Source organism: Pan troglodytes, chromosome 1 (assembly GCF_028858775.2).
Source record: "Pan troglodytes isolate AG18354 chromosome 1, NHGRI_mPanTro3-v2.0_pri, whole genome shotgun sequence".
Lineage (NCBI taxonomy): Eukaryota > Metazoa > Chordata > Mammalia > Primates > Hominidae > Pan > Pan troglodytes.
The window spans coordinates 125,642,756-125,714,844 of NC_072398.2; the positions used below are offsets into that span (position 1 = coordinate 125,642,756).

General features: G+C 34.6%; 1 long non-coding RNA gene and 1 pseudogene across 1 annotated transcript; both read right to left on the reverse strand.

Annotated features, from left to right (window-relative positions):
* Window positions 1-22,874: 22,874 nt before the first annotated feature.
* LOC100613564 (septin-2-like) lies at window positions 22,875-23,636 on the reverse strand (annotated as a pseudogene).
* A 29,541-nt stretch (window positions 23,637-53,177) lies between these two features.
* Window positions 53,178-59,941, reverse strand: LOC107973979 (uncharacterized). The gene is made up of 3 exons (XR_001716528.3): window positions 59,743-59,941; window positions 53,682-53,901; window positions 53,178-53,260 (listed from the first exon to the last, which is right to left on the reverse strand). It is a non-coding gene; the product is annotated as an uncharacterized LOC107973979 (long non-coding RNA).
* Window positions 59,942-72,089: the final 12,148 nt, after the last annotated feature.

A 72,089-nucleotide genomic window follows, 5' to 3' on the forward strand; every position in this document is an offset into this window, starting at 1 on the left:
ACTTTTGGCACTTTAAAATTTAACTATTATGTGTCAAGTTGTGGATTATGTTAATTTTTGTCTGTTTGTTGTTGTGATCTTGACCTTAAACCATTTAAGTCTTTCTTCCATTGGGATAATTTGTTTCTATGATTTCTTTATATATTACTCTGCCCCATTTTCTCTTTCATTATTTTATTTTTTATTGTCTCTCAGTGCTAACTACTGAAAGAATACCTCAATCTGATTTTTTTTATTTTTCATTTTTATTTATTTAGTTAGTTATTTTTTGAGATGGCGTCTCCTTCTGTCGCCCAGGCTGGAATGCAGTGGCACGATCTCGGCTCACTGCAACCTCCGCCTCCAAGGTTCAAGCGATTCTCCTGCTTCAGCCTCCTGAGTAGCAGAGATTACAGGTGCGCGCCACTTCGCCCGGCTAATTTTTGTATTTTTGGTAGAGACGGGGTTTCACCATGTTGGTCAGGCTGGTCTCAAATTCCTGACCTGGTGATCCACAAGCCTCGGCCTCCCAAAGTGCTGGGATTACAGGCATGAGCCACCGCACCCGGCCTCAATTTGATTTTTTATAATTACTTTTTATTGGTAGAATTTTGTTATTACTATCTCTTCGTTTTCTTTTTCCTCCCCTCCTTCTTCCTCCTCTTCTTCTTCCTCTTCTTATTTTTCTTCTTCTTATTATTACATAATGATTATGGCAAATATTATTCTGCCACAAGAATATTAGCTCATTCATTTATCTGGACTTTCATATTTCTTATTATTGTGGTAGTTTATTCATAGCAGTAGAATATAAAATTAAAATTATATAATATGTTTTGTATATTTTCCCTTTATGTAGAATAAGAAATATATGCACTTCAGTATTTTTTTTTACTTTGTGTTCTCAAAATCTATCAATTTATAGTATGTGGTGGATATTCAATAATCTGATTAATTTTATTAAAATGCATGAAACAGACTCAGGACTCTAACTAGAAAACTCTCATAAATAGATAATATAACTTATAATTATATGATATAAGGTTGGAACTATGGTAACATGACAAAATTAAGGACATTAAATGGGCTTTGGTGCCTGGGATCAGAGTTTTCAACATATCTAGGATGGCAGCTAAACCCCCCTGGTTAAGTAGTTACTATCTTCCCTTGAGCTCTTTTTCTCCAATTGTTGTCTTACTCTCACAAGGCTGAAGATTGGTAAGGTGGGAGAAGTCAAGACGAAAACTCCAAATCCTTGGGTGGGCTATTTTAAATGAGCTCAGCTCCAAGGGTTTAAGGAGTAAATTCTGGTTTGTTCTTTTTTAGGTATATCCTGGGGAAAGGATAAGCTGCTTCTGGTTCAAGAAAATAAATTCTTCATATGGTTCTCATCAAGGCTTATGTTTTATAACAAAAATCTTAAAACATCAAGAAAATCAATAATAACAGTGTACATTTGCAGGAGCTTTTCTTCTATTTATATAAGTTCTAGGAAGGTAGCTTAATGACTGTGGTTAATATAGATGTCTGATTAATAATGAGTTCCAGCTATATCCACAGTCTTACTCTCATCCCCTGAGCTATGGCTTGCCTTCTATAAAAATAGGAAAGTAGGAAAACCAAATATCACAGAGTTTGGCTTAGGATTGCAAGTACTTGAGGCAGAGGTACAGGACCTATGAACAATAAAGATTTCTGCTTCTTTATTGTCCAGGGAACAATCTAGCTTCATCAAAATATATGATGAGCATGAAAATAGAAAAATAAACTCATCCTTTGACAATAAGAGGTTGAATTTTAACAGTGGTAAGCTTAATTCTGATTATTTGGCAAGGTGATACAGCACTATTGAATATATTGCATAAGCTGGATAAATATGCATTCTATGATTACTACAAAGTCTATAATACCATAGGTGCCTCATTTTATGTTTTATAGTATGGCCATGTGAATTTACTTCTCTGTAGTAAAATAATTTGTTAGCCGCATTGCTTTTGAATGTATTACATAAAAATAGGTGTTTTAGAATACCTAAGTGCCTGTAAAGTTCACTGAAGGTATTAGAAAGATGAGACTTAACTTATGTAAAATGTTTAGAGCAAATTAGATATTCTGAATGTTATTTAAAATGGCAATGAAACAGCTCAATTCAGCAAATTATTGCTTGGTTCAAAATTTATGAGAATTAATTACTATAGAGTGTTGGAAGATAGAGAGAATACCTTACCGTGTACTGTGGGGAGAAGAAATCTGAGCTGGTTCCTGAAACATGGTTCAGATTTATACTGGCTAAGAGAAAAGTGGTGGCAACTGTGGATATGTGAAAGTGGGAAGACTAAAAAGTATGTTCTGAGTTAAGTGATTGAAACTTTTAGCCTGAGTGAATTACATTTTAGAGTTTAGGGACTCGAAGAAGATCATATAGTCTTCATTTTTGAAAGCTTTGAGTGTCAGGCTCAGAGTGCAATTTATCCTGTAGGCAATAGGAAATAACTAAACATTTTTGAGCCGAGATGTGGCATGATAGAAGGTTTATTTTAGGAGTATTGACTTATCACAGTATGAAAAATGAATTGCAATATGGAAAGAGAATGGCTCTTGAAGAAGAAGTAAGAAGTTATCCTAGAAGAGAGTTTAGGCTGTACAGGAATGATATAATTCATTTTTAAAACTGCTAAATAAACATTCAAGCATGAAGAGATAACAGTAAAGTACAAAGTAGAGAATGGGGAAATGATTATAATTATAATGGTTAAGACTCAGTCACTAATTAGACTTTTTTTGGGTAAAAGAATCATAAGCCCTCTGGTGGTACCAATAAAAATAAAAATTTGGTTATTTCATCTGATAAATATATAACTACTTTTAAAAATAATAAAATATGTATAATTTTGATAGCAAATTTACAATCTCCTGAATTATATATAGTATGTATATATGTACACACACACACATATATACGGCAAAGATATAAAGTTTCTTTCTAAATATTCCTTATCTTGGAAGGAGTCCACATTGCTTCCATATTTTGATATGTATAGAAGCATCCTTTAAGTAATCTATGTGATTTCAAGTGATTAAACATCACAGTCTTCCATTTGTTGAGGGATGAAAAATTATCTTATTTTTGCAATATGAAAAATACTTTCCTCAATGAAGTGAAAACTATTTTTAGTGAGTATAACAGACTTTATGAAGTTAAATATTGCTGATGATTCTAATTCAAGTAAGGAGGAAAAAAACTCTTGTCACAGAATCATTTTTCTATAAGGTCTCCATGGGATTGTCAGAAGGCATGCAAAATACATTAGAACACCACCTTATTTATGACATGGCCCACATCTACAAGAAGGCCAATTGGAGTAGGAAAATATAAAATGCTCAGCATGTTCAGGACATTTATTTCAATGCATATATCACATTCCTTTTTTTTTTCTTGGTGACAAGCTAAATCTTTCCTAGTTCCACTGTCATAATTGCCATGCCGTGGCATCAAAAAGGTGCATGAATTCAGGAGATTCTATCTAAGATTCTTCAATTCTATCATAATATACCTGTAAACAGTGCATTAATAGGAACCCAGAATGCAAAATAAAGCCAACAACAGTCAACCTTATACATAATTCAGGAATATCTCCCCTTCCTATGGAGATTTCCCCCCTCAATTGAGCCCTGTAATTGATTTATAGCCCATTTTGCTGTGGTTATCTCTGATTTCTACTTTCAACTTGTAATTAGTTGAGTAACACCTTTTGATTTATCATGCATAGTCTTGCTTAACTCACCCAGATAGGTGAAAATTTATCATATTTATCGTACATATTAATTCCATAAATCAACTCTCAAAATATATCTTACGTTATCATTGCACATGAAGTTTCTGATTTTCGTTGAAGACGGCATTTCAACCATGTATGTGATTTCTTCTCCCTTTGAAAATTCGCATTGAAATGGACAAAGGAATAAATGAGAGGGGACTATTTTAATTTTCATTTTTAAACAAATGTATAAATAGTATACGATAAGATCCTCTGGTTAGAGTCTTTGATAAATTGAGTTTTTCTCTTTTCTTTTTCTTCTTAAGATAAATTGCGCTTCAGATAATGATCAAAATTGTCAGTATTTATGTATGTTAAGAAAATAACTTAAAGTGAGTAGATAGAATCTCTAGCAGAATCAAAAATAACCAAACCATCTGAAAGGCAGAGGGAAACTTTAGAACAATTGTGGAAATAAGTCAAACTCAATTATATGAAAAATTTGGAAGAACACCAAGTTCTAACATATGTATATTTCAGGGTCTAAGATGTACTCAAAATGGTACAGCTTCATTTGACATGAATAGAATAGTAAAAAAGCAGGTTCTTGTTACTGAAAGCTCCAAGGACAGATAGTCATCCCAGTTATAGAACTAGGAGTCATAACCTATCTAACCACTAATTGTCACAACAAGTATGAAGAATGAAATATCTAAGATGGTGGTAAGTATATAATGCCCATTTTCCCTGGCATTATATCAGTTCTCATTTGCAACAAGTCAATGGAATCACATATCAAACATAGATTCATCTGAGATGACAAAGAGTACGGAATAAATTTAGGGGCAGTTGATATGCATATGAATCAACCCTACAGCTGGATTTAGGAATGTGGAATGCTAACACACTTCAAGGTAAATATGGTATGAGAATCTTAAAGAGGGAGAAAACATCTTCTATCACATTGTTCTTTGATTGAAGGTACTCCTTGCTAGGTAGAGAAGTGAGTAGGGTGTAATGACTTATTAATCACAAAAGAAACAAAAAAAATAGTTTGCCATAGGAATAAAACTGCCTGTCTTTATCTCCTCAATTTTCACAGCTAATGAAACTTTGCTGTAGAAAACAAAAAGGAACCTGTGAGAAAATACATTTCTATTGCTTAAGCCACCCAGCCTAAATATACTAGTACAAAAAGCCTCTCTTACAAATGAAGAATATTCAAATTATTAAATAAAATATTCAATGGAAAAATGTAATCTAAGATATAAGACAAAGTATACCCAATGAAATGGATTTACCACAAAAAAAGCAGAAAGTTTGTATGAGAGAATATGGGTGTGTGTGTGTACGTGTGTGTGTGTGTTTGTGTATGTGTATTTAAAAAGCCAAAAAATGGAACTAAACCAGGTAGGACAAAAACTAGAGACAATAATGCAGTAGGAGAAAAACTAAGGACATGTGATATCATAGAAAAACAGATGAATTGAGAGAAAGGAGTAATCAACTGTATGAAATCTTACAGAAAATTTGAGGAAATCAGAGCAATAATTTGACACTAAATTTGTAACACAAAACTTGACTCATTTCTGGCAAAATCATTTTAAATAAACTGAGAAATATCAAAGCCAAATTGGAGGAACACGAGGAATATCTGGGGCATGTGGAAGTGGAACAGTCCAGAAAACTTTTTTCAAAGCGCTTTTCTATAAAATACACCAGAACAATAAGATTATAGTTGGAGGAAGGCATGATGTCAAAGGATGGCTGTTGTTATTTTAAAAGATGTTGAAGCATTGTATTGAAGGAGACGCTCCAGAAATAGGCTAACATGAGACTGGCCAGCAGTGTGAATTTTTAGTGTCCTTTTGTACCATGGAAGCTGAAAAGCTAAAAACAACATTTCCCACTCTGTCTTATAGACTATTCTGCATGAGAATTGGATTCTGGCAATGAGATGTGCTATTTGAAAAGCAGAGTGCAGGCAGAGGACATTGTCATTCTGTTTCTGCTATTTTTTACCACCCAGACGGATCACGGAGACATGGATTTTTCTGTGGTAGAGTTCCAGGGTCAGATGATGAGTATCATGGGTCTAGAGAAGCAGTTTCAGGGTTGAGAGCAGTAGCTTTTTGATCCCTAGATTGCATCCATGATGGTGTGTGCTGCGACATGACAGTTACAACAGAAGCTTCTTGATTATCTATTCCCCCATTGTAGCACATGTAGTAACTACCTTTCCTTTGGTTATTCTTGTGGTCTTTTTTTCTGGGAGTCATTCCTTAAAGCCAAGACAATACAGACTGTTCTCTCAGTCTCAAATATATTAAAGTAACTTATATTCATTCATGGGTGGATATAGGTTTCATGAGAACTATTTGAAAGTCGACTACAAAGGATAAAATACAAAAGTTTGTATATAGAATTAGAAATTAAGGTAAATATTAGAATGAGAAAAAATGACAAAATATAAATTTTTAAAACTATAAAACAAGGGAGGTCGAGGCGGGTGGATCGCCTGAGGTCAGAAGTTCAAGACCAGCCTGGTCAACATGGTGAAAACCCGTCTCTACTAAATATACAAAAAACTAGCTGGGCGTGGTGGTGGGTGCCTGTAATCCCAGCTACTCAGGAGGCTGAGGCAGGAGAATTTCTTGAACCCGGGAGGTGAAGGTTGCGGTGAGCCAAGATCGCTCCACTGCACTCCAGCCTGGGCAACAAGAGCGAAACTTCGTCTAAAAAACAAACAAAAAACAAAACTATAAAACAATGTCAGAAAGTATAGAAAAATTAATATAACTTAAAAGTATGTGTTTTGTATACTTCTAAACATTTTCTTTTTTGGGGAACACTAACTTTGATCTCTTCTTCATATGACAATAACTTTGTAATATCATTTTATGCAGAGACAATAGCAATAATTTATTTCTGCCTCTAGCATGATTGCTTGACTATTCTTTTTAATTTTGAGAGTTATATGCATAAAACATGATTTTACATAAAGCCACATCCATTGTTTGTAACACTGTTATCATTTTCTGCCTTTCAAAACAAGATTCTGAAATTCTGATAAACTCTATTGGGCACAATTTTTATCTACAATAGATTTATATTACATATATACCATATGTGTGTGTATATATGACAATATATTCATCACACACACAAATTTACATATTTGTTTACACACATGTACACACACATAACATATCTAATTTTATTTGATGCTTTATATTTCTGACAAGAACTTCTGTTCTGTTTAGACATTGATGAGGAACGCATCGTCACTTAGACTTTTGCACACAATGATTGAAATACTTCTGTGTCTATATACTTCAACTATTATTTAATCCTCTGTTGCAGACATTCTCCCAGTGACAGGAGCCATAGTACTTGTTTATATCTTGATGTAAATGCTGGCCTTGAACTTTCATAGGGTGAGTTAGGATTTTCAAATGTTGGTGATTAGGACTATTCCTCAATGCCGTTTCTAAACTGAAAGAGTTAGCAAGAGTTTAACATTACTTGGAAATGATCCATATAAATGTATCCCACCAAGGCTAAATAAATGTATGTTAAATTCAGTTTTTCCATAAGTAAATCTCCAAATATGATGGAGGAGAAGGAAGAGAGGAAAGGGGAAAGAGTATTAATATGCAGATAAAATATCTTTATTTGGAAATTTTTAACAAAGAGAATATAATGCAACGTCCTCTCTTAAGCCTTAAAACCAGTACAAATGAAAGCCTCTAAAACAAGCTTCATTAGCCTCATGGCAATTTGGCCTCTCCATATATTTCTACCATTTCTACTTAAACTAGTCAGAGTGGTTTCTGCTTCTTGAAAATAAACACTATCATGAGACAGAAATTAACATTATTTTATGTACCCTTCACCTTAATAAAATTAATTTTAAAAACATCAAAGGCTACCTTAATTAGATTGAAACCTTACTTCTCAACATGGCTTAGATCACTCTGCATGTTTCCTGTTCCTTTCCAAACTCCCATGTTGGTACAATTTCAACCATGCTTCCTATAAGCTACTAACACTGATCTCTCTTCTTTTCCTCAAATGTGGCCAAATAATTCCCACACGAAGAGCTATTGTTCTTGGGCCTAGAGCTGTGCTGTTCCAACAGAGTAGACACTAGCTACTTGGGGTATTTTGAGTTTAAATTAATCAAAGACAATTAAACTCTCACTTCTCAGTTAAACAGCCATAATTCTAGTGCCAGGTGGCACACGTTCCTAATGACTTGCATATTGGATATCACATATATTGAACATGTTCATCATTGCTGGAAGTCCCAATGGTTGCTGTTGGCCTAGAAAGTTTGGCTGGAATTTTTCATACTGACTCATTGTCATCATTTTCGACTCAGATATCTGGTTGCTGTAGTTATTGTCACTGTCCACTCTAACCATTAGCTTCCAAACCCTATTATTTTCCCTTCTTGCCACTTACTACTAATCTGAATATGTATTTATGTATATGATTATTTATTTGTATATTAATATTTTGTTCTTTGTTTTGATGAGTATATACATGTGTTTGTATATGAGAGTTTTATCCCCAGAATCTTCAAGGATGCTTCCTGGACATATTATATGTACAAAAATACTTGAAAACAAAAGGATAAAGAAAAAAAGATTCGATCTACTGTCATCTTGTTATTCAAAAATAGAAGACATTGCTTTTGGATAAAATACATGATAATTAACAAAAGTGGAGTAACGAAGTATGTATCTGGTACTAGAGAAAACTGAATCAGCCTAAAGGATTCTTATAGGTTAAGATGTGAATTAAAATTCAAACTCAAAACATAGGTCCTGTGCAAATATATCAAGAAACAAAAGAGATTATTATTAATTTTATTCAAGTAATTGCTTTTGTTGTGTTTATTTTACTTGATGAGTTTTATTCAATGCCTATCATTGTATGCCCATTCCTTGGTAATGAAAAATAAAATAAAATAAATAAAACAATATTTCCTCGTTCTTTTCCACTAAATAATATGCTCTTAAAATACTGCTAGATTCAATCATTTTTCTTTATTAGTATTGAAACAACAGACAAACCCATTTCAGTAGTTTTGTTTTTAACTTGTTTCCAACATTTGGAAAGGTGTTTTTATAAATGTTAAAAGTTGTTTACCCAGTCCTTCTTCCCTTAGCTCACCTAAAAAACTATTAAGCTGTCTCAAATTTTCTTTAAACTCTCATGCCATCTATAACGTGATGACCCGTATTCAGTCTTTTCTATGTGAGACAGATACTGCAGTCAGGCAGTATTTTGCTACTCCATTTACTTATTGTTTTTCTCTCTGCCCTTTTCTACATTAACAACATAATGCTATCCTTATTGTCTTTCAAGGCCAAAATGAAATACCTCCCCAGTGAAACCACCCAGACAGAATAAATGTTTTCTTTAATCTGCACACACAGGAACAACAAGTACATCTGAACTCAGTCTTTTAAAGTATAGTTATTTGTTAGTAAATGTATTCTATTAGATTATAAGTTGCTTAATACTAATGGGGTTATGTTCTACCCATCATTTTCTCAGGATCTTCCCATAGTAAGTTCTTAATTACTACTGCTATATCAAATACTAATGCTTTAGTTTACAATAAATAGAAGGTATTCATGCAGTTTTAAAACACAAAATGATAATTTTACATTTAGTGAACACTTCAATACATGATGTGTTTAATGTATTGAAAATATATTGCATGTGAAAGCTTCCACTGTGTTCACCAAAATGATTTTCTGGAAATGTCTTTGATTACCATATTTCTATCAGAGACTTTAGACTAGAAGGATTATTTATGTGTTTTTCTAATTACAGAGTATATTAATAGCATGAAGTACATCCATTTGTCACTGAAAGGTAGGGTAAAACTGCATTCTATCACTTCTTATTTATGTGAATTGCCTTTGAAGTGAAAACTTAGAATACAATATTTGGAAAAATATGGGGGACATAAACACCGTCACCTTGCTGATTCATTGCATAAGAAATTTCATTATAGAAACCATAATTTCATATCATCCATACTTTAGAGAATTTAAGAATGCTATTACACAATGTTTTGAGTTGTTATTTGTTTTTTATTATTTCAATGTAAGCTTTATTTCAGTTTTAATGATCATTAATTGACACTTTAAAAGTTTAGTTATTACTGTAGACAAATTTTTAACATGACGTTTACAATAACAATTTAATATTTTTAAAAAGACACAGCAAATATATTTTAATATCCAACTGTGATCATCTTGAGTATGATACATTAAATAGCCTGAGATTAAAAAATAAAAATTCAGAAGTTATTTTCATTTTTATTATGGTATTTGTTACAGTCTGCATTATGTTGCAAAAGGAGGTTGCTACCCCTCAACCTGAATATCAGTGTAGCTGGAAATACCGTTTCTCACGTTTTCTTTTCCTCTGATGATGCACTTTTATTTCTACCACAATTACTGGTTTATATATCCTAATTCCATTATTTCCTTTACACATTAATAAATCTTTCTACTTTCAAATTTCTTAGGTACTATTCTTCTATTGCATCTGACATTGATAATCCAGAGCTGAAAGCTTTCTTCATGACTACCTGAAGGAGATGGATAATGGGAGAGGAGCTGAAGCAAGACAAAACCCAAACTCATTCATCTTACTCCTTACAAGACAGAGTCATTTTCTCATTTGTGCTTTAATAAATGTAATTTTAATTAGAGTGCATCATTTTATAGAATATGTCTGAAACAGAGATAAAGAATATTCTATTATTTCATTGATTTAAGTAAATGTAATAATAAAAATTATAAAATAAATAATATAAATTGTAACTTATAATCCACAACCTTTCTATTTTCATAGTTCCTGACACAGAGTAAGTCCACAATTAAATGTTTATTGAAAAGAAACAAACTAAAAGAAAACACTTAGGAAAAATAAAATAAAATATGATATGAATATTTAAGCTCACTGCAAGCTCCGCCTCCCGGGTTCACACCATTCTCCTGCCTCAGCCTCCTGAGTGGCTAGGACTACAGGCACCCGCCACCATGCCCGGCTTATTTTTTTTGTATTTTTAGTAGAGATGGGGTTTCACCATGTTAGCCAGGATGGTCTATTTAAGCTAATTGCATGAGAAATAAAAATACATTGTTAATTCCATCTGAAAAGAATCATTACTACTAATTTCTTTTAGCAGGTTTTAGGAACTAAATATTATTATCTAGGCATATTATACTTACGGTCAATTTTTATTATTATACAAATCTTTATTTGTGTATATGTGGTTGGGGTTGCTAAAACAAACAACATAATATAAACTTTTAAATAATTTTTATAGATGTCAAGCAAAATGTGTCTCCATTGATTAACATCCATTTTATACATTATACACAGTTTCAATTTTATAAGAACACACTTTTCTTAACTCTGTGCACCATTTTACACTTCCACCAATGATGTCCAAACATTTATAGTTATCCATAGTTTCATTAATATTTGGCATCACAAATGACTTAACCTTTGCCAACTAAATGAATTAAATTATATCTCGTTTGAGTTTTAAATTATATTTCCCTGATTACTAATGAGACTGATTATTTTTATGTTTAATCATCATTCATATTTTCTATTTTGCAAAATGACTGCTCATATATTTTGCTCATTTTGTTTTTTGTTATTGTCTATTTAAATATTATGTTTTACAAGAATTTTTTGTATATTCTGGATTTTAATAATTGTCAGTTCATATCAGTTTATTGTGATTTTGAAGAACACAATTTTGGAATTTTTAAAAGCCAATTTTAAATGTGTATATATATATACGATTCTGTGTGTGTGTGTGTGTGTGTGTGTGTGTGTGTGTGTGTGTGTGTTCTGACATTAATAATCCAATACTGAAAGCTTTCCTCCTAATTGACTGAAGGAAATGGATAAGGGGAGAGGAGCTAAAGCAAGACCCAACCCAAACTCATTCATCTTCCACCTTACAAGAGGGCTTGTTATTTTTGTTTAAGAAATCATTCCATAATCAGAGACTGTAAAAAACATCCATCTATATTTTCTTCAGAAAGTTTTAATCTACCTGAAATTGGTTTTAACATGGTCAAAAGTTATCTTCTGCATATTGATTCTAGCTTCACAGGACCATTTAATATGTAGTTCAATTTCTTCCATTAATTTGACACATATGTATTATGCCAAGATGTTTCTGTATGTGTGGATGCCATCTCCGAGCTCTGTGTTCTATTCCACTGGTCATTTCATTGTATTGATTAACTTTACTATTAATTCTTACATTTGATAAGGGAAGCCTCATGCTTTATTGTTTTTCTTTAGAATTGTAGTTGGTATTCATATACATTGTCACTTCATACATGTTTTAGAATTAGTTTATTTGAAACTCTTTTAGGCATTTATTGGATTACTATTGAATATACAAATTAATTAGGGGAGAACTGACTTCTTTACATTATTAGATTTTTTATTAGTTAACATTCTCAGTACATTTTTTCAATATTTTTCAAAAAAGAATTAAATATTAATCATAACATATTTTAAATATGTTCATCATTTTGAAAATCACAGTTTTCATCTATTTTTTGTTGGTGTAAAATACAATAAAATTAATTTGGAATCTTATCTGTATATCTTAGTAAGTTATTTTTAAAATCATGTATATTATTTTTAATTTTCTATGTAAACAATCATTGTCTACTCAAGATTGAATCAGTTTTTTTCACATTCACATATAATCTACTTATATTATATATTACTTGTTGCACTTCCAAAACTTCCAGTATGTTACCGAATAGAAATGTTGAATATATGTATTGAACGTTTGTAAGTTGAATAGTCTTACAAAAAAAAATTGGTAGAAATGCTTGACTTGATTTGATTCTGCAGTTCTTAGGTTTCTTAAAAAAAGTTAAATTATAAATGGTTGTTGAATTTGATCAAATCATTTTTACAGATAATGAGAACATATTATTCTTCCTAGACTAATTTTATACTTTATAATATTTATAAACTTTCTAATGTTGAGTCACGCTAGCATTTTTGAAGCAAAATGTGATAAGAATTTATTATATTTTATATGATATTGGGTGACTTTTGCACTAATATTAATATGCAAGACTAACTTGTAATTTTATTTTTTATATTCCTCCTGCCTGGTTTTGATAGAATGTTGTTCTAGCCTTACAAAGGTAATTTTTAATATTTTTTTATTCTCTGGAAAATTGCGTATGTTAGATTGGAAAAACTCACTATAAGCCTGATTTATTCATGGTGGCAAGTTTTAAAACCATTAATTCAGAACTATTCATGCTATTACTTTATGAATAATTTAATTATTTTTCTAGTATATATCTTTACTTTTGCATTTTCACCAATTATATTAAAAACACATAATGAATAATTCGATTAGAATATTATCAGTGTCCAGGACAGTTCACTAGAAGCAGCTAGTGTAGGTGGGTCTCACAGAGAGGTACAGAAGGGGCCAGTAAATACAGCATCTTCATCTGTAATATCCAGGTACTTGCAATGGGACTAATCAAGGAAATACCTTGACCCACGGAGAATGAAGAAAAGCGAGGCAGGACAATGGCCCACCTGGGAGCAACATAGAACCAAGGAAACCTCCCCACCCAGGAAAGTGGTAAGTGAATGTGCGACCCCTGGAAGCCACTCTTCTCTCACGGATCTTCATAACCTTCGGGTCAGGAGATCCTCCTGTGAACCCACTCCACCAGGCCTTTCAGTCTGACATACAGAGTTACATGGAATCTTGCAGAACAGCAGCTCAGACACGCACAGTGACCTCAGAGCTTTAGATACTCGGGCTCTCTAGGCTTCCCAGCAAAAGTAGCTTCAACTCTGGCCATGTGGGAGGTTACACCCCTGTACATACCCCTAAAAAAGAGGCTGAATCCAGGGGACTGAGGAGCGACAGTCGACTGGCCCCACTTCCATAGCATCTAACAGGAAAAGACCCATTGATATAGTGTCGGGAATTGGTGGTTTCTTGGTCCCACTGACTTCAAGAATGAAGCCGCGGACTCTCGCAGTGAGTGTTACAGTTCTTAAAGATGGTGTGTCTGCAGTTTTTTCCTTTTGATGTTCAGACGTGTTCGGAGTTTCTTCCTTCTGGTGGGCTCGTGGTCTCGCTGGCTTCAGGAGTGAAGCTGCAGACTTTCGCAGTGAGTGTTACAGCTCTTAAGGCGGCGCGTCTGGAGTTGTTCGTTCTTCCTGTCCAGAGTTGTTCACTCCTCCCGGTGGGCTCGTGGTCTCGCTGGCCTCGGGAGTGAAGCTGCAGATCTTTGCGGTGAGTGTTACAGCTCATAAAAGCAGTGCCGACCCAAAGAGTGAGCAGCAGCAAGATTTATTGCAAAAAGCAAAAGAACAAACCTTCCACAGTGTGGAAGGGGACCCCAGCAGGTTGCCAAGGGCTGGCTCTGGCAGCCTGCTTTTATTCCTTTATCTGGCCTCACCCACATCCTGCTGATTGGTCCATTTTACAGAGAGTTGATTGGTCTGTTTTACAGAGAACTGATTGGTCCATTTTGACAGGGTGCTGATTGGTGCATTTACAATCCCTGAGCTAGGCACAAAAGTTCTCCAAGTCCCTGCTAGATTAGCTAGACAGAGAGCACTGATTGGTGCATTTACAAACCTTGAGCTGGACACAGTGCTGATTGGTGTATTTACAATCCTTAAGCTAGACATAAGGGTTCTCCAAGTCACCACCAGATTAGCTAGATACAGAGTGCTGATTGGTGCATTTAAGAACCTTGAGCTAGGCACAGAGTGCTGATTGGTGTATTTACAATCCCTTAGCTAGACATAAAGGTTCTCCAAGTACCCACTAGACTGGGGAGCCCAGCTGGCTTCACCTAGTGGATTGCACAACAGCAGGCGGAGCTGCCCGCCAGTCCATGGCCGTGCATTGGCACCACTTAGCCCTTGGTCGGTCAATGAGACCCGGCACTGCAGAGCAGGGGGCAGCACACGTCGGGGAGGCTCAGGCTGTGCAGGAGCCCACGGTGCGGGGGAGGCTCGGGCATGGCAGGCTGCAGGTCACGAGCCCTGCTCTGTGGGGAGGCAGCTGAGGCCCTGCCAGAATTCGAGCACAGCGCCAGCGGGCTGGCACTGCTTGGGGACCCGGCGCACTCTTTGCAGCTGCTGGCCTGGGTGCTAAGCCCCTCACTGCCCAGGGCAGGTGGCGCTGGCTGGTGGTTCTGAGTGTGGGCCTGGAGCCCATGCCCACCTGGAACTCGCCCTGGCCTGTGAGCCGCAAGCAGCCCTGGTTCCCACCCGCTCTTATCCCTCCACACCTCCCCGCAAGCAGAGGGAGCCGGCTCCGACCTCCACCATCTCGGAGAGGGGCTCCCACAGCAGTGGCGGGCTGAAGGGCTCCTCAAGGACGGCCAGAGTGGGCACCAAGGCCAAGGAGGCGCCGAGAGTGAGCGAGGCCTGCCAGCATGCTGTCAACCCTCAATATAAAATTTCGGCCAACCACCAGTAGCAGTATTGCACCTCCCTGGGATGAATATCTTGGGGACAGGGGTGAGTCACCATCTTTGCTGTTTGGGCAACTGAGCCATTCCAGCCTTCAGGCTTTGGAGTATCTGAACCAACTGAGAATGGAAAGAACTCCCATCACCACACAGCTGCTCTATGAAAACGTGGCCAGACTGCATTTTTAAGCAGGTCCCCAATCTTGCTCCTCCTGCTGAGTGGGACTTCCCTACAAGCCACCCCCATCAGTGTTCTCCACCTGACAGGGATTTGAAGCCTCACTGGAATCTTGGGTTGGAGCTGGCAGAGGGAAGGCTGGACCACTGTCTTTGCTGTTTGGTGACTCACACTTTCTAGCCTTCAGGCTTTATAGAGTCTATGTAAGGCTGACCTGGAGCAGAGGGAGAACCCCAGCAAAGCACAGCTGTTCTGTGAGGATGTGCCAACCTGCTTTTAAAAGCAGGTCCCTGACCCAGTTCCTGATTACCAGGTGGAGCCTCCCAATTGGGGTCTCCAGCCACCCCTGCCAGTGTTCTCTGTCCAAAAGAGATTTGAAACATCCCTGGGATGGAGGTCCCAGAAAGAGGGGCAGGCAGCAATTTTTGCTGTTTGGGTGGCAGCTATTCCAGCCTTCAGTCTTTGGAGAGTCTAAGGTGATCTGGGGCTGAAGTAGAACTCCAGAACAGCACAGTTGCAGCTGTAGCAATTCTCCAACAAGAGTCCTTAGCAAGGATGAACTAGATGGAATGACAGAAATAGAATTCAGAATATGAATAAGAACAAATATCATCAAGATTCAGGAGGATGGCAAAGCCCAATCCAAGAAAAATAAGGATTACCCTAAAGTGATATAGGAGTTGGAGGATGAAATAACCCATATTAAAAAAGAACCTAACGGGTCTGACAGAGCTGAATAACACAATACAAGAATTTTGCTACACAATCATAAGTATTAACAGCAGAGTAAATCAAGCTGAGGAAAGAATCTCAGAACCTGAAGATGAGTTATCTGAAATAAGACAGTCAGGCAAAAATAAAGAAAGAAGAATAAAAATAAATGAACAAAACCTCCAAGATGTATGATATTATATAAAGAGGCCAAATCTATAAATTATTGACATCCATGAAAGGAAGAGGAAGAAAGAAAGCAACTTTGAAAACATATTTAAGGATATCGTCAATGAAAGCTTCCCCAACCTTGCTAGAGAGGCTAGCAATCAAATTCATGACATACAGAGACCTCCTACAAGATTCTACACAAGATTATCCCTAAGATGCATAATTGTCAGATTTTTACAAGGTCAAAATGAAAGAAAGAATGTTAAAGGCAGCTAGAGAGAAAGGGCGGGTCACTTACAAAGGTAACACCATCAGGCTAATGGCAGACCACTCAGCTGAAACCCTGTAAGTCAGAAGAGATTGGGGGTCCTATATTCAACATTCTTAAAGAAAAAAAAATATTAACCCAAGAATTTCATATCCAGCCAAACTAAGCTTCCTAAGCAAAGGAGAAGTAAGATCCTTTTTCAGATAGGCAAATGTTGAGGGAGTTTTTTACCACCAGATCTGCCTTACAAGAGTTCTTGAAAGGAGTACTAAATATAGAAAGAAAAGAATGCTAATAGCTAATACAAAACACACTTAAACACACAGACCAGTGCCACTGTAAATCAACCACACAAACAAGCTGACATAATAACCAGATAATAACACAATGAGAGAATCAAATCCACACATAACAATACTAACATTGAATGTAAAAGGGTTGAATGCCCCACCTAAAAGACACAAGTAGCAATCTATATAAAAAAGCGATACCCAAAAGGATGCTGTCTTCAAGAGATCTGGGTCACATGAAATGGTGCCCATTCACTCAAAATGAAGGGATGGAAGCAAATTTAACAAGCAAATGGAAAACAGAATAAAGCAGGGATTGCAATCCTAATTTCAGACAAAACAGACTATAATAAACCAACAAAGATAAAAAAAAGACAAAGAAGGGCGTTTCATAATGGTAAAGGGTTCAAGTCAACAAGAAGACCTAACTATCTTAAATATATGTGCACCCAATACAAAAGCACCCAGATTCATGAAGTAAGTTCTTAGAGAGCCACAAAGAGACATAGACTCCCACGCAATAAGAGTGGGAGATGTCAACACTCCCCTGACAGCATTAGACAGATTATCAAGGAAGAAAGTTAACAAAGATATTGAGGAATTGAACTCAACATTTGACTAAATGTACCCGATAGGCCTTTAGAGAAGTCTCCACCCCAAAACAACAGAATATACATTCTTCTTATTGCCTCAAGGCACACACCCTAAAATGGAACACATAACTGAACATAAAACAATCCTCAGCAAATGCAAACAACTGAAATAATACCAAACACACTGTCAGACCATAGTGCAATATAAATAGAACACAAGACTATGAAAATAGCCAAAACCATGCAATTTCATGGAAATTAAACATCATGCTCCTGAATGACCTTTGGATAAGTAATGAAATTAAGACAGAAATCAAGAAGTTCTTTAAAACCAATGAGAAAAAAGATATAACATACCAGAATCTCTGGGACACAGCTAAGGGAGCATTAAGAAAGAAAGTTATAGCACTAAATGCCCACATCAAAAAGTTAGACAAAATCTCAAATTAATAATCTAACATCACAACTGAAAAAATAAATAAATAAATAAATAAATAAATAAACAAACAGAAGTAAGAACAAATCAATCCCAAGCTAGCAGAAGACAAGAAATAACAAAATTCAGAGCTTAAATGAAGAAAATGAAGAAACGATAAACAATTTAAAAGATAAATAAATCCAGGAGTTTTTTGCTTGTTTGTTTTGAAAACATTAATAAGATAGATAGGGCTCTAACTAAATTAATAAAGAAAAAAAGTGAAAAAATCCAAATAAACACAATCAGAAATGATAAAGGAAATGTTACTCCTGACCCCACAGAAATACAAGTAACGAGCAGAAACTACTAGGAACACCTCTATGCACACAAACTCTAAAACCTAGAAGAGATGAATAAATTATCTTCAAATACATTCTCTCAAGTGTGAACCAGAAAAAAATTAATTTCCTGAACAGAGCAATAATGAGCTCTGAAATTAAGTCAGCAATAAATATCCTACAAATCAATTTTCTGCATATGGCTAGCCAGTTCTCCCAGCACAATTCATTGAATAGGGAATCCTTTTCCTAACTGATTGTTTCAGGTTTGTTGAAGATCAGATGGGTTGTAGGTGTGTGGTCTTATTTCTGAGTTCTCTATTCCATTCTATTGTTCTATCTATGTCTGTTTTTGTACCAGTACCGTGCTGTTTTGATTACTGTAGCAATATAGTTTGAAGTCACGTAACATGATGAAGGCAATGGAAGCTCCTTTTTGGTTCCATATGAATTTTCAAACAGTTTTTGCTAGCTCTGTGAAGAATGTTGTTGGTAGCTTGACAGGAATAGCATTGAATCTGTGAATTGTTTGGGGGCACTATTGCCATTTAATTATATTGATTCTTCCTTTTTTTAATTATTATTATACTTTAAGTTTTAGGGTACATGTGCACATGTGCAGGTTAGTTACATATGTATACATGTGCCATGCTGGTGTGCTGCACCTATTAACTCGTCATTTAGCATTAGGTATATCTCCTAATACTATCCAGGGGAACAACACAGAGTGTGATGTTCCCCTTCCTGTGTCCATGTGTTCTCATTGTTCAATTCCCACCTATGAGTGAGAATGTGCGGTGTTTGGTTTTTTGTTCTTGTGATAGTTTACTGAGAATGATGATTTCCAATTTCATCCATGTCCCTACAAAGGACATGAATTTATCATTTTTTATGGCTGCATAGTATTCCATGGTGTATATGTGCCACATTTTCTTAATCCAGTCTATCATTGTTGGACATTTGGCTTGGTTCCAACTCTTTGCTATTGTGAATACTGCCGCAATAAACATACATGTGCATGTGTCTTTATAGCAGCATGATTTATAATCCTTTGGGTATACACCCAGTAATGGGATGGCTGGGTCAAATGGTATTTCTAGTTCTAGATCCCTGAGGAATCACCACACTGACTTCCACAAGGGTTGAACTAGTTTACAGTCCCACCAACAGTGTAAAAATGTTCCTATTTCTCCACATCTTCTCCAGCACCTGTTGTTTCCTGACTTTTTAATGATTGCCATTCTAACTGGTGTGAGATGGTATCTCATTGTGGTTTTGATTTGCATTTCTCTGATGGCCAGTGATGGTGAGAATTTTTTCATGTGTTTTTTGGCTGCATAAATGTCTTCTTTTGAGAAGTGCTGTTCATGTCCTTCGCTCGCTTTTTGATGGGGTTGTTTGTTTTTTTCTTGCAAATTTGCTTGAGTTAACTGTAGATTCTGGATATTAGCCCTTTGTGAGATGAGTAGGTTGTGAAAATTTTCTCCCATTTTGTAGGTTGCCTGTTCACTCTGATGGTAGTTTCTTTTGCTGTGCAGAAGCTCTTTAGTTTAATTAGATCCCATCTGTCAATTTTGTCTTTTGTTGCCATTGCTTTTGGTGTTTTAGACATGAAGTCCTTGCCCATGCCTATGTCCTGAATGGTAATGCCTAGGTTTTCTTCTAGGGTTTTTACTGTTTTAGGTCTAACGTTTAAGTCTTTAATGCATCTTGAATTAATTTTTGTATAAGGTATAAGGAAGGGATCCAGTTTCAGCTTTCTACATATGGCTAGCCAGTTTTCCCAGCACCATTTATTAAATAGGGAATCCTTTCCACATTGCTTGTTTTTCTCAGGTTTTTCAAAGATCAGATAGTTGTAGATATGTGGCATTATTTCTGAGTGCTCTGTTCTGTTCCATTGATCTATATCTCTGTTTTGGTACCAGTACCATGCTGTTTTGGTTACTGTAGCCTTGTAGGATAGTTTGAAGTCAGGTAGCTTGATGCCTCCAGCTTTGTTCTTTTGGCTTAGGATTGACTTGGCGATGTGGGCTCTTTTTTGTTCCATATGAACTTTAAAGTAGTTTTTTCCCATTCTGTGAAGAAAGTCATTGGTAGCTTGATGGGGATGGCATTGAATCTATAAATTAACTTGGGCAGTATGGCCATTTTCATGATATTCATTCTTCCTACCCATGAGCATGGAATGTTCTTCCATTTGTTTATATCCTCTTTTATTTCATTGAACAGTGGTTTGTAGTTCTCCTTGAAGAGGTCCTTCACGTCCCTTGTAAGTTGGATTCCTAGGTATTTTATTCTTTTTGAAGCAATTGTGAATGGGATTTCACTCATAATTTGGCCCTCTGTCTGTTGTTGGTGTATAAGAATGTTTGTGATTTTTGTACATTGATATTGTATCCTGAGACTTTGCTGAAGTTGCTTATCAGCTTAAGGAGATTTTGGGCTGAGACAATGGGGTTTTCTAGATATACAATCATGTCATCTGCAAACAGGGACAATTTGACTTCCTCTTTTCCTAATCGAATACCTTTTATTTCCTTCTCCTGCCTGATTGCCCTGGCCAGAACTTCCAACACTATGTTGAATAGGAGTGGTGAGAGGGGGCATCCCTGTCTTGTGCCAGTTTTTAAAGGGAATGCTTCCAGTTTTTGCCCATTCAGTATGATATTGGCTGTGGGTTTGTCATAGATAGCTCTTATTATTTTGAGATACGTCCCATCAATACCTAATTTATTGAGAGTTTTTAGCATGAAGGGTTGTTGAATTTTGTCAAAGGCTGTTTGTGCATCTATTGAGATAATCATGTGGTTTTTGTCTTTGGTTCTGTTTATATGCTGGATTACATTTATTGATTTGCATATATTGAACCAGCCTTGCATCCCAGAGATGAAGCCCACTTGATCGTGGTGGATAAGCTTTTTGATGTGCTGCTGGATTCGGTTTGCCAGTATTTTATTGAGGATTTTTGCATCAATGTTCATGAAGGATATTGGTCTAAAATTATCTTTTTTTTGTTGTGTCTCTGCCAAGCTTTGGTATCAGGATGACTCTGGCCTCATAAAATGAGTTAGGGAGGATTCCCTCTTTTTCTATTGATTGGAATAGTTTCAGAAGGAATGGTACCAGCTCCTCCTTGTACCTCTGGTAGAATTTGGCTGTGAATCCATCTGATCCTGGACTCTTTTTGGTTGGTAAGCTATTGATTATTGCCACAATTTCAGAGCCTGTTATTGGTCTATTCAGAGATTCAATTTCTTCCTGGTTTAGTCTTGGATGGGTGTATTTGTCGAGGAATTTATCCATTTCTTCTAGATTTTCTAGTTTATTTGCGAAGAGGTGTTTGTAGCATTCTCTGATGGTAGTTTTTATTTCTGTGGGATCGGCGGTGATATCCCCTTTATCATTTTTTATTGCATCTATTTGATTCTTCTCTCCTTTCTTCTTTATTAGTCTTGCTAGCAGTCTATCAATTTTGTTGATCCTTTCAAAAAACCAGCTCCTGGATTCATTAATTTTTGAAGGGTTTTTTGTGTCTCTATTTCCTTCAGTTCTGCTCTGATTTTAGTTATTTCTTGCCTTCTGCTAGCTTTTGAATGTGTTTGCTCTTGCTTTTCTAGTTCTTTTAATTGTGATGTTAGGGTGATTCTTCCTATCCATGAGCATGGGATGTTTTTACGTTTGTTTGTGTCTTCTCTGATTTCTTTAAGCAGGGTTCTGTAATTCTCAATGTAGAGATCTTTCACCTCCCTGGTTCACTGTATACGTAGGTATTTCATTATATTTATGGCAATTGTGAATAGGAGTTCATTCCTGATTTGGCTCTTGGTTATTATTAAAAACTCAAAAAACAACAGATGCTGGTGAAATTGCTGAGAAAAGGAACATTAATACACTGTTGGTGGAAGTGTAAATTAGTTCAACCACTGTGGAAAGCAGTATGGCAATTCCTCGAAGAGCTAGGAGCAGAACTACCATTTGAAAGAGCAATCTCTTATTTGCAATACAAAAACTGGAGCTCATGAATACTTTGATTTTCTCTGTAGCACAGGATAACCAGTATTAGTGGAGAACACTACAAAAAGTGGCTTGTGGTGAGTTCTTTGCATAGTGGTTTTAAAAACAACCTAGCATCAGAATTAAGAGACTTCTTTAAAACTCACCTCTAAAAAAGCTGTTTAAAGATATATCTCATTAGGAAATTCTATTATGTTTTGTTTGGTTAACAGATAAAATCGCAGACGATTCAACAGTATAGAATTATAGCAGCAAAACTGATTTTAGGTGTTGTGTACAAACATAAAAGCAAGGAAGCAAAGAGTCTCCAAGTGGTGTGATGTGGTAAGTAGATGCCCTTGCACCAAGTCAGTGCATCTTTCTACATCACTAGGCACACGTCTCTACCATTCAGGAACATTATGGCTAAATCTGAATGTTCTAGATATAAATCAGGAGTGCTCATCAATGGTTAGTAAGTTTTTAAGTCAGTTAAATCAAAGAAATTCAGTATTAAGTGTACATGCCGAGTCTTGGAAATCAATTCTAACAGTGGTTAGGGGGAAAGAAAAGGAAAACATTCACCTCACAAAATGCAGAGTATAACACAGCAATGAAATACATATGTTAAAAGTACTTCATACAAAAAACATCAAAAGTCTTTTAAAAATTAAATTCTCAGGCACAGGTACTGTTAAAATGTGAATGGCACCCTCCCAAGAATTGAAAACACACAGCTGGATCATGCATCTGGAATGTTTTCTTTTTTATCCAGGAAAGTGTTTTCTCTGACTTCTTGATATGTGCACATCACCTTACACGTGGTGCCCGAGAGCCCCGCCATCGCCATCCCCAGCCCTGCATCTGCATCTGCATCTGCGCCTGCATCCTTGCGATCATCTCTTGCATGCGGCGGAGCTCAGCTTCTTTTTCCAGTAAGATCTGGTCTTTATTCATGTCCTCATTCTCCACTTTCCTGCCGCCTCTCTTGAGTCTCTCAGAACGGAGGTTTTCATAATGAAGGTCCTGGGTCACCTCCTGGAGATCCTGAATGTGGGTGATGAGCATGGTTCTCAGCTTCAGAAAGTCATTGTGCTCTGGGTTCTCCACCTCCACAACACCCCAGGGATAGAGGCGGCCTCTGGCCTTCTTTCCTTTGGCTTCAATCAACTGATTGGATCCAACCAGTTTGATCCAATCTCTGAATGGACGGGATGCTAGCCTTGAGAAGTCTAGTCTGCTCTTTAAAATCTTCATTTTCATCTGATTCTGCATCAGGTAAGTGGTAGATTTTGATGTTATGTTCTTCAATTTCATCCAGAATCCTTTTCTTCAGCCGCTGCCGTTCCTTCAGGGTGAGAGTGTCAGCTTTTGCAATGACAGGCACAATAGTCATGAGCTCGTTTTCGTATTGCAAATAGGATTCTTACCTACAAAATGAGATTCAATAAACTATTTTTACTCAACCAAATTAAAATTTTTTTTAAGGAAAATTAGCAGTTGGTCTATTCAGAATCCAACTTTTTATATCTTATACTGCACTTTAGTGTATTTTCTGTAACTGTAGGTATAGAAGATCTGCCTCCCCTGTGGAAATTGGGGTCTGTTGATGGGCGTGCCCTTGAAGCCCGGATTGCGTTGAAAAGTGTTCCTGCCCTAAGGCCTTGGTGCCCTGAACCTCTGATGCCTACCGGGTTCTCCTGATTTGGGTTTCCTTTAAATACTCTCTTTTTGAGTCATTTTCTGTTGGGAGGAAAGTAGCAGTAATCATTTTTTTGTGTGCAGGCTGTCTCATTTATTTTTAGCCATTGTCATTTCATTCATTTTGTGTAATATAAACTGTGTGTCGTGTGAAAGTGAAAGACATTTCAAATCTGTAGCATAGGCTAGTGGGCAGGTGCGCACATTTGAAGCCACACCTGGTCTGTTTTCTGTGCACTGTAGCCTTAGTGTCACCTTTCCTCTTGTGTCTCCCTGTGGTGCACTCCAGCGATTGCCTTTTTTATCATTTCTACGGAAGTTGGGAAATCTAACCCCAGAAAGTGACAGATGAAAGGAAACAATGGTTGTGTAGGGAGATGGAGAAAATGCTTAATCTGAGGATGAGACAGGGTTTTTTGTTTTTTGTGGGGGCTAGAAAAAACATAAAATGAGGCAGTTAAGTAATAATAGTTATGAAGATGTGCTACAGAAAATAATCTGGTGTTCTTGCTAACTTTGCCCTTCATTGTTGCTTAATTGTAAATAGCCAAAAGCTGTATGTTATGGCTTCTTGTGTGAAGGTAACTAAGAAAAAGTGTTCCATGACTTCAGAGTACATCCATGCAGAGTCCATTATTTGATTTTGACATTTAATAACTTTGCTGGAAAATCTGCAAAAAAGAAAAACAAGTTTGCTAGTGACAAAGCCCCACATACATGAGTGAAAGTACTTCAGGCACGCTGCCTCCTTGTAACAGCTATGCAGGGAGGGAGGACCGACACTGCTACACTTCTGATCCCCTTTGGCTTTACTACCCAAATCTAAATAGATACATTTGATAATACATAACTGCTCTTTTACTATGAGATAGTCTCTACCTATAGAAATGTATTTTGAAAGCACTTATTTTACACAGCAATTTTGTATCCATTTAAACTAACCTTTTATCAAGAAAGCACTATTGTTTAGATATTAAAAAAATGAAAAAGCAATCTCATTACTGGGTATATACCCAGAGGAGTATAAATCATTCCACCATAAAGATACATGCATGGAAATGTTTACTGAAGCACTATTCACAATAGCAAAGACATGGAATCAACCAAAATGCCCATCAGTGACAGAATGGATAAAGAAAATGTGGTATATATACACCATGGAATATTATGCAGCCAAAGAAGGAATGAGATTATGTCTTTTGTGGGAACATGGATGGAGCTGGAGGCCATTAGCGGGCAAACTAATGCAGGAACAGAAAATCAGATGTTGCATGTTCTCACTTGTAAGTGGGAGCTAAATGATGAGAACTTTTGAACACAAAGGAGGATACATCAGACACTGAGGTCTGCTTGAGGGTGGTAGGAGGGAGAGGAACAGAAAAGTTAACTATTGAGTGCTGGTCTTAATTTTGGATGATAAAATCGCCCAGGTATTCCTGGGCGATGAAGTAATATGTACCACAAACACCCATGACATGAGTTTACCTATGGAACAAATTTTCACATGTATCCACGAACCTGAAATAAAAGTTTGAAAAATTATCAAAATATCTATCATGTCTTCCAATGTCTTGCTTAACTATAATAAAATATTTTTTTCAAATCCCTATTTTTCTAGGAAAAGATGAATGGAATACTTTTTATACTGTTACAGTATGGAATAAACCTGTGAAAATTAAACATCCTATCATTTAGTAGCTCAGTACTTATATGGAATCCTGCACTTGTTTTTAGCGTGAATATTAAATACTATTTTAATTTTCTTTACTTCTCCAAAAGCTACTGTCTTTTATGTGTTTCATTTTTACAGAGATTCTCATCTCTACTCCAAACTTTATAAACCCAAAAGCCTTTTAAATATTTTATAAGGTTGTTTTATTCTGCTTTCTTTAATGCCAATTCATATTTCCTTTCCCCTCTTGGAGTAGTTTGGCTCTCATCTTCATGAAGCTGTAGCTCAGCCTCTGACACTCTCACTCCCAAACATGACAGAAGTCTACTATGAACAGATGCAATTTGTTAAATAAGGAAGTAAGAAAGAAGTCCAATGTTATTAACTAATTTTATCTAGAAACAGATATTTTTAAAGAAATGTTTTCAGAAAGAAAATGTGCCAGTTGATATTCTTAGATAGTATATCATACTCATCTTTTATTTTATATAAATGCAGAGAATTCCACTTCTGGACAAGATGGACTTGTACTGGATTTATCTTACTATGTGAAACAACTAAAATTGTACAAAATATATAGAAAAAATGAGTTACAAGATACTATATGTCAGGTAACAGACAGCAGTGTCTACTGGTGGAAGAGTTTCTTGACTTGGATACAAGGAGAGACAGTCAAGACTGAGCCTGGAAGATTGCCTGAATTGAGCTGCAGACAGACTGATAAAACCAAGAGGCAAGAATTCTCAAGGGAGAGTATCTCAGAGAAGAGTGGTGGACAAAGAGAGAAATCTGGAGATCTGCGTAACATCTCCTTCAGGTACTCAACTGACTATTGATTCTTGCACGAATGTACAGACACTCTCTAACATATGGAAAGAAATAGTCAGAAGGATTAGAACTAAAAATGCTTTGTGTTCATACAGGGTCAGAAATAGTGTACGTTTCCACTAGCCAAAATGGAAAGTCTCAAGATTCATGGGACATGGAGTGAAGTACACAAAGACTCTTACCTTAGTAGTTGCAGATAATTAGAACTAGTCTAAGCTCTGCTCCAGACCTGAAGAAAAAATTATCTTAAAGCCAACACACAAAGGATCCAACTATTTCCGTGTGAATTAATAGCATCCCTGAACAAAACTTCAAGTTTAAGGAATATAAAATTGTCCAACACCAAACAAAGTAAAACTCACAGTATCTAACATCCAGTCAAAATTTATTAGGCATGCAAAAAGTTGAAAACACCAACGTGTCATGAAGAAATAAATCAAAATCAAACCAGAACTGAAATAGATATCTTAAAATCAGATAAGGAAATCAAAATAGCTATTATAAATATTTCATAACTTTTTAAACACATGGAATATTTATAATAACCATTTTGATTTTAGTTATAAATGTAATACTATTTATAATTGTATAAGTATAATCATATAAATTATAATTGGGATATATGTATACACATACATATAAACACACACATATGTATATATCTTCCAAATTAATCTTATAAAGATGAAAACTTCAATGTGTGATGAGAGTGCTCCATGGATAAGATAAACAACTGATTAAATATTGAGTAAGAATTAGTGAATTTAAAAATGTATCAAAATATCTCAAAATACGAAATACTTAAGGATAAATCCGGTATATCATTTCAATATACTTGGACAAATCATTTGACTAAATCCAACACCTATGCCTGTTCAAAATTTTCTATAAGGTAGGAGTGCAAGGGAATGTCCTAAATAAGATAGAGGCCATCTATGTGATGAAAAATTGAATGTTATTAACCTAAGATCAGACAAAGACATATATTCTTATCACTTCTAGTCATCTATTCATACATGTAGGTATTATGTGATATATAAGCATTATATATATAATGTGTGTATATATATTCTATACATAATGTATATATATATATTCTACTGGTAGAATATATGTAGTAGAATATCTACAGTAGAATATATATATTCTACTGGTACATGTGATGTAAACTATGGTAAAATTTAAACCTGTTATAATCAGTCATTCTTGAATTTTGTAACTCAATATATTATGGTGATTATGATTCCTACTATTCAAATAATTATAATGATAGCTAGATTTAGAAAGAAGTGAGCATCAAAAAAATTTCCAGATATAATGTTGAAATATTATGGTACCTGCAGTCAAAACATTGAGGCAAATTGATAGCAAAAATGAAAGAGATGTTCAAGAGTGACTTTTTCTGCAAATATATTAAAATCTTTGTCATAAATGTCAAAGATTGAAAGTTTAAATTATACAAAATCTTACTTTAAAATCTTTCTTTTTTCCTATAAAAGATCTTTTTTTCCATATGTTAGATATTGTCCGTACATTCATGCAAGAATCAGTAGTCAGTTGAGTACCTGAAGGCGATCCTATGCAGATCTCCAGATTTCTACCTTTTTCCACCACTCTTCTCTGAGATACTCTCCTTTGAGAATCCTTGCCTCTTGGTTTTATCAGTCTCTCTGCAGCTCAATTCGTCTATTTCACTTGGTGCATTGTTCATACAAAATATTATTTACAAGGTACTAAACATGATGCAGAGAAATTAAAAGAAACTAACATGTGGTGGTATGTGGGTGGCTTTAGGACTGCTGTTTCAACACTCAAAGACAATTTCTGGAGTTCCAAAATTACCTGGCAATATATCCCCTTCCTATCTTACATAAGTTCTGTTGGGTTCAATATAATTTTGTGATTTGTACACAGATATTATGTAGCATAAATAATGACAAAATAAACATATAATGGATCATATAACTTTCAAATTATGAAAAGTTTTTAAAAATTCAATAAGCTTAAAGATGCATGATTTATTTATAATTGTACAGGCAGACCCTATTCTTAGGTAATAAAAATAGAAAACTTCAGTTAGCAAATACCTTTAAATTACTTAATGAACTTCTTTCAAAAGTTTCTGTAACCTATAAGTTGACTTGCTGGAATATTTGGCTGAATAGGTAATAGTAAATTCATGTGAGAGTATTACTTAATTTGGAAAATAGATTTTTTGTATCAAAATAAACATAAAATATGTATTGTTTTATTTTGATAACTCATGTTCAAACACCTTGTATCTGGAGAGAAGTCTAATCAATAAATATGTTGTAATGATTCGTTGGAAGCACAAGGCAATCTGAAGAACTAATGGAATGTTGGGTAAATGACAGCTAAAAAAACAAATTGGAGCTGTCAGCATGGTGGTGATAATGCAACTGCAAGCTAACATGGAAAAGGTCAGGTAAGGGTTACAAATAAGGGCAGCGAGTAAGCCCTATTCAGATTTAGATACAATAAAGTGTCACTTAGCAGAGTTGGAAACATGCTTTGATGTGAGGTTACACAGCATACAGAAAGAACAAGTAAAAAAAATTGCCTGGTCATGGGTGGAAAAAATAAGAGTCCTTCTTGTTAACTAAAACTGTTCTCTGGATCATCTCTAGATCTGATCTTCACGATGGAAGAAACATAAAATATAGCTTTAAGTAGTCAGAGTTTCACACAATGAGAAGCATAATAGATCATATAGCCGTAAGTACAATTACTTAGTAATGCCACGAGCTTCAGCTATTGGTACTTATACTGGAAGTAGAGCCAGGTTTTATTTTAATTTTGGGGGTGGTTGTTGGTCTTATTAAGCCTAAAAGGTCAATATAATAAAAAGACAGAATCAATTTTCATATTAATGAATCTAATATTTAAAACTTTATGCTATGTTTCAAAAGATTGTGTAGTTTCATTTTGTCAGTTATAACCTCTTACATAAATGTTTTCCTCTGCATTAAACACTGAATTGATATTTGATTATCTTTGTGATTAGATAGAAAGAAGAGGAATATGAAGACAAGGGTGAGAAAAATTGATTTACTTTGTCATCATGTAATATAATGATTATATTATAAAAATTAAAATATACATAATATATTTTCTCAAGTTGGCTTGTTTGTGCTGCTTTAAAAATATAACATTTCAAATTTTAAAATCTTAAAAGAAGAAAGAGGCAGTGAAAGTCTTTGGTAATTGACATTAGTTTAAAAAGTGTAGTATAGTAGACCCTTTTAGAAAAAATTAAAGTGTCACTGGATAAAATATATGTAAATAGGAAAAATATATTGAAAAAGATGCTATAATACCTGGGGGTAGCCATGAAAGTAAAAAGGAAAGCTGCAAATAAAAACACAATTTATACGGTTATCTTTTTCCTGTTGATTTCTAAACAACAAGCATTTGCTTAGGACTTGTTTCAGTTGTGTAAAAACCATCCCACTTCTTGAAGATTTAGAGTGATGACTTACTGTTTGTCAGCCTCATGTGGGTTTACTGGACTGTTCTGTTCCATGTGGACTTAGATGGGACTTTAGGGCAATTGTATCCAACCTTAGGCTTGACGGAGGGTTAAGCTACTGCTGTTGACCAGAGAGGCTGGATTCTCTTTCAGTGGCCTCTTCTTCTCGTTGTTGGAGAGTCCTGAGAGCATAAGGGCTGGGTTCCAAAAAGCAACCTTCAAGGAGGGACCATTTCAAGAGTAAGAAAGTGATAACTGCCAGGCCAAGTAAAAGTCCCATTTGGGAAAGAAAACTTGCCAAGGGCCAGGATGCAGAGATGCATGGTCACCAAAGGTCTTCATATAGAATTTTGTATATAGACAATGACAGCCAGTGGTCATCTTTAAAAATGATTTAATTTTATAAATATAAATGTCCTGAGACTTGGTTTGATAAATATAAAAATGACCAATGCAAGGAATACCCATTTAAAAAACAGGGGAAAGAGGTTGGCAGAATAGCAGAATGATAAAATAAAGAGACTGATTTCTACTTTATTCTAAATTAATATATACAAAATATTCTAGCAATTGACTGGCTTTTTGAGATTAGTGTGTAATCTCCCAAAGTATTTTAAATCACCAGTACCCAACATTTTGGGCACCAGGGACCAGTTTCATGAAAGACAATTTTTCATGGGATAGGGGAGGGAGGTGTTTCAGAATGAAACTGTTCCACCTTAAATCATCAGGCATTAGATTGTCATAAGGAGCAGGCCATCCAATCTCTCACATGCACAGTTGACAATAGAGTTTGGGCTCCTATGAGAATTTAATGCTGCCTCTGATTTGACAGGAGGCAGAGCTCACCTACCACTCACCTCCTGCTGTGTAGCCCGGTTCTTAACAGGTTACAAACCAATACTGGTCTGTAGCCCAGGGAATGGGGACTCCTGCTTTAAATTATAAAACTTAATTACATGGTAAGTTTTAATGCATATATTTAAAACTTTTGTTTTGGAATGTGTGTGTGTGCAGATATACTATACAGTGATAATATGTTAAATGTAATCTGCTAATATTAAAAACTCACAACTGTATAGATGGATATCAAGACAATATACAGCACCATGCAAATTAAGCAGTGTATAAAACATATTTAAAACCAACTGAGAAAAACATCAAATTTCTAGTCATGTCACTTACTAGGGGTATTAACCAGCATTTACGGTTGAACACATGAGAAATCTGACTTAAGCATTAAAAAAAGCATTTACCAATGCAGAAATGCAAAGAAACCTGCAGAAATGGGCATGGATGATAAAACAGGAAGAAGAGATGGCAAAACATCAACAGTCACAGCAAACATACTCCAGGACTTTCCAATGGGGCCACAACACTTTTGATCATAGAGATTGCAATGCTGTAACCACAGGCATTGGCTTTGGCTGACAATTGTCAAGTTTGCTTGTCAGTGCTGCCACTGCCTCTCTGAGGACATAATATTGCCTCATTGCTACTCTACCTTCCTTGAAAATGATTGCAGTGTGGTCCGTGCTTCTGGTTGTCACTGGCTCCCAATTCAGTCTGGTTTCCTGCTCCTAGCTACAAGTGGTAGTGGACCCTTTTTTTCCTACCAAGACTTTACAGGAAGGAAATAGGGCTTTATGGCTTCTTCTTTTCCCATTCTTCCTGATGTCCCTCTTTCCTTGGACCAAACAAACAAAAACATATTTTGAAAAACTGAACTATTTTTCTTTTCTGAAAACACATTTTGGTAGTCTAAAATGGATTTAAAATTCTTTACTAATTCAATTACAATGCATAGATTTATTTTATAAATTATCGATTAATATAATGAATAGATCAATGGAAAGATCACATTAGCTGAACATTCCTATGTGTTTTTTATAGTAACATTGAGGTTCTGTCTCAAACCTACAAAAGCAAGAAGTAACATACAATTCAGAAACAATGAAAATATAGTAAAATAGAAATACAGCTATTATATTCCACAGAGTGGAAAACTTAATAATGAACAAATAGAATTCCCTTAAAATCCCAGTTATTAAGAAGTTTATTCTTAACGGAGTGCAGTGGCTCACACCTATCAACTCAGTTAATTAGGATGCTTAGGCAGGAAAATTGCTTGATTCCAGGAATTTGAAACCAGCCTGGACAACAAAGGGAGGCCCCATCTCTAAAAATATGCAAAATAAAATCATTTTGTGGATGTTGTGGTGCACACCTGTAGTTGTAGCAACTCAGGAGGCTGAGGTGGGAGGATTGCTTGAGCACAGGAATTGGATCAATCACATCCAAAACCTCAGCATCACACAATATACCTATGTAACAAACCAGCACATGTACACAATGAATATAAAAAAAGAAAAAAGTGAAACAATTGTTCACAATTTGAAAAAAAGAACTTTTCCTTTATACTATTTTTTCACTCAAGCAAATTTAAATGAAATGGCAAAATGCAATAAATTATTAGTCTTGTAAGTGAGCTTCAAGGTAGTTAAATATGAAATAATGAAATAACACATCATAAAATATCTAAAAATAAAAGGCACAAAAATGTATAACCTGAATTTTATCATGAGGAATAATTAAATAAAAACAGAGGGACATTGTACAAAATAACTGGCCAGTGCTGTTCAGAAGTGTCAACATCATGAAAGAATAAAAGGACTGTGGAATATTCCAGAATAAATGAAGCTAAGAAGATATAACAATTAAATGAATTCAGACACAGAAGAAAAGACAGTAGAAAGAGAAAATGACAAAATGAGCATCCCATGTGTGGATTAATCACTTTACAGCTTCACATCAGTTCTAACTTCCCAGTTTTGAAAATTGTACTCTTGCTATGTAAGATGTTAACATATGGGGGAGCTGAGCATATGGCATGTGAGAATTCTTTGTCCTGATTTTGCAACATTTTATAATTGCAAATTAAAATTAAAACTGTTTAAAAATTAAGTTAAATAAGTCAAATTTTATAAATTAAATAAATGAACAAGCAGAATAAATATAATTGAAATCATGCACCTCTATAGACAGCTTTTTTCTAACTGGGTTAAATATATCTGGAATTACACTTTACTTAAACACTCTGTGTATTGATATAAACCTTATTCTTGGTGTCTCAAATATTCACAGAATTCCAAAACAAGTAGATGCATTTAATGGGTGTTCTGTACACAGACAGTTTAAAGTATATTCAACACGAAATTGAGATAAATAAATATTTTTAATTTATACTTTTATTTTCTTAACTACATAAAATAATGAATAACAGGCTGGGCTCAGTGGCTCACGCCTGTAATCCCAGCACTTTGCGAGGTCGAGGCGGGCGGATCACGAGGTCAGGAGATCGAGACCATCCTGGCTAACACGGTGAAACCCTGTCTCTACTAAAAATACAAAAAATTAGCCAGGCACGGTGGTGGGCGCCTGTAGTCCCAGCTACTCGGGAGGCTGAGGCAGGAGAATTGCGTGATCCCGGGAGGTGGAGCTTGCAGTGAGCCGAGATCGCTCCACTGCACTCCAGCCTGGGCGACAGAGAGAAACTCCATCTCAAAAATAAATAAATAAATAAAAAATAATGAATAACAAATCATGAGCCTTTTTAAAAGGCTAATAAACAAAACAAACATATTTTATTTATATTCTTCGTTACCCATAAAACAAATTGTAAACTCTGAGGTTAAATGGTGCAAACTTGTGGATGACATGAGGTTTTGGAGGCCTGAATGAAAGCAACTGCTCTTAAGATGCACACAATGGACCAATAAGGGGAATATTTAGGGTGCAATATTACAGAAAACCATGTTTTCCCTAGAATAAAAGAAATAAAACAGTTTGCTCTTCGCCCCCAATCTATTTAGAGCAATTTGTCCCATCCCACTGCTGATATTTCAGTCAAATTTTGTGACTTTTTGCTATTTTTGTTTGTTAAAATTTAGGGTGTTAATCTATATCCAGTTCACAACTTAGTCAATGTAAATTTAATCTTCATATGAGGATTGTCTTGCTTCTTGAAGGTTCTTCCCTCTCCCTCCTTTACCTTGGATTGGCATCCAAGTCTGAGCAAAATTGAGACATTACTGATGGCAGAGGCGGCCTGTCTGCACAGGCCACTGCCATGAGGCCAGGTGCAGTAGGGGAGGCGTGGCTGGGGCTGAATCCCGGACCTGGGAACAGAGGGGAGCCCCACCTGCTTCTGAGTTTGAGGGGCCGCATTCCCACCCTCTTGGGCACAACTGCAGCTGCCTATTGGCGGCTGCAGACCTGGGCAATTCTGCCTCATGGGGACCTGTGAAGCTCACCTCCCCCTATAGGATCAGAAGTGCCTGATTCCACTAACCTGGCCTCTCCCAGCTCTCAACACCCCTCTGATTTCGGAACAAAGTTGAGGCTAAGCCCAGGTGCTGTCACAACCCAGCCGGCTGTGTGCGCACTTGGGAAAGTGCTAACACACCATCCCCCTGCCTCACTGGCCCTCCCTAGATATTGATTGGTTGTCGAAGAGCATGGGAAGGCCATGGGGGCACTGAGCGCAGCTCCACGTGGGCCTGCAGGTGCCCCTTGGCACCAACAGCCAGGGAGCTGTGGGCATTGTGGACAGCAGTTTGATGGTGGCAAGACGCAGATAGGCTCCTGGGTGGAAAGGGGCGGGTCCAGGTGAAGCTCCACCTTCAAGCCAGGGATGACCTGAATCCTGGGGACCAGGCTGCCAGTTCCAGGGATCAGAGTGAGAACTTATGGTGTTTTGTCTGGTCCCACCATGGCCGCCCATGGACCAATCAGCATGTACTTTTTCCCCTCTGAAGCCCGTAATAGCCCCAATCTCCACTAGACTTGGGTAGAAAATTGTACGACCTGCCTGTGGATAGGAGCTTCGCACTTCAGGTCTCCACTTCCCTGAGGGCTGCATAGATGATGGGATAACCTGTCTGAGAATAGGAGCTATGAACTCCAGGTCTCCTTTCTGCTGAGGGCTGCACAGATGTGGGGATAACCTGCCTGCAGATAGTAGCTACCCACCTTGAGTCTCTTGAGAACTCTTTGAATAGGAGCTACCCACTTTGGGTCTCCTGAGAGCTGTTCTACCTCTCAATGAAGCTCCTCTTCACCTTGCTCGCCCTCCAGTTGTCTGCTTACCTCATTCTTCCTGGACATGGGAGAAGAGCTCAAGACCCAGTGAACAGCAGGACTAAAAGAGCTATAACACAAACAGGGCTGAAACACAACCCCCCATACACACTTGCCACATTATGGGTGACAAGGAGAGAAGAGCTGTGGCTCTTTGGGGGAGCTCAGATGTAGGGGCTCCCCAAGCCAGGCCTGTGACACCCTCTTTGAGGTTCTGCAGTTCCCGGCATCTCCAAGCTTCTGGTGTCACCCCTTCCCCTTATCCAGGTGCAGGTGCCCACAGCCCATGTGCAATATACCTAGTGTAGCTGCAGCCTCGCATGGAGCTGGAACCTGTCACAGTGCCTGGAACTGCCTGCCCCAACTCAGCAGCCAGCACGCCTGGCTGTGACAGTGGCTGAACACCTCACTCACTCGCCTACACACCCTTTGCCACTCTGCACCTGGACTCGAGCAGAAGGTGCTGCCAGCCACAGAGGCTTCTCTCAGGCAAATCAACACTCTAAGGATCCTGTGACATTACAACATAAGGTAATGGTCAGTGTGTTTTGGTCCCTATTTTCTCTCTGCAGATTGCCATCATTGGCTTATCTTGTTGCATTCTGTTTTGTGAAAGACCTCCAAACGTTTCCTTAAAAAAGCTGCACAGTCTGATATAGATTATGTTTGGCAGAAATCCCTCTGTGTTGATGATACCCCTGGGAGACTCAGCTACCCCTTCTTTTTGAGACTGTCAGGCAGAATCATGCTCTCATTCCTTCGATGGCTCTGTTTTTTTTGTCTCATGTTGATATTCTCTGGCAAGCAGACAGACCCACTCTCATGTAACTTCTGTGCTTTCATTGTCCAGAGAAATTGTTACTATCCTGTTTCACATTATTTGAGGACATACGTAAGAAAATTAGGGGAAAAGTGGTGACTGCAATCCTTCCTCTTCCACATGGCCACAACCTCTACCATTTCTCTCTCGTTATTGTGTCTCCTCTTTCCCTTCATCTTATAGAGTATTTCCCTTTCATTCAAAGAGACTGCCTATCACTGATTTCTACTCAGGAAAGGAAAAGTAGCAGATCCTTCTTTTTCCTTAGATATAAAATCACTTAGTAGGAAATCCTCTCATTCCCTATCCAGCACTCTATCTTGGCTAAACAATGAAACTTTCATGTGTCATGAATTCCCACTTTACATTTCATACTAATGTGTTCCAAAAAAAGGATAATAATGTGGCCTGGTTCAATTAATACTTAGTGAAAGTAACTTCTGACTTTGAATAATAATCTATAATCTATTAGTGAGGTAAAATGACAGCATGAGTTCCCCTGAATATTGTTGAGAATTGTAGATTTATCGGAATATGATTTCCTATTACTGTGACTTCCTATCTTTCCCCTCATTGGTACTCTGATTGGATTCCCTTATCTTGTCTTCTTACACAATGACATGAAATAATCAAGGGATGTCCTACTCTTTGAGGTGTAGTACCCCACTTCAGCTTGCATCAGCTGATATTTAAAAGTAACAATCTGGAAATATCAGAGATATGGGGCAGGATTGCTAATGGTTAACCACCATTAGTAGTTTTATCTGGCAGGCGTTTGTTTTCACAGAAGCTGAGTTTTATTTAGTTTTGACTCATTGAGCCTGAAATGCTTAGAGACACTTCAGGGAACTTAGCTACCTGCTGTTCAAATGGCAGGGCTCTGTAAATGAGTTCCTTAGGTAGATGCCAGCACATGCTGCTTTAGATTGTAAGATTACATTTTAAAATCTACCAAAAAATTATAGGACCAGGTTTTAAAATGAAAAGGAGTATTAGTGACTGCCCTGAGGTCCTTATAATTGATGGAGATTTATCATAAAGACATTTAGGATTCTTAACCCTTCCATATTTTCATTCTTAATGTTTCAATATTTTGTTAATATCACCACACCTGTGTATATTATGACATACTGGTTTATTCAGAATTAACAAAAACAATGCAATATCATAAAATAATTAATATTTTAACAGCTGATGGTAACAAATGTCACCTTCTTGAGAATGTCTAAATCAATATGCAAGTTTTAGCATTGTCTACATTTAAAAAGAAAAAATGCTAGATATATAATTAAAATGTACAGCAAATATAAATATGTATGAAATGTTATGCCATGGAATATAAAAATTCAATTAGAAACATGTCCTCAATGAAAATCAGAAAAAATCCCCTCAAACGTATATATTTTAAAACATACATCATTTTGCCTCGTTGAAATGGGAAGTAGAATAAGATGTTTACATAGATAAATAAGTAAAATTATTTGAATCACATGTATTTCTGAAAAGTATTTTAGTCAACATTATTGTGGTATAATTGACATTTAATGAGCTGCATATGTTTAAATTGTACAATTTGACATTATGGCATACATATACACCATGAAACTATTACCAAAATACAGATACTCAATGTGTGTATTACTACATGTGTTTCCTCATGTCCTGTGTAATGATTCCTTCTCTGCCACAACTATCTCTGTCATCAAATGTCCAGGAAACCACAGATCTTTCTTTGGCTATGCAACAGTTTGCATTTCCTAGAATTTTATACAAATGAGGTCACAGGGTATGTACCTTTCTTTGGATTGTATCATTCAGCATAATTAGATTTCACATAAGCAACAGCAGTGTTTGAGTTCCTCCATTCCAAAAATTAATATAAACTGTCTTTTAATTTTTAGCCATTGAAGTAGTTGTACAGTAATATCACATTGCAGTTTTAATATGCATTTACCTAATGACTAATAATGTTGAGCCTTTTTTCAGGTGCTTACTTGGCATCTGAATATCATCTTTGGTAAAATACGTGTTTTTATCATTGAACAATTTGATTTTTTAATTGAATTATTTTCCCTTTATTGACTGTTTTTTATATACTCCACTTATGTATATTATTAGATACTTGATTGGCATTTTACTAAAACAGTTTAAACATTTTTTTCTTATTTTAATGAGGTTCATTTTCGTAATGTGTTAATTTCCTAGTCTAATCCAAGGTCACAAAGGTTTCTCCTATGTTCTTTCAAAAGTTTAGAACTTTAGCTCTTATTAAGGTATGTGTTCCAGTTTGAGTTAATTTTTTATATAGAGTGAAACATGTCTGAGTTTGTTTAATTTTAGTTTTTACATATGCATTTCCAATGGAAAATTCTCTGCCTTTTAATTGGTGTATTTAGACAATTTACATTTAATGTGGTTATTGATTTGATTAGGTAGAAATTTATCATCTTGCCATTTGTTTTACATTTATCTTACTTCACTTTTTTCCCTTTTATTTTTGTGTTTTAGTGATTAATTCAATAAATTGTATGCTTCTACTTTATCTTCTTTGCTGGTTTAGCAACTATAACCTTTTGTTTTATTTTAGTGGTTGCTTTTCTATTTATAGTATAGATTTCTTATTATTATAAGAAATCTTCAGGTAATATTATAACACTTAGCCTATAGTTTCATACTATAAGTAAAAAAGTTTCATTTCTCTCCATTAGACTTTTGCGGTAATATTGATGTGCACTCTACACAATACATTGTTAGTTTTATTGTTTAAATTGTTGATTATATTTGATAAATATTTATATAGCAAGATAATGTATTCATTTTATCTGGATCTCATATATTTACCAAGGAAGCTGTCATTTCTTATTCTGTCCTTGGAGTAGATCCATATTCCCATCTTGAATCATTTTGCATTTTCTTAAAGGAATTCCTTTAACATCTTAAAGTTGGGTCTGCTCATCACAGATTATTTCAACTTTTGAACGTCTGAAAGTCCTTATGATGCCTTAACTTTTGAAAGATATTTTCTCAGTATAGAACTCTTATGTTCACATAATTTTTTTTCTTCCAATACTTTAAAGAAGTTGTTCTCATACTTTAAAGAGTTTGTTCTATTCTCTTTTTACTTGCATGCCTTTAGTAAAAATTTTGTCATCACCCCTATTTTTGTTTCTCTATATTTTTTTTCTTTGGATGCTTTTACTATCACCTGATTATAGGTTTTGAATGATTTATTATGATATATATTCATTTAGTTTTCTTGATATTTCTCTTGTGCTTGAAGTTTGAATTTCTACAAGTCTTGAGTTTATAGTTATTATCCAATTTGTAATATTTAGAGTTATGTTATTTATAAATATGCTGTTCTTTCTATAAAAACTAGACATTTTAGGATATTACCAAGTCTTAACTAAGAATTTGGTGGGTTTGATGAGAAGTGTACCATGGAGTATTTAAAGACTATATTTCCTGATTGACTTGAAGAAAGAAGGGTGGTTGAATGTAGTCTTGAAGTGTACACTATAATAAATTAGAAAAATAAACTAGCTTTGGTTATGCCAAATTTGAAATATTTTGTTAACAATGGAAACCATTTAAAAATGTATGTCAAAACCATAATTAACTCAAGGCACTCAGAAAGAATTCTAGGACTTGATGGGAAGCAATTTTTAAGAGGAAAACCTGAAGTGCAGTCTGGATAGGAGGATGAAAATGTGTGAAAGATTTTATGATATACTTAACTCTTTTGTTTTTTCACACACCTGATTCAATTCATCCAGAAATTATTTTGACCATGGCTTAAATATAACCAGATTCCAACCACTTAATACCTCTAGGGCTACCATTCTGAGCCAAGTCACCCATTAACTTTTATTAGGAAATACTCTAACTCCATACGTTATCTCTCTGCTTCTGCTCTTGCTTCAGTTAGTCTCTTCTAAGCATAGCAGCTACACAAATCATTTACAAATTCTAAGCCAAATATTACAATTTCCTTATCAACATCCAATTTATTTAGTGTAAAATCCAATATTCTTACACTGGCCTATTAGCCAGGCCATGGATCTAATTTTCCATTCTCATAGAATATCTGCTCCTAGAATACCTGACTCAGTTCTCATAGAATATCTGCTCCTAGAATACCTGACTCCAGTATTTCCTCTGTCTAAAATATAGATCCCCAGTATCACTAATATAATTCTTATCCAAATGTTTTCTTTTCAGTAGACTACCACTAGCCTATTTAAAATTATTTTTATACTTTGATTTTCTATAAAATATGTAGCTTTCTATCATACTATATAATTTATAAATTCATTTACCAAGAAGAGGATTTTGGTTTTGTTCACTGATATTTTTTATTTTTTACTTTAATTTTAATTTTTTATTTTTGTGGTTACATAGTGGGTATATATATTTATAGGAAACATGAGATGTTTTGATACAGGCATGTAATGTGAAATAAGCACATCATGGAGAATGAGATATCTATCCCCTCAAACATTTATCTTTTGAATTACAAATAATCTAATTACACTCTTTAGTAATTTTAAAATGTACAATGAAGTTATTACGGACTATAGTAGGTCTTATTTATTCTTTCTATTCTTTTTTCTGTACCTATTAACTATCGACATCTCCTCCCCAGCCCCTTACTACCCTTCTCAGCCTCTGGTAACCATCCTTCTATGCTCTATATCCATGAGTTTCAATTGTTTTGATTTTTTAGATCCCACAAATAAGCGAGAAAAGTCAATGTTTGTCTTTCTGCGCTGGCTTTTTTCACTCAACATAATGATCTCTGCTTCCAACCATGTTGTTGCAGATGACTGGATCTCATTCTTTTCTGTGGCTGAATAGTACTCCATTACGCATATGTACTATATTTTCTTTATCCATTTATCTGTTGATAGACACTTAGGTTGGTTTCAAATCTTAGCTATTGTAAACAGTGCTGCAACAAGTATAAGACTGCAAATATCTCTTTGATATACTGATCTCCTTTCTTTGGGGTATATACTCAGTAGTGGGATTGCCAGATCCTAGGATAACTCAATGTTTAGTTTTTGGAGAAGTCTCTAAAGTGTTCTCCATAGGGGTTGTTATAATTCACATTTCCATCAGCAGTGTATAAGGGTTTCCTTTTTCTCTATATCCTCATCAGCATTTGTTTTTGCTTGACTTTTGTATATAAGCCATTTTAACTGGGGTGAGATGTAATCACCTTGTAGTTTTGATTTGCATTTCTCTTATGTTCAAAGACATTGAACACCTTTCCAAATGCCTGTCTGCGATTTGTATGTCTTCCTTTGAGAAATGTCTAATCAAATATTTTGCCTGTTTTTTAATCAGAAGACTGAAACCGGACCTCTTCCTTACACCTTATATAAAAATAAACTCAAGATGGATTAAAGACTTAAATATAAAACCCACTTTATTAAATATTTTTCTATAGAGTCATTGGAGCTCCTTATATATTCTGTTTATTAATTCTTTGTCACATGGGTAGTTTGCAAATATTTTCTCCCATTTTCTGAGTTGTCTCTTCACTTTGTTGATTGTATCTTGTGCTATGCAGAAGTTTTTTAACTTGATGTGATCTCATTTACCCATTTTTGCTTTGGATGCCTGTGCTGTAGGGTATTGCTCAAGCAATTGCCCAGATCAATGTCTTGGAGATTTTCCCCGATGTTTTCTTATAGTAGTTTCATAGTTTGAAGCCTTAGATTTAAGTCTTTAATCTATTTTTATTTGACTTTTATATATGGCAAGAGATAAGGGTCTAATTTCATTTTTCTGCATATGGATTTACAGTTTTTCTAACACCATTTATTGAAGAAAAGACAATCCTTTCCCCAGTGTATGTTCTTGACACCTTTGCTGAAAATGAATTCCCTGTAGGTGTGTGGATTTGTTTCTGGGTTCTCTATTCTGTTCCACTGGTCTATGTGTCTGTATTTATTCCAGTGATATGCTGTTTTGGTTACTATAACTCTGCGGTGTAATTTGAAGTTATGTAATGTGATTTTTCTAATGAAAAATTAAAAAGAATAATAAAAAGAGAGGCAATCAACAGTAATAGAGAACTATCAGAAAAAAGAGATCAAATAATTAGAAGTATTGTGAGAAAATAAATATAATGTGTAGAAAGTTCATATTTTATATTGCAATAAAAGTTAATACTTAATGTATGATGACTTTAATATTCAATACAAAATATATAAAAGAATGTAACTAATGGAATGAAAAATAAACACATGATTATATAAAAGATAAACAAAATCTGAAAATAGAAGGTAAATATTAACAAATAAGAGACTATGTACTAATAGTTTAAAAGTGCATACAAATAAAGAACACTAAAATAGTTAATTTTAGTAAAAATAAAGACTTAAAAACAATTACAATTAAATAAGTCAAAGTAAAAAGGAAATTATTTAAATCAAATAGCTTTGGCATTAGGGTCAATAAGATTGAGCAAAAATTCAGAATTTTAAGTCTTCAAGAAATAGATTTAATTTTCTAAGCCTTGGATTCTCACATGTAAAGTAGAATAATTTTTCACTTTTTAACTTAGAGATTGTTAGGAGTAAGATAATGCACTTCATGAATGTAACATGGATCTTAGCACATAGTAAATTGTCAACAAAGGATTGTTATTTTTATAGTAGAACAAGCTATTCTAGAAAATGAGCCCTGGAGAAGAAGTGGATTGCAAATACCAATAATAATTTGGCATCAAGAAATTGTTGAAGGTATGTTAAAATGTTAAACCATATAAATTTTTGTATAAGTTTATGCAAGTATAGGTGTATATAATTTAAAACTGAAAATACAAATTAAATCTTAGCAATCAGAAACTAGACCTACTGAAACCCTAAAAGTGTATAAAATAAAACACATTAAATGGTACTTGTATCTTATCCCCTATGCCAAAGGGAGCCACCTCATCAACTACCAAGAGGTGATCTAACAATAACGCTCAGCTTTAGCACTCCTCCGCAGCCCATTAATAGAAACTATTATTTATGCTCCCAGTTACCTTCTCCCAATAGTCATAGTCACCTTCCTCTTGAGTTAATTGTTGTGTCCTATTTCTTGAATAGTCCTTTATTTCTTGCCTTTAAGTATCTGCATATATTTAGCCATTACAGCCCATTTCCTGGGAGGACTATCATTGCATTCTAAAATCCTCTAGTGATTCATAGCACTATCACTATCTGCAAGTTAGAATTGCCTAGGCAGCTGTAATGAATCAAAAAAAAAAAAAAAAAAAGGAAGCAAACAAGCAAAGCAAATGAAATAATCCACAGATTGCCAGACTACACCACAGGTCAATTAAGTCAGAAACTCAGTGAATTCGTTCCAGAAAATATGTTCTATATCTCCTCAGGTGATTTTCAGCCTACATTGAGAACAACCACTTTGCATCACGTATAAAACACTCTTGATGGATATCTTATTTTAACATTTGATTTTAGATAGGGTAATTATTTCTCTTTCCATTTGCTCTTTATTGTCAGAGTTTCTTTATCCAAATTTTGTACATAGTTTCTATTTTTTAGACTATGCAAGAAAATATTGCACCGTTCAATTTAATCTTCAAAAAGCCCAGCAGAGCAGGTCTAATCTAATACACATGGTGTTTCTTTCTTTCTCAAATAGCAGAGTGTGACCCATCAAGAAATATCTCCAAAATACTATTTTTTTTGTTTATTTTTGCATTCCTATGCTTATACTTATATAACCTTTGGTGCCTGATTTCAAGTAGCAATTTTACTCAAATCTCTCACCATGTGCATTTAATACATGAAAAAAAATATTTCAGTGATCCAAATGGATGCTTTGAAAAATGTATTGGGAGGAGGGAAGGACCAGTTTACAATGAGTATTTATGTGAATCATAGGAAATACAGCAAAACAGTTATTTGCTGATCTACTCTACTATTATGAATGCATTTATTTGTGCATGTGTATGTATATGTGAACCTTTAAATTAAATGTGACACTACCATTCTAACCACAGTTCTAGAAAATCAGAAGCAATTACTTAATTAGATAAATCTCAATAATTTTTAGAAACTTCACATTTCCTGCAAGCATAACTTCTCAATGTTGAAAATATAGAGTGCCTCAGTTTTAAGTTGTGGTAAAATAATCTGGGCACCACTCTAGAATTTACCTTCTAAATTTGGCATTCTAATTTCACCTCATAGCCCTGCCTACAAACATGGTTTGAAAGTCCCTGCCTTTGTATCATGGTCCTTAGTCTTGACTTTATATTAAATCACTTGGGCTGCCTTAAAAAGAATACTATGACACTATTATGGATTAATTAAATAAGAAAATGGGAAATGGTGGAATCAGTGCATCATCATTTAGTGGTTTTTCCTTGAATTTTTGCTTTTTTTAAAAAAATAGTATATTTACTTCTATTATTAAAATGTTCATCCAGGACAATATTATATGAAATGGTTAAATTAGAGTAAACATGGTAAGAATTCTAGGATATTCCTTTTTTTATAAGAGCAAATCACGCAAGTGCTTGTCCAAGTTATTGGGAGGATCTACATGCTGGAAGAGACAACCTCAATATTTTCTTAATGGAGGGTATGGGAATATAAATAAATTTCCATAATTACAGTCCTGGTAACATGGATACAGAAAGCTGGAATCATCCTCTCCAGAAGATTGATGGGAAAAGTAGAAGCAATTATGAAGAAAAGGTCAGTAACACTAAGCAACTCCCAACAGCACTGCTAGAAAAGCCAACTTTATTTAATTCTCATAACTATTGAAAAGGTTGGTAGTGAGTATGGATTACAATAGGTATGCAGTAGATTTCTTCAAAAGATTAAAGAATAACTGTTGTTGCTTTAACTGGGCTTCACAGACACGTAATATTTAAAATACTTCAAGTTGACCTTTCAATGGAAGAACAAAGCTGAAATGCCAACCAACTAATCCATTCCATGTGTTCTATGTTCCTATTTATAAGAGGAAATCCTTAGAAAAATTATTTCAAAGTCAATAAAGAAACTATTTCAGAAACAAAATATTTAGAGTAATATTTACTGAGTGTGTATGTAATTTATTTAAACTTATACATTATTATTTTAATTTTACAACTTTGTTGCTCAAATACTGCTTTCAGTTGCACATTTAAATATTTCTGTTGAATTGTATGTCAGCATTTTAGGACAAGATTACAAGTAGCTTGTGAAACTTATTAAGTTCAGAGCTGTGGTTCATAGGTCGACCTCACTGATGATAGCTTTACAAAGGACACTTTTCTATGAATATAATCTATATTTGCTATTATAAATATTGGGTCACAGACCAAAATATGATGAATGTAAATTCCAGGAAAAACTTGTTAATTACAAACAAGTTATTTATTGGTTAGTAGCAACAGAATCTCTCTACTATCAATCTGTCTATCTATCTATCTATCTATCTATCTATCTATCTATCTACTATCAGTCTCTATATTCTCCCAGCAGATAATGACTGAAATGTCATTTTATTCCAGAAATATAATTATTTTCCACATTGTAAAGCTTATTTAATTATAATATACCTAACGAAAATGACAAAAATCCTAAAAGTGTATAGCTAAATATGTATTTTTTAAAAAACTAAATAAGCCCATCTAAACAGCATCCAAATCAATGACACCACATAACTTTCAACCCAGAATTTCTGAATATGCCTTGTTTTAATTATCTCTTGTCTTCTACCCCATAATTCTCAGGAGTAGCCATTTTACTATCTTTTAAAAGGATAGGTAGGTTTGTCTGATTTTTGCATGTTATAGAAATTCATATGGAACAAAAAAAGAACCCACATAGCCAAAGCAATCCTAAGCAAAAAGAACAAAGCCAAAGGCATAATACTAGCTGATTTTAAACTATACTATAAGGCCACAGTAACCAAAACAGTATGACACTAGTAAAATACAGATACATAGATAAATCAAACAGAATAGAGAACCGATAAAGTGATACACCTGCAACCAGTTGATCTTTGATAAACCTGATGGTAACAAGCAATGGGTAAAGATTCCCTATTCAACAAATTGAGCTGGGATAACTAGTTAGCCATATGCAGAAGAATAAAACTGGACCCCTTCCTTTCACCATAAACAAAAAGTAACTCAGAATGGATTTAAATGTAAGACTTCACATTACAAAAATACTAGAAGAAAACCTAGGAGATATCCTTCTTGATATCAGCTCTGGCAAAGAGTTTTTGGCTACTCCTCAAAAGTAATTGCAACAAAAACAAAAATTGACAAATTGACTGATTAGACTGAAGAGCTCCTGCACAGCAAAAGAAACTACCAACAGAGTAAACAATCTACAGAATGAGAGAAAATATTTGTAAGTCATGCATCTTATATGGTTTGGCTGTTTCCCTATCCAAAATCTCATTTTGAATTGTAATCCCCACATTTCCCACGTGTCACGGGTGGGACCACAGATGAAGGTAACTCGATCTTGGGGATCATTCCCCAGTGCCATTCTCATGATAGTGAATGAGTCACACAAGATCTGATGGTTTTCTAAGCGCCTACCATTTCCCCTGTTTGCCCTTCTCTTTCTTGCTGACCTGTAAATAAGGTGCCTTTTTCCCCTTTGCCTTCTGCCATGATCGTAAGTTCCCTAAGGCTTTCCTAGCTGTGCATAACTGTGAGTCAATTAAACTTCTTTGTTGTATAAATTTCCCAGTCTTGGGTATTTCCTTTTAGCAAAGTGAGACAGAACTAACACAGCATCTAACAAAGGTCTGATGTCCAGAATTATTCAACAATCCATTTCATTATTATTTACTAATTAATGAATTAAACAATTCAATAAGCAAAATACAATTCCAATGAAAATCAGCAAAGGACATGAACAGACACTTTTCAAAAGAAGACATATGGCCGGGCTCAGTGGCTCACACCTGTAATCCCAGCACTTTGGGAGGCCAAGGTGGGCAGATCACGAGGTCAAGAGATCGAGACCATCCTGGCCAACATGGTGAAACCCCATCTCAGCTGGGCGTGGTGGTGCATACCTGTAGTCCCAGCTACTCAGGAGGCAGAGGCAGGAGAATCTCTTAAACCTGGGAGGCAGAGATTGCAGTGAGCCAAGATCGTGCCACTGCACTGCAGCCTGTCAACAGAGTGAGAATCTGTCTAAAAAAAAAAAAAAAATACAAGTGCAACAAACAAGAAAAAAATTTTATAATCATTAACCATCAAACAAATCCACATCACAATGAGATATCTTCTCACACCAGTAAGAATGTCTGTTATTAAAAAGTCAAAAAATAACAGATGCTGGCAAGAGTATGGAGAAAAGAGAATGCTTATACACTATTGGTTAGAATATAAATTAGTTCAACCACTATGGAAAGCAGTTTGGAGATCTCTTAATGAACTTAAAACAGAGCTACCTTTCAACTGGGAAATCCCATTCTTGGGCATATACCCAAATGAAAATTAATATTTCTCCTAAAAAGACACATGTACCTGTATGTTCATTGCAGTGCTATTCACAATAGGAAAGGCAACTTAGATGCCCATCACTGGTGAATTGGATTGAAAAATGTGGTTCCTGTAGGCCATGGAATAATACACAGCCATACAAAGAATGAAATCATGTCCCTTGTGGCAACATGGATGCAGCTGGAGGCCATTGTACTAAGCAAATTAATGCAGGAACAGAAAACCAACTACTACCTGTTCTTACTTACATACACAAGTACACATGGACATAAAAATGAGAGCAATAGACTACTAGAGGGGGAAGGGAATCAGGGAGGAATGGGCTGAAAAACTACCCATTGGGTACTATGCTCACTGCTTGGGTGATGAGATCAACCATATCCTAAACCTCAACATCACACAATATATCCATGTAACAAACCTGTGCATGTATCCTTGAATCTGGAATAAATATTGAAATAATTAAAAACATAATGTTGCATATCATAAATATGTATTGCCATTTTTTAATTAAAACTAAATTTTAAAAAGGAAGAAAGAAATCATATTGTATCATATGTATTATTCTGTGTCTTACTTTTCTTGCTCTACATCAAGTTTGTGAGGGTCATCATAATTTTTTGCTGCAATTGAAGGTTTTCCATTCTCATTGCTGTTTAGTATTCCATTGTATGAATTATCACAATGTATTTATTAATTTTGCTGTGGATGGATATTGCATCTTTTAAAAAATAAATCCAATTAAGTCAAATCAGCATTAATAACACTCAGTATTACATTAAATCAGTGTTTACACTGCTGAGTTATTGGTGATTGCAAACTACCAAAGAAAGGCTATTGAGAATAGCATCCCTGTAAGGCTTCTAATGTAGAAACCATATTTCATAGTAAAACCATATTTCAATAACAAAATATAGCACAGATTAATCAAAAGTGTTGAAGAAATGTATTCATTATGTGTACATATGTGTATATTACAACAATAGTTGAGCGGGACAAAATGGATGTACTTATGAACCAGAATGTGCCGACATCGTCTCAGATAAAGAGAGAAACTCACTGAAAGAATATGACTGAAGTAAGAATCTGCTGTGAAGAAATAAGGTAAGTGTCTTTTTCATTGAATAGAAAGGATATTTGGGTTGATAGAATGACAAATTTTGAACCAAGGGCCAAATATGGTACCTTTGGGTGTTCAATATATATTAAAAGGCATGAGGCAGGTTCAGCATTTTGATAGTAAGTCAGAGTTGGGAACTACACATTGGAAAAGTGGAGGAAGTATAAGTTAGTGTTAAGCAGGCTGGAGATATTTGTGACCATTTGTGAAACTGAGACAGGGGTGGAAGAGATGGTAAGAAAACTCAAAGTATAATAACTAGAATTAGAATTTAGCAGAATGTTCAAAAAGAGTGTTGAAGAAGAGGGTAATATCAAGCCAGATTTAAGGGTTATAATTAGATACAAGGAAACAAACATGGGGTAGAGTTCATAGGATTGTAAGAAGTGGTGACATAATAGTTTAACTAAAGGTATGACACTTCATTCCAGAATATAGTATTTCTGTTCACTATTTTATGTTTAAAATGCCTTCCTGGAGTGAAGAGACAAGATAAAGGGATTTTGACTCTTACCTTATTTGACCCATCAAATCTGAACAAGGGAAATAATTTTAACAGAAAGCTAAAATTTTGGAAATTTTGATTTTAAATCTACTTGTGCTAGTTTATTAAGGTAGTATATTTTCCTTAAGAATGAGGAAATGCTTATTTAAATGGGCTACCTTTCATGATGTTCCCTAAACCCAAAGTAAGTGATGTATTTTCTTCCCTACTTCTCTATACTGTCTTTCCTTCTTCTCCAGTATATTGGAGATAAAATGTTGGGAAGAAACAATAACATTTATTTAACTGATGGCTGTACTTCACTCTTGGTTACCATGGCTAGCTACTCTGATGAATTATGTTTTTTAACATTTCTTAATTATTCCAATACATACCTATGTAGAATAAAAATACATAAATAACACCTAAAAATGAGCATTTTACTCCCCTGGCATTGTAGTGTCATTAAATTTTCTAGCGTCTCTCTTATACACAGATATAATTGAATTTACTTAATTTTAGGAACAATCTAAGTCATTACCTAAATTTCCTCAGATAGCCGTATTTCCCAGAAGTCTGGAATATATCTGAGTATTTTTTTCACTTACATTTTCTTCATTAGAAAGAGTGATAGCTTTTCTCTGTCCTCCTTATCAATTGACATTTTCTTTAATTTCTCTAATTTTGAAATCATTTTCTTTTACATTAGTTGTGACTGTATTATTTTGATTTTTATTTTGTTTTCTTTCCTTGTAAACTCACTATTTAAAATCTGATTTCATTATATTATTGCCTTGTCTTGGTGCTCTTACTTTACAGAATCATTATGGTTATTATGTTCTTCAAAGCATGAAACGGGTGTCTTCCCCTTAATTTTTCCCTTAGTATCTTCAGATTCTTAAACTCTAATTTCTACTTTTATTTTTTATTGTAATATATTTGCCTATTTTACATTATTTGCTGTTGTTAATATTGCTGTTGCTGTTTACATTCAATTTGAGTGGCTCTGTTCAAACCTTCTCTTGGCTTTAATCAAGTGTGAGTACATTCTTGTCTCCCATTGCACCAAATCTGACCATTATACTTGTTCTTTTTTGAGTGAGATTTTGAAATCTTTGTTTTGAATTCCCTCTCATTTTAGTAGCCTAGAATAACCAGTCAGGGGTACAAAGAGACTTCTGATACATCTATGTCCAATATTTTTCTTGAAATCTGAACTCTGCTATTTCTTCAAAAACTTTTTTTTTAATCACCTGCATGAGCATACATCCTGAGAATGAGTGGTCTATTCTATTCTGGGGACACCAGGTTTCAGATAATTTGTTTTTGACATTGACAAATTTTGTTTTTCCTTCCTCTGCTAAATCCTGCGATGGAGAGGGATAATAAATTGAGTTGTTTATCCTCAGGAGTTTTACATTATATTTTTCCCATGTTGGCTACACACTCTCTCACTCAGTCTTCTTTTTTCCATATTAAGAGTAATTAGGAAAATATTAGAGATTTTTTTCTGCTCATCTACATTCCCCTTTCACCTTCCATAGAAAATGGCTGCCAGTCTAGGAGTCATTTCATTCAATGTAAAGCCACCAGAAATATTAGCTACTGGACATACTCTTGCTGTGTCACACTCATAGTCACTAAAAAAAAAGTCCTTAAAATTGCATAATCTATTTATAAATATGTCAAAAGTCGATTTTTTTTCATTTACCACAATGACTACATATTCACTACCCTTTTTAAACTTAAGACCCTTAATTCCCACATCTTAGAAGATGGTCCTGCCTCCTATTTCACAGAAAATAATGACAGCCATCAGGAGAGAACACCTTTAACTTCTTTGCAACTAAGTTACCAGCATGTACAACATGCTTTCCTCCTGTATTCTTTATACCAATAGAAGAGCTGTTTCTTTGATTAGGGTCTCTTTTTTCACCTACACCCTGGAGTTCATGCCTTTTTAACTCTTCAAGGAACCTGAATCCAAATGTATCTTTCTCGTTTGTGTCTTCATCTCATCCTCTAATTTTAATAACTTTATTGAATCAGTATTAAAATACTTCAATAATTAATTCATCTTTAAATGCATAATCCTCTCTTTTATTACTCCTGCCAGGAGCCACTCTATCTCCATGCATAGAGTAAAAGTTTCTTAAACAGTTGTCTAAACTTTTAGCTTTTATTAAATCTACTATCTCTCTTAATCCAATAAACCACTAAGCAGTTTTAGTGCTATGTCATAAATACTTCTAAATTCAATCTAATTTTGCCGTTTTCACTGAAAATATATTCATCTGGGCTACAACTTTTTTAAAGAAAATTACCTTAGTTGAATCTTTAAGCTAACTCACTTTCAAACTACAGCCATATCACTTAAGAATGGGGATACATGCTATACAATTGAGGTTTGTGTAAGTAAAACACATCATTAGGAAATGTAATTATGCTTCAAGCATCATAGAGTATACTTACACAAACCTGGATGATATAGCCTACTACATTCCTAGGTTTTATGTATAGCCTACTACACTTGGGCTATAAACATGTATACTATGTACTGAATAGCACAGGCAATATGGCAGTTTTTTACCATTGTATACCTAAACTTATCTAAACATAGAAAAATACAGTACAAACATGGTATAAAGGATAAAAATGGTATACCTCTATAGGGCACTTACCATGAATGGAGGTTTCAGCACTAGAGGTTGCTCTTGCTGACTCAGTGGGTGAGTAGTGAGTGAATGTGGGGACCTAGAACATTACTGTACACTACTCTAGACTTTATAAATGCTGTACATCTGTGCTATCCTAAATTTATTATAAAAATAAAAATTGCACTATTATGATGTCTACAATATAACTAAGCAATAGAAAATTTTCATCTTCATTGTAGTTTTATGGGACCACTGTATTACATGTAATCTTTTATCACCAAAATGTCTTTATGTGGCACGTGACTATAATCAAAGCAATCAGAGTGGACTTCCAGTAATGCAAATATATTAGCATGTCTCCTTTTAATGGTTCATTCACTTCTTGTTTTCCTTAAAATGGAATTCAACCCTTAAACACGATAAGCAAGGTTCTACAAGATCTGCTTTGTAGACTTATCTAGCCTTAGCTTCTTCTCCTTTACCATATGCTTACTATGCATTAGCTATAATAAATATTTCCAGTGCTTCCCAAATACAATGCATCTTATTTCCATTATGACACACTCTTCCTTTTTCTCTTCTAGAACAAAAGTGCCTACTGGTAGCTACTGCTCCTCTTTTGTACATGTAAGTTAAAAATTACATCCAAAGGGCATTTTTTCCCTTGATTATTAAAATAAAGTTTTTGCTCTGTTTTTAATGATGTCTATCTTTTCTCTCTAATAGCTTTAATTATACTTTATTGTTATGACTTTTATAATGAACATTTTTGCAAACTGTAAATGTTCTGGAGGTAAAAATCATACTGCCTTTTTTTCAGTAAATCCCTATAGCTACTACAGTTGCTGAATCCTAATATATGTTTCTTTTCTAATGAAAGAGAGAAGAAAGTGGGTATGAATCTAAGCAGGATGCTGATCACATTTTCAGAGATTATGATATGAGTACTGGAGAATGAATTAGCTTCCACTGAGAGTGTTTGAAAAGAAATTGTACCTTAAACAAAAGGTGAAGATGTTGTAAACATTTGGAGAAAACATTTAGAGATAAAGTTACTAAAGACTGTAGCAAATTCCAAAGAATGAAGCAGAAATATAAAGAGTAGAGTAAAGAAAATCAGGAGAAAAGAAAATGGAATAATGACTCAGAGGAGAAGAAATAGTGAATAGGAGCAACTGTACAGTATTAAGAATACTGTGTTCTATGAGTTCTCTGCTTCATTTTTCTATTTTCAGATACACGCACACATGTGCACACACACACACACATACACACACACAGACATTATGGTATAGAAAACTCTTAGGTTAGCTGAAATATCCTGATTCCTTCCCCACAGTCTAAATCATTTTCTTGGATTTGTATTTCTTTAGGTTTTTCTAGGATACCTGGCTAGCTTACTTGAATTCTGATACTTTAATTTATAGTTTAATGAGCTAATAATTCTTTACATTATATTTGAATTTTAATAATTAACAGTATTTTTCACACTAATAAAGTGGATGTAAATTTTTCTGAAAGTCTACAAACCAAAAATATTAAAAGTAGAATTTTTTTCCTGTCCTTTCTTGATTCACATCGCAGGCAGCAGTCTTTTGTGCATACATACAAAATTGACCTTGGAGAGAAGGAACATAAACAAAATTAAGTGGCTATTCAAGAAGGCACTTCTCTTCAATGCTCATAGTTTCTAAAGGCTAGTATTTAAAAGCTGTCTGCTAATTTTCTCTGGTCATTTCCCTAAGCCAGGTCCGCATTTTAACATAGCATAATCACAAATTCATTGCAGTTTTTAATTCCCTTCTTTCTTGAATGGAAAGTTAGAGCAGGTGAGTAGTGAATTTTCTGAAGGCAGATAGATCATTGTGCTTTAAGCTCAAATAATATGCTACTGTATTCTATCAGTCCCTTAAACTACAGATGAGAGTGAAGGGAGTAATGGGATGGGAAGCAAGGTAGAGCTTCCTTCCACAGTGGTGACCTCCTGAGCATGGAGGGAAAATTGAACTGACTCATGCTTGGAACCAGATGATGAATACCTGAGAGGAAATCCTCTGAATGGTGTTTATTTTCCACGCTTTATGCTGATCTAAAAAATGTTCCAGTTCATATTCTCCATGGGATGTTCACAAGTGCTGAAATTACTGCAATTCGCAGGCCATATTATTCTTGGGGAATAAAGCTCAACAAATTATAGAGAATATTGGCCAGTCATTAATATTAGCATATTAATGCAATCAGAGGGACTCTAGAAGGAATCTGAAAGAGAAAAATAAAATGATTGTATTTTACGTGACCTTTCCTTTAAATAAGCATAAGGAAATAGTTGTGAGAACGTCTGTGAATAATTTCTAAGATCTATATCAATTCTCAATCACAGAGAGAAGATTTTTATCCTTTCTCTGAACTATTCAAGGTTTTAAAAGCTTTATGTATTCCTTTATATATGTATATATGTATGTATGTATGTATGCATTTACAGGGGCAGTTACTCAAGTGTGTGTAGACCTGAGTTTTCTAGAAAAGCACACTATATTTTAGTTAACTTATCTAGTTAATCAATTTTTCAAATTAGTTTTTATTTTAATGAGTATGCACACATTATATCTATCTCTGTAACTATGCATGCAGGTATAAATATATATCTATCATCTATCTATACACATAGAGAACATCATGAAATTCTAGTTTCTGATAGCTTTTGTTAACATTTTTATGTTTAAACTTTTTGTATTTAAAATGTTTCTATCTTTCAAACATGAAAAAGTGTCTTAGAGCTCCTTAGAAGCTTTTTAAAACATCTCACCATTTTATAATTTTAACCATTCTTTAGAACTTATTTTCAAATATATTCTATAATTATACCTATAATTTATTTAATCAAACACTTTTTATTAGAAATTTTTTTCATTTTTAGATTCTTCAGAATTATAAACCTGGGAATTATAGGTATATTCTTAAATAAATTTGAGGACAGGTTGTCAATTATTTTCCTAGAAACTACTGAAAAGTGTTTATCATATTATACTAAATTACCCTCTCAAACTGTAAGTTCTTTTTGTACACCCAGCAGCGCTGTGCAATATTGCTAATTTCTTTCCAGAAATTAGAAATTATAAAAGACATACATACACACACAAAGAAACTAATATTGCTGTATTATTGAAATTTTATCTTTCAGTAAAATCGCTCTTTTAATTTGCATAGCTTTGGATGTTAGTGATATAAACTATTTCTTCATTATTAATTAATTATCACAAAATTATTTTTATTTGTATTTTAAATTTATGTGAAGTACTTAAATATGTTTATTATCTTCTTTCTGATTTCCAGACGTTCATTCCCAATTCACTGTTTGCCTTTGAGTTCTGAAAAAAAAAATTCTAAACAATATTTCTACTTTTATGTAAATAAATATATTGTATTTTTTCCTTCATGCTTGACTTTTAGAAAGTTTGTTTCCAGTAGAAGTCACAGTTATATTAAATAAGTCACTAGTAAGTCCATTTACGTGTTTTCAAAATACCGATATGTAAACAGTGATCACTGTTGCTGCTAGCATAATCCCGTTTTCTGTATAAATGAAAGTATTTACAGAAATGTCAGATACTTTTCAGGAAGGGGAGCACACCACAACTGAATTAGCCAGCTGGCAGGGAAGGTTAATAAAACTCTTATGACAAATTTTATCACATAAAAAAAGAACTTATCAATGTTATTTAGACATGGAAACAGGATTCAAGATCCAAAAAGTTTGGTGGTTCTAACTTATAGTGTGGGAGCAACCACATTCACCTATCTTCTCTCATCTTACCTTGGCAAATGTATGTACCCAGGTTAAAAAAATTATATAAGGATGAACAAACCGAAAGCCTCAGACCTGTAGTTTAGGGTAGGATTAGAACCAAAAATCAAACTACTTGGTATGGTAAGCAAGAATAAAGATTATTCTCGTTCCAATATTAAAAGAGATAGCTAAAATAACCAGTATTTTATTTAGGCAATGACGGAAGTCTGAGTAGTCTTCGATAGGTGTGTTGATAATTCTGGCTATAGCAAATGAGAGTTCATTATTATTTTTCGGTGTAAATATCAGATACAGTAGCCTCAAAATTGTAGTTTTACTTACTCCCATATCCACTGAATATTTATTGGGGCAGGTAAGACATATTATAAAGTTATTTCTAAAAATTGTTTGAGAAGCAGATTCTTTAAGAAACTTTGATTTTGTAGATTGAGACTCCAAGTAAGCACTTAGCAGATAAAATCAATGCCATTCAGGTAATATGTATTTAAACAATAAATTTATCCAGATTATTAAAAGCTGTAGGTTAAGGTAGGATTAGAACCAGGAAAAATTATGTAATAAAAGTGATAAAGAATTTCTGAGGACATAAAGTATGTGTAAGTGGTCTAAAATGCTAAGGAGAAGAGGACTAAACCGTCAATTGGATCTAACAGTTGGACTAAACCGTCAATTGGATCTAACAGTTTGCAAACAAGATGAAATACAGACAGTTCCTAACTTACAATGTTCCAAGTTACATTTTTGTTGACTTTACGATGGTGCTCATATACCCAATCTGTTTCTCATTTTTAGTACAGTATTCAGTAAATTCCATAAGATATCCAACACTTTGTTATAAAATAGTCCCTGTGTGAGATGACTGTGTACAACTGTATTCTAATGAAAATGTTCTCAGAATGTTTAAGTTAGGCAAGGCTAAGCTATGTTGCCTCAGTAGGTCAGGCATAGTAAATGCATTTTTGACTATGATAGACACTATTTCCAATTGGCTTATTAGAATGTAACCCCATTGTAAATCAAGGAGCATCTGTATATTGTTCCAATAGACTGGATGCATCAGTGATGGTGAAAACATATGGAATATAGATGCAAATGTCCATTATATAATATAAAAGGAGAAAAGAAAAATGTGAAGACTGAAGACATCCCATAGCAAGTTGGTGAAAAAGAATCAAATATGGTATTATCCATGAATGAATGCAATTCTAGGCACGTGGTACTTAATAATAGAGCATAGTAAAACTAAGATACCCTCTAAGAAATTCTCTGTATTCCAAATATAATCTTCCTCACCTGTACCGTGGAGTCGTTGTTCAGTTTCTCCTTGTTATTCAGGATCACTGACCTCAGCCAGCACAGTAACTTCCTTTTTTGCCTAGTGATTCAGAGGCATAAGGAGCCCTGAGTAGACGGGCAGTACTATTAACCTTCAGTTCAATAGAAGCACTGTTGCGTCTCCTGATGGAAGCATTCTTTACTTTGGAACTAAGATCTCTTGGTCAGTAGACCATAAAGGCGCAGGAACAGAAATCAAACATTTTTCTAGTGAGTCACCAGGGATAAGAGTGAGTGGTGCCAATTCCCTTTGCACACTTTGATTCTTGAACCTGTGAGTCCTGGCTACAGGAGAAACAAAACCATGTATCGGATGCTGATTCTGAGCATATACAACCTTGTGGGGACTCTTGCCCTTGCCCTGCATGTTATTGCCACCTCATTGGCATTGTAACTAAATATTCAAAAGGCCAGCCTTTGCACTGTTCTGTTGAGCCAGTTGTTTCAGAACAGTGGACTACATGGTAAGGCCAGTGAATTCCATGAGCATGGGCCCTTTGCCACACTTCATTTGCTGTGTAGTGAGTTCCTTGCTGTGTGAAATACAAAGATGGTAGATGTGGCATTCTGTAAGTCCACAGATGGTAGTTTTTGGCAGAAGCGTTGTGTGCAGAGAAGGCAAATCCATATGCAAAGCGTTTTTTCCAGTAAGAACAAAATGCTGTCCTTTCCATGGCGGAAGCAATCATCCTTTCACGGTAGTCACCCAAAGGAATGGTGTGCCATCAGAGACTCGAATTTGGGTTTTGCTGCTGGCAGATGATGCACTCAGCTGTGGTTATTTCCAGGTCAGCCTATGGGTATGGAAGTCTACGTTGCTGGACGCCTGTGTAACCTTCCTATCTGTCAACATGGCTACATTTTTCATGAACCCATTATGGATGACAGGGTTGGTTGAGGAAGAAAGCTAAATGATATACACCGAACGAATGATGCTATTCAGTTTATTATTAAAATCCTCTCCTGCAGAGGTCAACTTTTGAAAAGCATTCACAAGGGACATAAATAACTTCATTTTTTTTTTACTTTTGTATATTCATAGAGGTTTATCTGCCCCTTTTCCCCATATTTCCTTGTTACCAGTTTTTGAATAATGTTCCTTCCAAATCACTAGCCATCCAGCCAACCACTGGCCACAGACAGTGAATTAGTATCTCATCACCTGTTTGGCCATTTCTCCTTCAAAGCAAAGCGAACAACCAGTGATACATATCAAATGAAAAAATGTCAAAAACTTGTAAGTCTCTATAAACAGAACTTTGAGTAACTAAATGATTCCATTCTCATATAAAGGCTTACTATACCACAATTAAAAACATTTTATACATAAATATTGATTAATATTAAAAAGTATTTTTGTATGTCTTCATATATATCAAGTGTGATTTATCAATTATTTTACATAAATATTTTCTGACATTTCTATGAATATTAATTTTGTAATTAAAAATGTGAAATATAAACAACAACTAGTTCATCAATCCAGTATCCCCCTTCATTTCTTGCCTCTTTCCCTTCTGGTTCATTGCTAAACTTCTTTAAAGTATTTTACATACTCACTGCTTCTACTTTACCTTTTAGGCACTCTCAACCCCACAGAAATCTGTCCTGTGTTTACATGAAGTCTCTGAAATTTTTCTAAACATGTATACTACTAACCTCTTGACATTAAGTATTCAATGGAGAATGCTTCATTTACCTGATCTCTTTTTTTTAATTTTATTATTATTATACTTTAAGTTTTAGGGTACATGTGCACAACGTGCAGGTTTGTTACATATGTATACATGTGCCATGTTGGTGTGCTGCACCCATTAACTCGTCATTTAGCATTAGGTATATCTCCTAATGCTATCCCTCCCCCCTCCTCCCACCCCACAACAGTCCCCAGTGTGTGATGTTCCCCTTCCTGTGTCCATGTGTTCTCATTGTTCAACTCCCACCTGTGAGTGAGAACATGCAGTGTCTGGTTTTATGTCCTTGCGATAGTTTGCTGAGAATGATGGTTTCCAGTTTCATCCATGTCCCTACAAAGGACATGAACTCATAATTTTTATGGCTGCATAGTATTCCATCATTTACCTGATCTCTTAATATGATTCTATACTTTGTGAATTGCCTCTTCTTTTAAATTGTTTATTCCCTTATTTTCTATGAAAGCATATTTGCCTGATTTTCTTTTTACTTTTCAATTTTATTTAAGATTATTTGGTAAACTCTTCTTTCTTTTGTTGGCATTCTCCCAAATTCTGATTTCACTTTTATACTTGCTCTGCATACTTTTGTTATTTCATTTATGCTCATGGTCTCTCTTAAACTTAAATATGTATGATTTTTTTTCTTACCTGTTGCCCAGGATTTTATCTTGAGCTTTAGATTCCAATTACCCCCAACCCCCACCATTGCATTTGGTTGTCCCAAGGATAACATTAACTTCCTTCTGTCCCCTTACTTTCTTCCCACCAAAATGCTAGTTTCTTCTGGGTTTTACAGTTTCAGAAAATGTAATATCCATTCATTCAGCTATCTCAGTTAGATACATGAGTAAGCTTTGACACTGCTTTATGTCTCTTAAAAACAAAATAAAAACTTTATTTTTTCTCAGTTCACTATTATATCTTAATTAAAATTTATATCTCGTTGATTCCAATCTTAACACATTCTAATGTCTTCTCACCCCACCTTTTGAAATATCTTGCTTAAATTCAATTTGTCCATGCCATATATCATATTGGTCAGGGTTTTTGTTCAGGAAAATAGAAACTACAAATTACTGTAGGCATTTCAATAGAAAGTTGCTTAATCAAATTTAGTGTTTAATGTAGTGCTTAACAAAATGTTTGCAACGGCTGGAGGAAAAATATTGGGAAAATATTTTGCTAGATATAGGGTTTTATATAACTTGCCTAATTCAGAGAAGTTTTAGGAGCACAAGAAAATACACAGAGTGATCATACCTTTCTGGGGACATAAAAGTGAGTGACTGCAATTAAATGCCCAAGAGATGTTACAAAACATAACTTTTCTCAAAGCCCCCAGTTCTGCTCCCTACTGCTGGATGAGCTGTAATGTGACTTCATATGTTCTTCCATCTTCCAAATTTAGCAAAAAATGACTTTTGTACACAAAAGATTTGGGAAGAGGTATTCAAAGTTCAGTTCCTGCAAAGCAAGAGAGAACATAGACGGGGACAAGAGTACTGGGTTACTGACCTGCAAACAAAATCACCAATAAAATCTTCTATACGCATATGCAAAACTTGTAATTTTATAGATTTTTAAATAGTTTGATCTAAATTTTAAACCTATATTACAAGATCTTTTAATATCTTGCCTCTACTTAATATTCCATCTTTATTTAATCACTGACTATACTGCCAATTTTTTTAGTAAGCTAATTTCGCAATTTTAAATTTTTTCCTGTATTTTCCTCCCCACACCAAAATTCTTTTCTCAAATTTTTTAAATGAAATTTCATTAAAAATAATTTTTATGCATCTTCATTAACATGTTCTTCTACTTCACGCATTCCTGGGAATCTGGTATTATACCTGTCAATACACTTTTAATTGTATGTTGTAATTAGCCCTTTTTATGGGGTTCTACCCAAATTGGTTGCATGCTTCTTGATGACAGGTATTATTTCTTTACAGAATTGCATACCCACTATTTTGTTTATATAAGGCATTAAATTATTATTTGAAAGAATATATGAATGAATGAATTTTAACAATGTCTCTTTAGTGTTGATCCTAAGTTCACTTTTTATTTTATAATTTTTGAAGTTAAAACAAGATTTTGGTTAATACTTATTCAAATAAAGGCAAATTTTGTTTCATTACCTCTTCTTAATATACCTTTTTTGGTCTCCATTTCACAACTCTTTTAAAAACACAAGAATCTGTGTTTACCTCTATTAAATTTTGTCTATGTTTCTCCTCATATCACAGGATTATCAAGGTCTTTAAAAATAAGGTTAGTCTAATTTTCTAATGTAATAACTGTCTCTTCTATAGCCTTGATGTCATCTAAAAATTCAGTAAGAAAGTTTTCCAAGCCATCATCCTAGATGCTAAAGCCATTATGGTACAAACGAGGATGGGTAGGTCAGGTCCATGTCCTTGGTGACCTTGCCACATACTCTTCAAATCTTCTAATTTTTAAAAATCCATGAATCATTAATCAGTCATTGAATGGGCAAGACTCCTTTTGTCTCTACTTCTATCCTGCCTATCAGGAACCCTGAGAGCCTTACGTTCACAGCCCTGATCCCTCCTGTCTCCTCCATCTGTTGTGGAAAATCTGCCATAAAATTCATGTTCCGAAAAGGCAATACTTTGGAATTTGTGAGAATGCATGGTAGCCTGTACTCTGAAATATGTCCCATTTAATTATAACTAAAGGTTAAATATAGGTTTAATTGGAAGTTGTTTCCCATGCTCCTCCTTTGTGGTTTCAGCTTGAGAAGGCCTCTTATACTGCAGCCTTGAAGCTATGGAATGTATTTCAAGATCAGCTGTGTTCCAACGCATGAGCCAGATTTTAGCAAACTCCCAGGTTTGTTTTGGTTATATATAAAATATAAAACTTTGAAACAATTTTATGTTACATCTATACATAATAATGATTGAATATAAGTAATATTTGTGCTGCTTTTAATTTAATTTTAAATATCCAATTTCCTCATTTTATCTTATTTTTACTTCATCTTTGATTCTTTATTTCATGTTTTATTTTTGTATTTACTTTTACACATTTGTATAATTTATAATGTTCTAATTACTTATAAATAATTTTCTTTTAAAAAATTTCATTTTGTTACTAATATTTTATTTTACTAATTTTCATCTTTCTTATTATTAAATAATTTTTATTATATGATTAGAAAAAATAATCCCAATAATTAGTTTTTCAGTAAGAAAAACATTTACTTTTAATTACACAAGTAAAACAACCACATCGTACCAAAATAAAGTCAAATACAAAAAGTATAATATGTAAAGCTCATGTACCAACATAATCTCATTCTCTTATTTTTAGTAATTTGGAATATGTTTTTCAGGGTTTAAAAAGTACTTATAAAGTGTAGCATATATAATGACATTTTAAACTGGTCTGTATTACACGCTCACCTGAGGTTTTGTCATCCCTGACAGGTTTTACATAATGCCTCATTTGCAGATTTGGATCCAATGAGGACTTGTTAAGAATGGTCTTACCTACTATTAAAAATCAAAAAATAGTGAACGCTGGTGGGAGTGTGGAGAAAAGGGAATGCCTGTACACTGTTGGTGGGAGTGTAAATTAGCTCAGCCATTGTGGAAGACTGTGGCGATTCCTTAAAGACCTAAGGGCAGAAATGCCATTTGACCCAGAAATCCCATTACTGTGTATACACCCAAAGGAATATAAATCATTGTATTATAAAGATACATGCATGCGTATGTTCATTGCAGCATTCCTCACAATAGGAAATACGTGGAATCAACCTAAATGCCCATCAGTGATACATTGGATAAAGAAATGTGGTACATATACACCATGGAATACTATAAAAGCCATAAAAAGGACAAGATCGTGTCCTTTGCAGGGACATGGATACAGCTGGAAGCAATTACCCTTAGTAAACTAACACAGCAACAGAAAACCAAATGCTATATCTTCTCACTTATAAGCAGCAGCTAAATTATGAGAATTTATGGACACATAGAAGGGAACAACACACACTGGGGCCTCTCAGAGGGTGGGGATCAGGAAAAACAACTAATGAGTACTAGGCTTAATACCTGGGTGATGAAATAATCTGTACAACAAACCCCAATGACACAAGTTTACCTATGTAACAAACCTGAACGTGTACACCTAAACTTAAAATAAAAGTTAAAAAAAAGAAAGAATGGTCTTGGCCTGATCTGTGAATTTTCACAGTCCTTTGCTGCTATGTGCCCCTCTCCTTCATTTGAAGTTTTCCCAGTAGCACCGATGTGTTTCCCTGCTCCCCACTCCCAAACCACCTCCCCTTCCTGAGCTCTCCTCTTCTTTGATTGTTTCTCTGTTTACCTGACGTTGGTTTATAAGCATATGTTCACAAACAAAAAATAATTCATATATATATATAATTATGAATTATTTATCAATTTTTTCTGTTTTCAATTTTCTTTAATGTTTAATAGTTGCTCACATTTTTTAACAGTTAAGCACAAATATTTTGGCATTTACACTTAATTGTTACTTTTTAATTTTTCCTTTGTTTAGGATTTCCTGGATTTTTCAGACCTTGGGAGAGTATCTTTCTATTTGAAATCTGAATATTTGCATATGAGTTGAAAATAATATCTGAACGCTCATACAGCAGGCCACAGAGCCCTGTAGTTCTCCAACTAAGTCTCAGGGTGCTAGAGGAGTGCTTACATTACATTGTATAAATGAACACTGCATTCTACAAATCCATCTGGGTTTTCATATCACCTGAGCACTCAGACTCATATTGGACGCTTACTTCAGGCTTCTTCAGGCCTCTTCTGGACGTTTGGGTAATTAGTGTCTGCAGCTACTTGATTGCTACTGGTTAACTAAAGGGGTACTTATCTTTATTTACCAAAAACAATGTAGATTGGTAACACTTTTTAATAAAACTTTATTGCAGCTGTTGTTGTTTTCTTTTGCCATAACATCAAAGCATACATTTGTAGCCTGGTTACTGGTTTATTCTATCTGTATGAAATTGATCTAATGAATATCAATGCTAAATTTTAGAATATCGTATTGGCTAAACATGTGAACTTTGTATCCAAATTTACCTGTTTTGATATCTCTCTGTATTGCTGACTAATTCTGTGACCATATCCCATTATCCAGTTTCTCTGCATCAGTTTCTATATGCATAAAACTAGAGAAAACAATGGCACTTAATCTTAGAGTTGTTGTGAGAATAACATAAATTAATGTCTGCAATTTACTTAGAAGGGTCCGTGGTAGATGGTAAATAATTGGAACATCCTAGCAGAGATAGTATACAGGCTATGAAAAGAAAAAAGTCAACAGTATCACTTTAATTACTAAGTATTTGCAAACTCTTTATTTTGTTGTCAATTTTAAGTCCTTCTTTTCATTTCATAGGATAAAACTGTTGTAGCATATTTAGTTTCAAACAATGTATTTTTTATGAAAACCAAATATGAGGGGAAAGTTTGTACTAGTGAACAACTGGGAGAAAGTTTGAAGCAAAAAAACTACGACGGTGCTCAGCAAATAAATGCTGTTTTTTTTTCCCTGTAGTATTTAATAGATAGTGACCATCCGTTAATAATACTTTTCACTGAGGTTCAAATAGTAGGAGCTATCATTTAGTTGATAAAGATTGATTTTTTTTTTGCATTGTAGAACTTACCTTATATCTAGGGAGCTTGTGTTTAGAATTTTTAATAGTCACTTTTTTCTGGTCTCATTATTGACAGAGTAAAGGTTAGGGCAGAAGAACAAAGGGAAACTGTTTTGTGCAATTATCTGTTTACAAGAACATTAAATCAAATGAGGAGATTAAGAAAATTGATACTGAATTCAGCTGCTTATTGTAAGTTCTATAAAATCTATGTCTTTAATAATCCTTCTTTAGTTGTTTTAAAATCTAGTGTGAAGACCACATAAATAAATATATTTTTGTGGATATCTGTATTTCTTTGAGGTAAGCTGGAATGTCAATGTGTTATATTTGCTTTTGTAAATAGTATGGGGAATATTAGCCAATTTAATGAACGAAGGATATAAAAGTTGCATAGTTGTGTAATTCTTGGGTACAGGAAACTTATCTGGATAGTGTCAGCTTCTTCATATCAAGAATATGTTCCCAGATGTTCTGGGACAGTATCCAGTTAAGGATGAAGCTTCATATTCCAGAATTGAGAGCTCTAAACTAGACGGATTAAAAAGTTGAAACAAAACATAGACTACTATGAATACAATTGTTTATCTTTTGCTTGATTTCTTTGTATTGTGCATTTAAAATGAATAGCCAACATTTAAAATAAAGCATGTATTTAAAATAAGGTGTAACTATCATGCTTTATACATGCTCTGACAGTGTAAATCATATTCCCAGGTTCAGCTAAAATAATCATCATAAAAAGAATGTATTTAAAACATTTAAAAAGTAATGATATTCGACGATAGGCATGATACTCATTTAAATTATTTTAAAATTGGTAGAGTGTTCATTTAAATTGAAAGCAAGAGAAAAGACCCCTGCTCCCCAGATCTCTTTTTATGTGTTGTGAAGGGAGTATGGGCAGAATTAGAGCTGCTTTCAATGATTTAAAATTAATCTTAGATTTTTCCTGGAGAGGTAAATTGTAAGTTCATCACAAAATGATTCAGAATGCGAATATGTAAGTCCCCCTGAAAGGGACAATGTCATCTGGCTCAAAGAGTCAATTTGTGACTGGTAGTAAATAATGACCTGGGAGATGCAGGATAGTGATACCTCCATAGCCCCTGGTGTGAGAGAAGCAAATCTGGCCTTACCAAGACCTGCTGCTCCCTCTAAGCACAGTTATCCTGTAGTCAAAACATGTAAGAATGCTGAGCTCCAGCCTGGCCTCATAACCATAGATCTTGTTAACGTTTCATCAGTTTAAGCTTCAGAACCCAGGGAACTACTTGATCTCGCTTTGATGTTTCTTCTGCATGTGACAGGCTTGGGTTTCAGTATCTATCTAGGCACTGCAGAAATAACTACCCTCAAATGGTCACTCGTAAATAATTATTCAGATCTTCAAAAGATTTTTCATTTATTCTCTCATGACACTCATATCAAGGTCGTGCCTTTCTTAATAGGGTTAACAAAACACATTATTGCCTTTGGTTACTACTTAAATTTTTATTCTCATTCCTTTATTTTTCAAGCCATTTGAATTGGTCCAGAATTTTTTAATTGCATTATTTTGAACCTATATATGAAAGAAGAACTTAAAATATATCTCTCCTTTCACCCATTTATTAAAAAACAAATATTGTTTCAATATCAGGAAAGACCTGGAAGGGTGGCAGAGTTACATACATTTAAGGTGGGCAAAGTGTATATTTAAAAATGTTGGACTTCATTGTGTAGGTAATGAATAGTCCCTGATGGTCCATGAGCAGTGGAATGGCTAGAATACAAAGATTACACAGTTTTCATTGCCAGAGTTGAATTAAAAGTAGAAACTGCAGAAGAGAAATTAATCTCTAGATACTGGTCTTAATTCTTCATCTTCAATTCAGTCCCTAGCCAACAGAATTCCAGTTTCTAATCTTCTCTTTACAGAATGAATTGTTGTTAAGGTTATCAGTGAGTTCATAACAGCAAAATAAAATGTATTTTCTTCAGTTTTCATCCCATTTGATACAAGTATAGTGTTCGCCTTCCATGTGATTTTTCCCTCTACCAGTATTCATTTGATCATGTATTTTTGTTTCATTTCCTGTGTCTTTTTATTTTCTCCTTTCTTTCACAGTTGTTTAAATATTTGCCATCATTTTGTACCCTTAATTTTTTAATTTGACTTTATGTTTTAGAGAAGTTTTAAATTTACAGTTTCCATATGACATCCCTTCCCCCTAGTATGTACTATTATCAAAATCTTGAAATAATGTGGTATATTTATTACAAGTGATGAACCAAAATTGATACACTATCATTAAACAAAATTGATAGTTTACATTAAGGGCCACTCTGCTTCATATATTCCATGAGTTTGAAAAAATGTGTAATGACATGTACCCATCACTGTAGTCCATACAGAATATTTCATTGCCCTAAAAATCTCCTGTGCTCTACCTACTTATCTCTCCCTGCCCCTAAAGCCCTGGAAACCATTGATTTTTTTACTGTCTCTGTAGTTTTGCATTTCTATAATGTCATGTAGTTGGAATCTTACAGTATGAAGCCTGTTCAGATTGGCTCCTTTTACTTAGTAAATATGCATCTAAGTTTCCCCCAGGTATTTATATTTTTATTTTTTTTGAGACAGAGTCTCTCACTCTGTCACCCAGGCTGGAGTCCAGTGTGCCATCTCGGCTCACTGCAACTTCCGCCTCCTGGGTTCAAGTGATTCTCCTGCCTCAGCCTCCCGAGTAGCTGGGATTACAGGGACCCACCACCACATCTGGCTAATTTTTGTATTTTTGGTGGAGATGGGGTTTCACCATGTTGGTCAGGCTGGTCTCGAGCTCCTGACCTCAAAAGATCCTCCCACTTAGGCTTCACAAAGGCATGAGCAACTGTGCCTGGCCTCTTCTAGGTATTTTTCATAGCTTCATAGTTCATTTATTTTTGTTTCTGAATTATAATTCATTGTGTGGCTGTATCACACTTTATCCATTTACTTATTGAAGGGCATCTTGCTTGCTTTCAAATTTTAGTATTTATGAATAAAAATAATATTTGCCCCTCTTTTTTAATCACTATATTTTGATGCTCCTCAGAACTACAGATTCATTGCATCTCTTCTCAATTATTTACTGTCCCTTGATAAAGTAATATGTTTACCTTTTATCAAGTTTTGTATTCTTATCATGTTTGCCACAAAGAAGTCATACAAGCATAGCAAAATTAATCTACTTAAGCCAGAATTCATCTTCTTTTAGCTATCCTGATGTCCTCGGTCTCATTTCTCAGATCTACTATGCAACTACCTTATCCCTGGTCACGCAGGATCAAAATTAGACACTCTTTAGCTTTCTTTCCCCATTCTTATACCATCACCAAATCATTTAACAATATCTGCAAAATATTTTGTTTCTACATTCTTTTTTCACCCTCACAACCTCTGACATAAACTCTCATAATATTCTATCTAAAGACTTGGTCTTCCAGGCTTTGTTTCTTAACTCTGTTAACCCAAAGTCTTTATGTAGCCAGATTTAGCTTCTTAAAGTGTAAATCTGTTCGTGTTATTGCAACAAATGGAATATTTCAATAATGTCTATTTCAAAATAGCCTAAGTTAGAATTATTAATTTTTGATATAAAGGGCCCTTTATTATGTGACTCTAACTGATCTTTTCAGACCTAATTCTTACAACTGACTCACAGATACACCAAATTTCTATAAATTTATTTATCAGGCCTATTTCTTCCCACTTGTGTTTTTGCATTTGTTTACTTTTATCCCACCCAACTGGAATATCCTTTATTTTGCCTCTAGTAAAATCTAACTCTTCCATTAAAATTTTAAAGAGACTTCTTTTGAGGATTTCCCCTAAATATTTTACATAAAATTTGTATTTCTCTCCTGTGTGATACCATAAAGCTTTTAACATATGTCTCTTTTAGTCTTATCATGTGCTGTTAAAATATTTTACATGAATATCTTACTACCCTATAGTGTTTACCTCAAGAACTGAAATCATCACATTTGTGTCTTCTGAATTTGACGCACATACAAACTCAGTAAACTGAGTTGCCCACATTAATAAGTGACTGAATTAGGCAATTGAAATGAGTCATTCAAGGGGAAAGTCACCAGAGTTTATACTAAGAAGGTTGTAAATAACAGATCTATCTTACTTCATTTTCCTGGTCTGTGGCCCATAAAGAGACACCTAGGACTGTTAAATATCAGAGGAATGAGGAATTAATATTCAAATATCAGCATGAGCAATAAATAACATTTCCAAATACTCTATTTACCATTTAATGTCAAGTTCCTGAACTATACAGGTCTACAGAAATCTCTAAAATCATGAAACATTTTCAATCAAGTAATGAATTCTATAATCTATTCTTTGAATTTATTAACCTTAATAAAAATGTGATTATGCATGCATCTATTTTTTTTGCCTAAGACAAAAAATATTTTTTCATTTTGTTAAAGTAAAAGCTGCTTGATTCAAAATTTAAAAATAAATGATTTTTTAAAGGACACTTTAAAATGCTGACAACAGCTGATTAAGTCTGCGACAGAAACCTTTTCCTTATTTTTATTTGGAAAACTCAGAAATCACTATATTTCATTGGTAAGAATGCTGATGTTAAAGTCTTTTTTTTTAGTGTTTTGTAGAATTACTTTACCTGAGTGACCCCACTCCACAGTGATTTACAGACTCACCAGTTTTATAAATTTATAATAACATACATACACACAGTGATGTTATCGGTCATCCCTTTCTTGGAAAAATATTTATGAAAACTGCAGGTCAATAACGTTAATGAAAATTTCTACATTCATTGAGAAAACTATTTTTGATTTCAAATAATATATACTCTAGTCCATATCTAATTCATCTTTTCTATCTACAACTTACAGATTTATAAAAATAAATAATCTCAAATCATTTAAATGAAAGGCAATGTATGTATGCCCGTATCTGTATGTATTCTGGGGCAGATGACTGTCAATAATCCCTTTGTTCTAGAAACATATGTTCAAGATATTTTAAGAAAAGCATATCATGATGAAGTTTTCCCATAGTTTTGTTGAGGCCAACTGGAAGCCCACTTTTGTTCTCCTGACACATTTGTGGGTCAGATAAATGCGTAGGGGCTGGCTACCTAAAACCAACTAATCACTAGGTCTGTTCACAATAAAAAGACATTTCGAGGCACATTTCTGCTATATGAACTCCTGACAATTTTTTCTGTAAGAGTAGCCTCTTTTAAACTACAAATAGTTTCCTTTATGCAGAAAGTGGATATAATGCCAAAAGGAGTATATCATATCTCTCTTTAATTATTACATATAAAAATTTTTATTTACTACTTTCCTTGCTTTCAGTCTCCCAGTCTTGTCTCTAGTTGGATTAAAAAATTTTCAGCTGCAGCCTGGCCAACATAGTGAAGCCCCATCTGAACTAAAAATACAAAAAATTAGCCGGGCATGGTGGTGGGAGCCTGTAATCCCAGCAACTCAGGAGGCTGAGACAGGAGAATTGCTTGAACCTGGGAGGTGGAGCTTGCAGTGAGCCGAGATTGTGCCACTGCACTCCAGCCTGGGCGACAGAGTGAGACTCCGTCTCAAAAAAAAAAAAAAAAATTCAGCTGTACAAAGAACTGTGAATATGGCAATAATAAGGGTTTAAATAAGCATATATATGTATATATATTTATAGATATGTTATATATGTATATATTTATCTATATATTTAATTGTCAATTCTTGGAAAGTCTCTGGATTCCATATCTCCCTACATTTTAAAAACACAAAAATGATTTTATTCATGTATCTATTGTTCCATTTTTACTAGAAAATACTTTTTTCTATGCTGTCAGAGATTTTTACTTGAATCTCGTTTCATTTATTTGTTCTTGGTTTAGTGGTGATAGGGGTTGAATATTTTTATTTATTTTACAATTAAATCTATGTAAAACATAAAGCCCTCAGTGCAGTTGGTTTGTATTAAGACTGTGAGTTATTTTATCAAGTCATAATTTTACTTTCCCTTGAATTGTCCATGCATTAAAATATTACTTGTAAACAAAAAGGCTTTGTTTCTCCTAAACAAATAAAAATCTATTTGTGTTTATATTTTTATATGTGCTGTTATTTCTTGAGTTTTTCAAAAGTTCTGAAACTTACTTGGAGACATATTATAATTCTACTCCTTGTTACATTTTGGCATAAAAATTACTCTGTGTTATGGTGATCTTGCCCCTTTAAAGATATTTGCCCTCAAATTGTAGCGACAAGGTTAGTATCTAGATGTATCTTATTAAGATAAAAATAAGAATTGTATCAGAAGTTATCAGGACCTAAAGATGACTGGTGGCAAAATGCATGTGGATAGACGTTTTAGGGAAGCTATCCAGGCAGCAGTGAAACGGTGACTTTGTCACTGTGTATCATTTAGAAATGCCTGCATTTTCTAATATTTCAAAGTTTAATGGACTTTGTTCATTCATTATTTTACAAAACAGTATCGTCTATGAAACAGACAAAGGTGGTACTTCTATTAAACTTGTGTACTACCATGCATTTACATCTTTTTCTGCCTTCCTTGCAGCCTTCCATGACCCTCAACATAGTGGAATTTTGAAATTACTTATTTTGTCCAAACCTTTCATTTTGCCACTGAAGCATAGGAGGATTGAATGACACAGTTCAGTTTTCACACGCACAAAAGAATGTCCCTTTCCTCTCTTCTCTGTTTAGACCATACCAAACACCAAAAACCTACCAACTAGCTAAATAATAACAAAGAATAAAACACACATAATAGTCTAGTTCCTAAGTACACAGGCTCTGGAGCCAAACTGCCACTGAAAGACTTTATGACTTTCGATAAATTGTGTCTCAGTTTCATAACCTGTAAACTAGGCTAATAAAAGTACTTTTTTATAGTACAAATTAATGCTATGAAAATTAAAGCTTAATAATCATAAAACTTTTCAGAATATTTTTTAGTTCATTGTAAGTGCTATATGGTGTTTATTAAGTAAATTTATATTGTAAAACATAATATAAAAACGTGCATAGAATAGACACATATAATTTAGTAAACAAGTATAAAATAAACATCCATGTATCTATGTAACCACAAACAAATTCAACAGATAGAAAATTGTCACGACAACAGATACAACCCCACCCGTACCACACATCTTCTCAACGATAAATTCCTTTTTCCTCCTTGTGTATTTCTTGACAAAGAAATGTAGCTATTATTATTATTATTATCATCATGTACTCTTACAGAATCATTTTCTCACTTTCCTTTACATTTTTGCAACTTATGTGTGCAATCCTAAACAATATAGTCCATTGTCACTCTTTCTGAGAGATACATAAAATAAAACTATATTATATCTTCCTGAGGTCTGGAAATTTTATTTCAGGTGTGCATTGCTTATTTTTAACGATAGGTAGAGTCATATTGATATGTAGTATCTATTATAAAATTATATATTATTTTGTTTTTTCAATTTTTCTATTGTTATTAGACATTTGAATTATAACTGGTTTTGCTGTTATAACCAAGGCTGGTGCAGATTTTTTTTTCACATGAAACTGTAGTATGTGAGAATAAGTGAATTTGCTAAGCAATGTGGTATGCATATTTTCAACTTTACTAAATAATAGCAGGTTTTTCTAAAGTATCTTTACCAATTTATACTTTCAAAGCAGATATGTAAAAGTGGTTATTGTTTCACATATTACTAGAGAAAAATTTCTCTAAAACTTGGTGACTTAAAACAACCATAGTGATTTATCATCCCTCACATTTTCTGTGGGTCAGGAATTAAGGAGCTTCTCATCTGGGCAGTTCTGGCTCAGAGTTGCTCATTAAGTCACAAGCAAACATCACCTGGCACTGTAGTCATATGAAAGCCTC